This window comes from Candoia aspera, chromosome 3 (assembly GCF_035149785.1).
Source record: "Candoia aspera isolate rCanAsp1 chromosome 3, rCanAsp1.hap2, whole genome shotgun sequence".
Lineage (NCBI taxonomy): Eukaryota > Metazoa > Chordata > Lepidosauria > Squamata > Boidae > Candoia > Candoia aspera.
In genome coordinates, this window is record NC_086155.1 from 186688193 (window position 1) to 186748344 (window position 60152).

At 39.7% G+C, this 60152-nt stretch overlaps 1 protein-coding gene across 4 annotated transcripts; it reads right to left on the bottom strand.

Annotated features, from left to right (window-relative positions):
* Positions 1-3699: 3699 nt before the first annotated feature.
* On the bottom strand, positions 3700-41534 carry NIPAL2 (NIPA like domain containing 2). Of its 4 annotated transcripts, none has more exons than XM_063299540.1 (11): positions 41305-41534; positions 36799-36867; positions 35222-35393; positions 31790-31849; positions 23684-23805; positions 19760-19856; positions 16749-16884; positions 11232-11320; positions 5565-5628; positions 4144-4203; positions 3700-3811 (listed from the first exon to the last, which is right to left on the bottom strand). In XM_063299540.1, exons 1-11 carry the CDS (start codon positions 41398-41400, stop codon positions 3748-3750), a joined length of 1029 nt encoding a protein of 342 aa, XP_063155610.1. In that variant the 5' UTR covers positions 41401-41534; the 3' UTR covers positions 3700-3747. The 4 variants fall into 4 exon arrangements, with proteins under 4 accessions (XP_063155610.1, XP_063155608.1, XP_063155612.1 ...); XM_063299538.1 differs by having other exon boundaries at positions 4144-4238; XM_063299542.1 differs by lacking the exon at positions 41305-41534 and adding an exon at positions 41090-41107 and having other exon boundaries at positions 4144-4238.
* Positions 41535-60152: the final 18618 nt, after the last annotated feature.

Genomic DNA, 60152 nt, shown 5'->3' on the forward strand with positions numbered 1-60152 from the left:
TCCCAGTGGTAGCTCCTTCTCTTTTCTTCTAAAGTTCAAGGGCAGAAGAAACTTAACATTCAGTTCAGGTTGCTTTTGGTCTAAGTTCAACCAAGGCAATGACTTCCCCTTTGCCGTCATTTGGGGACACCTAGGTTTGCTCCCCTCTCCCCTTGTGGCGAGAAAGAGGCTATCTCATGCAAAGCAGCTGCACAGGCTTTTCGCAGGTGGGATCCTTTCCATTCTCTTCCCATGCAAAGGGTAAGCCCACAGGGCAGGATCTGTAGCCTCACAAAGGTGGCAAAACCCCAGAGTGGAAAGATCTTCAGGAAAGCTGGCCGGAAAGGGACATTTGGCAGAGACTTGCTGATTAGCTTGCATTTCTAAAAATAAAACGTTTGAGTACAAGTAAATTTTTGGTCCCAGGCCAGAAACCAAATACAAGATAGATTCGTTTAGCAGCTTATTTCCCTACCCCATGCTGCAAAGTGTGGGATATTCCTTCTCCCACTAGCCTGTTTTTATTTGCCATATATCTTCTTAGGTTCTAGAATGGTGACTTGGGGAAAAGGGAAAGGAGAGCAGAGGGAAACGCAAAAGCCATTTGCTTTCGGCCTTGTTCAGACCCCCTTTTCTGTTTTTGTTAGCAGGGGCAAAAACTCCGCTCGAGACCGCAGGGCTTTGTGGAGAGAACAATAAATGGCACACCAGCAAATGGAGTCGAAAAGAATGCCAAGGTTGTCACTCCCCATCAGTGGTTTGGATGGATTTCCTCCTCCGAGAAACATTTAGAATGCTTGGGCTAAATTGTGCACAGGCAACAGGTGGTTTACTTTACCAAAGGGCATGTGTAATGCTCAAGTGAACAAGAGCCAAGTTCCAGCAGATGGGCTGCTGCTCGCTCTGCTTTGTGGAAGGATATTTTTCATGTTGTGTGTGGAAAAGAGCAGTAACCCTGGTTCACTGGAAGAGGTCTTGGTCACCAAAATAGCCATTAGCAAATGAGTCATCCCGATCAGAGCACAAACCGCCTGGGCTCCTCGGGGATCACATGTTAAGCTAGGCTTAGCAGAGAGGAGAGCGGCTGGGAATTTAATCAGAAATAGCATTACAGCAAGGGGATAACCAATTGCTGATTTAAATTATTTGCATTGTAATCCTGTTGATTTCCCTGAACTTCATTCCAAACACACATCATTTGAAGACATAGGTTCTTAATTTGCTTGGAGATGGGGAGGCTATCTTTCTGCATCCATTCACTTGGTGGTGGTGCTCCTATTACTGTTGTTATTAAGCACGTAATGCAGTGTTTCTCAAGCTTGGCAGCTTGAAGATGTGTGGACTTCAACTCCCAGAATGCCCCAGCCAGCATGCTGGCTGGGGCATTCTGGCAGTTGAAGTCCACACATCTTCAAGCTGCCAAGCTTGAGAAACACTGATGTAATATAATAACCTGTTATTCATTTGCATTACTTTTATATTCCATCCTTCTTCTGGGAACTTTAGTTTTCTATTTATTTTATCCCCCACAACAAACTTTGAGGCTCAAAGTCAACCCTGGTCTGCTCCATGGAAAAGTGAAGACGTACTCTTGCATGTCCACAGTTCCCATCCAATACCTTAATCCCTACACCACTGGCTCCCCATTGCTGATTTTGTTCTTTTTACTCAGATCATGAAATGCCGAGTGTGATCGTGAGCCAGAAAAAGGTTCTGGTCCCCTTGATGACAAAGCTGGCAAGGCAAAGTCAAGGGTGAGATGATGATGATGAGCCCAGGGTTGCACGAGAGAATGGATACCTGGCTTGTGAAGCTTTGATGTGGCTATGAACATGCAGATACTGATGCAAATGCCCTTGTCCATCTGGGTTGAAAGCAAACAAACAACAAAACTGGCTGACAGGCTGGTGAGGATGAAGGAGGACCTGTCTGGGTGCTGCACCCCAACTGATGAATCTAATGGAAACAACACTTGTATCCATAAATACAATCAAATATACATGAATGAGGTAGAAGAACATTTCCGCAGGAAAAAAGCATGAAATACAAGGACACCAAACTTAGAGATGCTTATTTGTCAAAATTAATCAAGGTACTAGGTTACTTTTTACCTATTTTTGAACAAAGGCAATTCCTGGCTCAAAAATGAGACCTTATACAAAGTAGTAAATGGCATCAGAATTCTATAGCCATATGGTAACACAGCAAAGAATCCTGCATATTTAGATAATCTACCAAGTTGTAACTGCCTCCTTTGGGAGCTTAGCTATCAAAAAGGTAAGAAGGGTAATCAGCCACAGATAGAGGTTATGCCTGTAAATTAGTGATTGCCAATTCTTCTTTTGTTCCTTGTGACAATAATTTGATCACAGGCTATTAGCAGATGATAATGTTCAACTTCTAATTTTTGCAGAGCAAGCAACTTGGCACAGCCAAGTCCTCCCTCATTGTCTGATGGCTTGTGTTAGATCAATGCAAAGAGGTGAGTCAGTACCACTGAGCTGGTGTTGCAACAGAGCAGCACAGCCTAGGCCAACCTGGTACCCTTCAGATGTGTTTGAATTCTGGACCAATTCCCAGCCAAAATTCTATCTGTTGAAGTCCAACACATCTGAAGGCACCAAATTGGGCAAAGCAGAATTAGAGCTAATATCCAGACTTGGAGGATAACTTACTCAGAACTTGAGCCATAGCCCCAATTTATTTGTGTGCGCGCACATGTCCATGCACTTATACACGCAATTGGTCAGCTTTGCAAATGACAACATATTGGTGCTAAAAGACTACAGAATATTTGCAACTGGGGAAGAACTGAGAAAATGACTGAATAGTTGGCTTGACTGTGAATGTAGCCTGCTGCAGTTTTAATGCACTGTGGGAAGTGGCACATGGCCTCTGCTTCAGTGATTAAGCCAAGGCCTAGATTCCTCTAAGTCCCATTAGGGGGAAAAATTGAGTGTATTGGGCTTAGCTTCCAACATCTGTATATTTACTTGCCAATTTTGAAGTTACAAAGTTCAATTCCTGGAACAAACATCAGCTGCTCAAGTTGAATCTACTTGCGGCTGCTGCTATGCTGTTTGTCCACTGCTATTGATAAGCACATACTGTAATTGGAACAAATCACACTACCAGGAAGAACTGCATTTTTAAAAAATAGTGTAGCGTGCTGAAAAGTTTGCTTCAAGCTTTCCTTCTAAATGCTGTGAGGTAAACAAGAGCAGGGCTGAGAAATACTGTGCGCGCGTTTCATTTCATTTGGCACAACTTTTAAAACTGTAATTAGCTGATGAGTTGCATTGGAGCATAAACATGTATTCTTGCATACATAAGCTCAGGCATGATTCTGACTTACTCTCCTCCCACTACTCCCGTGAAGTGGCAGTCAACAAGACTCTTTGCATAACTCTAGCAATCGGAAACCCTGTGGCACATTTAACTCAGCCCAAGAACTGCAAAGGATAAGCAACGTCAGCACAATTAATGGCCTAAAGGGACACACCCAACTCCGTTTAACAGGCCACTCACTCCTCTTCAGGCACCATCACTGGCTTATACTGCAACGTATTTGTGGTAGTCAAGGGATCCTGGAAGCTTACGAAAACAAAAACAAAAACAAACCCAAGAGCTGCGAGGATAAAATAATCTGATACATAATTAACGGGTGATAAAAGTGTGGTGAATGCAGAACAGAGAAATGGAAGATTTTTTTTTCCATTGGGAATTTCTCTTTACTCTTTGATTGGCGTCTTAACAGAGGTACTTCCTTTACATAAAGAACCATAGGATGGGTTGTTGGAGTCTGGCTGTATTGTGCTGCTGCTCTTCTTCCCTGTGGGATTAAAATAACAATAAAAAAATGCTCGGAGCAACTATGATAGATCAAATCCAACATGTTTAATTATTTTCCTTTTAAAAGGTTTCTCACTATAGGCTTCACTTTGTTTTGCTGTGATAGACTGTGGCAATGGGATGGAAATAATTCAAGATTTTTTTTTAAAAAAAGGGCATTGGCAATAGGAAAAGAAATTAAGTGAAAAGTAATTTTTATTAAAAATGATTTGGTCTCTGATGTGGTTTTTCTCTTCAGCCATCCCGCTAATGGTTGTTTTTCAGCTTTGTGAATAGGAATGACAGACAAAATATTTCCAGACTCTGACTTACCAGGAATGTGTCCACAGTCTATATAAAAAGTTGTCAAATGTTCCTTGCTTCTGTTCCGGGCTATTATAAAAACGCCAATAAACGTCAGAGAACACCTGCAGAAGAGTTGTCAAACTCGTGACATTCATGCAACCTCAACCGTCTGTCTTCCAGATGTTTTGGTCTACAAGTCCATTGGCCATGTTGGCTGGGTGTGATTGGACACGAAGCCCCTAACCACTGGAGCTTATCGTGGGCTTCCCTCTATTGCTGAAAGATCTGGAAGCCAGGCTTATCTAGGCCACGTAGGGTGTAATCTAGGATAAAGCTAACACCACCTCAGTCAGCCTCCAAGAATGGTGGGCTGAATACAAGGGTGCCCTTAACTCATAATACCTCTCAAGTCAGACCTGTTCTTCTCATGCCACCAAAACCCAGTATGCCTAGAAGGTAACAGGGCAAGGCTGTTTTGTATAACTGGAATACATCTGCTATTGGTAATCTCAGAAAAGCCTTAAGCCTTTTTATCTTGGAGATGCACTTTTCAAAATTTAACTGATGAGTATCCATTGGTTCAGTTGCTGATAGCTGCTGGAGTTTCACCTCTGAGTAACACTGGATAATGTTACAAGCTGCTCAGAAATGGAAATGTTGCCTTTGGGTGGCATTTATGTGATTTTTGGTTTTATTTCCCTATGACTTGATTGGCATTTTGGCTTTTTAATGTTTTTTCAACCATCAGAAGAGATCCATAATTGCTGAGTAGTCCTGGACTGGAGAAACATACTTTGGACATTATTCTGCAGCCTCTGCCCTGCGAAGTGAAATAAGTGACTACAAGGGACATTAGCTGGAGTCCCTTTTGAGAAAATCTTCAGCAATAAAGCCCTCCTAGCTTCCAGGACAATATCTTTGGGAGGGCTAAGCTAAGAGAGCCTACATCTCCCTGGCAGTTTGATAATTTGTTTTTACTTTATGCGTATTAGTGGTTTTAATATATTTTATTCTCATTATCTCTCCTGTGCTATTTATTAATGCACCCTAAATTGTTTGTAATGCTTAATCTGCCCAGTTTAATTGATGGATGAAAACTCCCATTCATATAGGGAATTAAAATAAAATAAAATAAAATCCACGTGTGATCTTTATTAAAGCTATTCTCTAGCACAGCGTTTCTCAACCTTAGCAATTTTAAGATGAGTGGAGTTCAACTCCCAGAAGCATGGCTGGCTGGGGAATTCTGGGAGTTGAAGTCCGCACATCTTAAAGTTGCTAAGGTCGAGAAACACTGCTCTAGCATGAGCAGCTGTAGTCAGACAGGCAAGCCCAGATTACCCTCTGTAACTACAGACTGACTTGAGCCATTATATGGAACTTGTTCATCTTTGTTCCTTCTCTTAATGTAAAGAACCTGAGCATAATTTTGGAAGTAAATTACTTACCCAAAGAGAAACATGAAACCACTCAGGAAGCTTGCACCTTGGAACTCCTGATAAAATATGGCTCCTTGGATTGAAACAAAACCCAAAACAGCATCTCTTGAATGGCAGTTACATTTGACAGCAATGACATTTCCTCCAGCTTTAACCAACAAACAAAAATGTCATATCTATATCAGTCTATCACTATGTATCAAGCTATCAACCATTCAGTTACAACAGTGATGAAAAAGTAACTTTGCGACCAATGCCCACATTTATGACCTTTGCAGTGCCTCTGCGTCTGCCATCACAGTCAGTCAGTACGCACTGTCCTGACCCATTTTTATTTTCTTTTTCCTCCTCCTCGCAGAACGGAGGGATTGCCTAAAGAAGTTATCTCTTCCTGAGCTGGTTTTCTCTGCAATGCAGCGCATCCCTAAAAAGCGCTAACAAGTTAAGCAGCTCAGCTCTGTGACCGTAACTACTTGATTAGAACCCTGGGGGGCTTGTGCTGCTGCCTGACACTGACAAGACCCTAATCAGTTTCACACTAAAGGTTTTCTTTTGCCTCCTAAACAGCTCACAGGGAGCCCCTAAGCGAACAGCCAGCATCAGCATATTCCTTTTGATGTGTATTCCCTGTTGCGTGCCTGCTTTTTCTCTTGTAATCCCTTCCTCTCCAATGAATGTAAATACCAGTGTCAGGGTGAGCATTCCCAAGGGCAGGGAGGAAGGGCTATAAGATTTGCCCTTTTACTCCAGTTCTGGAAACCTTCCCCACTGTTGGGCTCAACCGGCCATTTGGGTTCGTATCCTTTGGACACTGTAAAGCAGAGGCTGAAGTAAAATTCTAAGCAGTCACTGTCATGATTTTTCACTTAGCAACCGCTTTGCTCAGCAACTCAGTTACCGATCCCAACTGCAATCACTAAATGAGGACTACCTGTATCTATTTCAGATTCCAAAAGATGCTTCTGTTACTACTACACTTCTTTATTCATGCAGGAAATGTGTTAATTTTCCTTTCCAGCTATGCCATATCGAATGTTATTTGACACAGATCAGTCATCTGGAGAACGGCATTTCCTACCACAGAAGAGGTAGTAGCAAGAATGCCCAGCTCAAAAAGTTCCAGGGCATGTGAAGAATGCACATGGTCTTCTGTAAAGAAAAACGTTGAAGAATAGGAAGATCTGAAACCAAGACAACAGTAAAACAGATAAAAGAAATTTGAGTCCGAGGCAGAAATGTAATTTGAGAAAACACCTCAGGCTTGAGCCTCCCTAGTTCTCTTGAAGATAACAGGAGGGAGAGGGAGAAGCGTATTCAGACTTGCAAGATTCTGTTACTGCAACCTTATAATAAAAGTAGCACCGGTGTACATAACTTTGGTTTTCTAGTCTGGTGTACCTCAAAGCGTTGACATCTTCTGGATGCCATCCATTCTTGTTGCTTAAAGGATCATGAAGCTATAGCTGTCTTTTTATCCTCTTTGGCCAATGCAGGGCACAATTCTAACAATGCAGATTAGGCCATAAAAAACTGAACTGTCTGTACTGTTTCTGTGTGCTATCACATTTAGTAAACTGTACCACAACAATTGGTAAAACTATCATTTTAAGTATTAGTAAGTTAAAAGCAATCTTATTTGTACAGATCTGTAACTATTGATATAAGGTAAATACAGTAAAACAAAACAAAACAAAACAAAACATGAGTTTCAAATATGCCAGAAACTCCAAGGACTCCTATTTATTAGGGCCTCACCTGGAGGCCACAGGGTCCCTCCCCTACCATCACAAGATGGCAGCAAAGAGTTAGGGCTTTCTGTATCTCTTTCCTGTCACCTAATGGTCAACCGTAGTCCTCTATTTTAGGGGGGAAAATGGGAAAGCTAGCAAGTTGCAGAGGTTATGGGCCCCATAAACATTCCTAAAGTTGGGAATGATGATCAGGGCTGCTGAAACCCAGTGTTTTATTAGAAAATGCACTCACCTGCCCAGAAAAAGGATATCAGCAGAGGTTGCATGGGGCATCCAATAGGAGGGAGGAGACAAGGGGCAGTGATTAAGACCAGTCTAGAAATCAGCATGTTAACACTACTTTTGTTCCTAATGTCAGTAATTTTGGATATGGGCAAGCCTTCACAGCAGCCATTTGGCAAGAACATGTGCAAGATGTCCTCAAAATTCCAAATCTGCCCACCAACCCAAAAAGGTTGGGGACCCCTGCCTTAGGACCAAATCATTAAAGACTTCCAGCTCGTGAATGATTCACACTTTACTCAAATAGCTGACTGCATTTAAAGAATGTTGTATATTTAAAATAGGTCCTACACAGTAGCATTTCAAACTGATTTACAAAATATAAAATAGACAATAGATTTAATAAACTAAAATGTTTTTTTAAAAAAAACCATACAATTAAAAGGAAGGAAGAATTGAAAACAAAAGCAGAACCAAAAACATTCATCCAACATTCACACAAGAAAGCCTGGGAGAAAAAAGAGTTCATTAAGAAAAGTTATTGAACTTAGTTTTTCAATTTAGCCAATAGTTAATTACTATTTTATTTTGGAAATAGCAAAAACTAAGACACTATTTTGGGAAGGTAAGATAACATCTAATTTAGAAATAAAAGATACCATTTAATGTCAGAAAAGTTTATCACTAGTGCTTTTTTTTAATCGAGTATAGAAAATAGTTTCTTATTCCAGAAAAATATCAGAGCAAGAATTGTTTCAAAAATTCAAATTCCATCAGTATTGTACAAGATCTTAATTTAAAAGGAATATTTACTGCAATTAGACCTGAGCCCTATAATCTGTTTCTGTTTTCTGAAATTGAAGAAAATTCACAATGATTTTCTCCTCTACTGCAGAGCATGAAATAAATAGCTCTCCAGATGTTGCTGGATTACAAACCCCATCATCTCTAACTTGGCCAAGCTATCTGAAGCTGATGGCAGTTGGAGTCTAACATCTGGAGGGCCACTGTTCTGATAAGCATCAAAAGCTATTTTGATTAACACTGCCAGGCCCAAAAAGTTATGTAGCACTGGGGATACAAGATCACCTCCTTGAGCAACCTATAAAGGCAGTTGTGAGAGGTTCAGAAAATCATCCAACGAGAAAGAGTTGTACTCAAAGTAATCAATTATCTTTGCAAAAACTGGACAAAGATGTGTCCTGTGGTAGCAAGTACAAGTTTTGAATGCCCTATAAATGTACCATAGAACAACTGGGCCTGGAATCAGATAGTAGGAACGTAATCCTGAATGTAATTCAAAGAGGTTCCCAGGACTAATACAAAATATGAGATGTTGAAACAGTGATCAAAGTACCATAAAATCTAGTTTGGACGTTTGTAAAGGATATCCAGATCGCAAGCATGCTGGACATCATAGGCATGTATCTCAAAAATGAGTTCAAAAAAGAGAATGGGGCTAACATGTCAAGAACATTCTCAGCCTGAATAAATGGGGATAAATTCTACCCTGAAATTACAAATCCAGTTGGTTATATCTCTAATTCAAAGAATTGGTCAGATATGACTGAATGGATAATTATGATTCGAATCATTCAGGGAGGCTCCAAATGAGCTTTTAACTGTGCAATTTCTCTGCCTTGTCCACAGATTGCGTGGCACTTGATATCCACTTAAAATCATTCAATTATTTGGTAGTGCAGGACCAAATGCTAAATTTTAGATGGCCAGTTTTGCAGAATCCAGATGACAGAATGCCTGAGCCACAGTAATGATTATGGTTAAGTGAGAACACATGCCTATTTTTGTGGCTTCTGGTTTGTTGGTTATTTATCCCTGGGCGGTGTGTCAAAAAAAATCAAGATGTGGTCACAGCAGGGTGGCTTTGCTCGTGTCGCCACAATGGTCTTCTCGACTTTATTCTCCCCTCCCTCCTGCCATGCTACTGTCATTTACCAAGGGACCAACAGATGCATGTAGCTAGCAAGGATGCATGCAGCAAACTAGGAGCCTTTCCAAATGTTAGCTGTTCTGCAGAAGACTTCTTGTATATGGCCATTCCTTAATAGAAATGATAAGTTTCCCAGTAACAAACATGGCATGCAGGCATTATAAGTAAGTTGCTTCATTTCAATTTTTAATGGGACTTTATTCAGGTCAAATTCAGTATGAGTAAAGATATTTAGGAGCTGGCCCAGAAGCAGAGAGAATCAAATTCTCCATTTGGTTACATCATTACAGCTGTTTTGGGTAAATCTTTCCTCCGGATCAAATAACACAGGCCTATTTTAACCCAGCTGCTGAACCAATCTGTATTTTCAAACTTTGGTGTGCTCCAAATAAGTAATCCATATAAAATAATGGAATTCCTGTATGGAAATCTCTTGAACAAACCAATGACAGAACAGACCCCAGTGTGTGTTAAAGGGATCATAAAATTTAGAGTAAGAATAACTTTTTGGCTCACTGAAAATGCAGTATATTGGTCCCAATTTGCTCGCTTCTGTCTTACCTCAGCACACAGTGCTTGGGAACTGGAGTCTCTTCAATCATATCCACTTCATATCACCCAGGATAAATTTACTAACTTAAAATGACCTTGGATTCATTCTAATTTCTTCTTTTTGGCCTTACAAATATAGCATGTTGAAACAGAATAGGGCTGCTTCAGCACATGGTTGGATGGCAATGGCTTTAATGCTGAAATTACTTCAGCAGGCAGAGAATGGGAGAACACAATGCGTATTAGAAAAACATTTATTGTGTGTCACTGCAAACACTTGTAATAAACCAATAAAGCAAGATAGATGGAGACCATCGGGGCTGAGAAAATTACATTCAGACTTCTGTGCCCTCTGAATCAGTTGTCCTACTCAAAATGGATCTTCAGACATTAGACATGTTCCAGAAACAAATAAGTCCTCTTAAGGCACCAATTTCAATGGCAGAGATAAGTACAGTTTAATCTTTTATTATGACGATGATGATCATGGAACGTAAGAAATGCTTATGTCTGGTTGCATCATGTCCCCAAGGGAAATTTTTTATCATGAAGACGGGAGGTGGAGAGAGAGAGAGAGAGGTCCCAGGTCTTTGCGGGAACCCTGGTCATGAACATTGTGTACAATGCACAAGGGGACATACTGAAGCACCCCCCCAACCGGTGCCTATAATTCAATTTTTACCCCCCTGCAGTCTCTGTTGAAACTAACCATCCTTAGCTAGCCTAGGGATTGTGGTTTTGTTTCCAGTGGAACAGCACCCCAGCGTCCTTATCAGCTGTCAACCAATCACTTTGGGGAAAACGTTATGGTAAGATCCCAACACCTTTTGAAGCAAGAGGTTTTCCATCTTCCCTTGCTACCCTTTTTAAAAATTACTATTCATTTATTTGCTCCTGTCAAAGTTAATAGGCAGCCCTGAGAGCTGGGCCTGCTCCAGTGTGCCTCTGCGTTTCTCAGCTTCTGCCCTTGATATTATTGGTCTGTAACTCCCATTCCCACTGAACAATGGACATGATGCTTTGGAATTCTAGGAGCTACAGGCCCAACGTATCTGGAGGGTGCTAGGTTGTGGGGAAGGGTACTGTGTAAGAGTGCAGGATTCTAGAAAAACTCCAGGCACAAGGAGTCTCCCCTCTTATTCCCAAGTCTGGGTGGAGAAGGGAAAAAAGGACTGATGGCTTTATTTGGTCGACACCTACCTGCCAGGATAGAACTAAGAGTAGAGAGCACATAGTTCAGTGGGCTGACTGCTGTTGAACCATAGATCTCCACTGCTTGATTCAAGAACCTGTGGGAAGAATGTCAATGTCACATCCATATGAATTTAAAGTCCAAGACATGTTATCTGCTTTTAGGAATTTCAACACTGTATTCTGAAATCAACTCATCCTGTACTACAGGGTTCCTCAACCTTGGCAACTCTAAGCTGTGCAGACTTCAACTCCCAGAAGCTTTGCTGGCTGGGGAATTCTGGGAGTTGAAGTCTGCACAGCTTAGAGTTGCCAGGGTTGAGGAACCCTGCTGTACTACATCTATTTAAAGAAGATTTTAAAAAACGTAGCAGGTGGCAGCACCTAGCTGACCTTGGATGATCTTGAAAAAGCTAACGGGCCTGCTTAGCATCTGGATGGGAGACCATCTGGAAATGCCAAAGGTGTAGATGAGACTGGGAGAAAAATCTTGGAAGTTCTGCCAAGAAAACAGCATAAATGTCTCTATGTAATCCTCAGAAATAACTCAAGGGAGATTTTATTTAATAATGTATTGTCATATAATGAACATCACAAGAGCCCTATTCCCCCCACCCCACACTTCACGTTCTAATACTGCCTTCCCTAATTTGCCATTCTCAAGGTGTGTTAGACTACACTAATGCACCTTGGGAATTAGAGGAGTTGTAATTCAACATATCTGGAAGGTACCATCTTAGGGAAAGCTACCCTAAACTTAAATTAATACCTATCTTTCAGAAATCCAGTGGAATCCTATGCATATTTACTTACCAAAAACTCACATTGAAGCTTATCTCCAAGTAATCACCTGTTCTCTTTGAAGCTGATTTTACCAAGGGAAAAAAGCATGAAGTATTGTATAATACTTATACATATTTATCTTTAAAAAAATAAAAAATAAAAATCAGGATTAAATCCAAAGCAGTACAGATCCACTTGGAAAAAAGAATTGGGCAGAGATCTAAAATGATAATCAGATCTAAAACACAGAGTCTTCTGTTTCTGTGACTAAGGATTCTGTTGTAACTTACAGGGCCATTTTAAGCTACTGGATATTGTGCATGCGCATGGAAGTATATGTGCGTATTTGCAATGCTTTCAACATCAGAATAATTATAGTGGCATGCAAAAGTTTAGGCATCTCTGGTCAAATGGTTTCATGAACCACTAAAAGGACAGAAAATTACCTAACCTCTACATGGTACAAAGTTAAACACACCTTTCTGTGATTTAGAATACATACATACTATGTATATGCAATCGTTTGAAATGAGAAAACAGTGAAATGAGCAAGTGCAGAAGTTTGGATACCCTTCCAGTTGATTCAGTGCTACTTAAAAAAAAAGTTATTAATAAGGCCCAAAGAGATTATTGACTCTTTAGACTTACAAGTGACCCAGAGCAGACAATTCCCCAGATCAACATATATTTTGATGCTTCTAACCTCTTAGATTGTGATTACTTTTCTGTCTATTCAAGTTACGGGGTCTTCCAAGCAGCTGTTTGCATATTTGAAAATAAAGTTAATTCACTCTTACAAAGCATGGGAAGGCTATAAAAAAATTCTCTAAATGCTTCCAGCTAGCAATTTCAACTGTGAGAAAATAGTTACATGAAATTGTTGATGTCAAAGCAAGATCTGGAAGAAAAATCTGCTACCACTGCCTGAAAACGGGTCAGATCTGCAAAACAACCCACAAATCACTGCAAATGACTTGCTAAAAACTTTAGCTGACACTGAAATAGCTGTTCACCACACAGTGTTGCTTTTACAGTTACCTGTATGACTTAGCAGAAGGAAACCTTTTCTCCAACCTCATCACAAAAGTCATTGTCTAAAATATGCAAAAGAAAAATGTGATAAGCCTGAAATATTTTAGAAAAAAGGGCTTTGGACTGATGAAACAAACATTGAACTGTTCAGCCATAACCACACAAGATACACTTGGAGAAAAAAAAAGAGTGATCTAATTCAAGGAAAAAAAAACCTCTTACCAACTGTTAATCTTGAAGATGGCTCCATTTATGCTTTGGGGTTGTGTGGCAGCCAGTGGCACAGGCAATATTGTGCAGATGGAAGGAAAAATGGATTCAACTCAACATACCCTAGAAGCTAATGTCCCACTCTTAGTGAAGAAACTAAACAAGAAAGATATCACTGCAGCAAGATAAATCAATCATGAAGCATTTAGTTACAAGAAAGAAGGATAAAGCTTTGGAATGGTCTTCACAGTTCCTGGACCTGAATGTAACTGAAAATCTGTGGCAAGACTTAGTTTACCAGATATTTAGTACTTGCTATGAGAGTAAAGATATTTCTGAGATAGAAATGTTCTGAAAGGAAGAGTGAGGAAAAATGTGAAAACTAGGATAGATAATTCTCTATCTAATAGCTAAGACAGATTCTTAGCTACAGGAAACATTTAGAAGCTGTTATTCCTGCCAGGGGTATTACAAAGTACTGACCCAAAAGGTGTTCAGTTCTCTGCACCTGCCATATTCATTGTTTTTGTTGTTTTGAATCTGTAGACAACTGCACATTTATCTAAGTATACATTAAAATTTGCAGAAACATTGTGTAACATGTAAAGGTTGGGTTACCTTATCACTTAAGGATCCGTTGACATCTACAATCTGACATGGGGGGGGCGGTTTAAACTTTTGCATGCAACTGTACATTATATTCTAATTTTATCAGAACGAATGTGGCCACTGGTTATTTAAAGATAAACAAATATATTTCATTTTACGAGGAATCACACCTCTTTTTCTGGCCATCAAGCTTTCCCATCTTTTTAGGTTTGTGTATTATTAAAGTACATTTAAAAAATGGTGAAAATCTACTACTGTATGTCTTAAGAAATTATCACAATTTGAATGCAAAGGTCTTCATCCTGCAGAAGATAGTGTCCGATTAAATAACATGATATCCCAAAATAGCCCTTTGGTACCATGTTAAAGTCCAGTTTCTAGTCTGTTTTAACCATTAGGAATGACTGTGGCTATTTTAGCAATTACTGAGCAGTCCTATGGATCCAGATTCTTTTTAAAATTTGCATATTCATGGATTAGTCAAGATTTCAAAGTCACTGCAATTCCTCTGATTTTAGCTATATTTGTTCCAATGTCAGTCTGAGGAAATCCAACACAAATGTGTGAAGTTGCTGCAAAAAGCAAAAACAGGTGGTCCACTAAAATAAGTCTTGCATTAAGTTTGTCTGCAAGCTATTCTTTGAAGACTGGACCAAGTAATGGCAAAAAGTGTGAGTTGTAAAATTCTTGGTTCAGATCTTCTCTCAACTACCACTGTGCTAAATGATTTAAGTTAGGCCACAGAAATGTAAGAACTTTGTTGTATCAGATAAAAGGTCCAGGTCCTTCTTCCCATAGTAATCAACCAGATGCCTTTGAGAACCCATCATGAAGGCCATAACTCTCTCCACTCTTGTGGAGCTGATAATCCGGAGACCTCTAAAACCAATTATAGTAGTGGCCATTGGCAGACATCTCCTATATCATTCTCCCAATCTGAAGCCCTCCACATGTTCTAGGAATACAACTCCCAGAATTCCTAATTGACAAGGTCAAAGAGCTGTAAATCCTGAGAATGCTAATCCTAGCACTTCTGGAGGTGTAATAGTATGTGGGAATGACCTTGGGACACAGGGGGAAGAGCTGCAGCCATGGCAATGGTTGGATAAGAGGCAGCTGAGCCTGCAGAAGGAATACGGGCATGGCAAACATCTCAGAAGGGACCTCCCTAATTTTTTGGGCTATAAAGGTGACGGGAGAAATGTACTTTCAGACTTGCAAGATTCTGTTAATGTAACTTTACAATAAGGTAGAGCTAGTTCTTCTGGGTATGCTTCTTGTCTGGACTACCTCACAAGGCTGACTGGAGGGCACTAGATTGGGGAAGGCTGCCTTTCTTGACGATATCTAATTCCCTTCTAAACTTGTCTGAGCTAATTGACCACACTTCTCTATCTTAGGGCAATTAAAGATCCTCATTCTCAATCCTAAATTTCTTCCCTAGCAGTTTCATCAAATGATCCTGAGTTCTAGTATTTATGGAGGAAGAAAAGGTGATCTAGATTTTCCATACCTTACAGGATTTTGTGATCTACATTTATGCCTTCCCCTTATCTGCCTTTTTGAAAGCCCCAAGAATTGTAACTTTTGTATGTAGGGAAGGCCCTAGCAACAGCCTCTTTCCCCAGTCTTAAGATACACACTACCATCACTCCCTTTTATTCTTCAGATAACTTTGGCTAGGCTGTCAGAGGGGCTACAGATATCAAACTTTGCACACAGAAGGACCCACGCTCAATCTCTAGCAAGATCGATTAATAAGACAGTGATGGAGAGGTCTGCTGCCTGAGATCCAGTTTAAGTATACAGTATTGGAGTGGAAGAACATGCCTTGCAATACAGCTATATAAATAGGGAGTGACAGTCTTCAGGGTGCTTAGTGAGCTTCATAGAAGAGGGGAATATGGACCTGGGCTTTGAACACATTAACAATTATTTCTTCTCTGATCCTAACCAAATGATGTTCAAACACTTCTTCTGCCTCTGGGAGGCCACAACTGATGGGAATAAAGTTAAAGTTTATTGTACTTGATTAGAACTGATATGGTTGTCTTCCCTAACCTTGTGCCATTGGCCAACTTTGCTGGAGGACATTGGATCAGAAATCCAATACATCGGGAGAATATTAGGTTGGAGAAAAAGCCAGACATGGAAATGCTATAACCCCTATCTCCTATCCCATAACATTTAATTCAGCTTTGAGAATTATTATGCTTTCCTGCCATCATCAGAGCCAGGCTAATAATGAACCAATTTGGAATCTAATCCAGGGGGAAAAAAATTGAGGAATGCTCCAGAGCACCCTTCTCTTACCTAGGTCTTCTAGATGTGTTAGGATTGCTATTCCCAGAGTTCCCAACCAGCAATCTTAACACATCTGAAGTGAACTAAGTTAAGAAAAGTTTGCAAACTCAGTGTGTTAGAATAGGGCTTTAACATTCCCAATCCACATTTAGAAAACAAACTTTGCTGACAATGGGGAGTGTTTTATAGAGATGAAACCAAGGAATAAACTTGCAAATGCCAAGCAGAGGGGGAGGAAAGAGATTAAGGTGAACAGAAAGGTGGGTGTTAATGACTGACTAGAGAGCTAAAAGCTACCTTATTGATTCAACAAAGCAGTAAAAAAGCCTAAGATTTAGTTTGCTTGAAATCCACGAGAAGCATAAAAGTATGTTTAACTGGCCATGTTTAATGGCTAGTTAACAGCAAGATAAAGCATCGTAGTCATAAATCAAAATTAGAAGAGAAACTCATAAATGCATCTGTGTCTGAAACAATCAGTGTTTGGCAGGACTTGACTTTACTTTTAAGTTATAACACCAAGCATTAACAAGAAAAATGGAAAAATGGGGGAAACACAACATTAATATATATATTATAAAAACTTACTTGACTTGAAATACACAAGTTAATGCCATTAGAATGAGCAAAAGATAGAAAATAGGGTATGTTAACTGCATGTTCCCCTTCAGAGAAAATGTCAACATGACTGCCACTGCTTTCACTGAAATGATGGTCAGAGATGCTAGAGAAAAATAAAAACAAGCCGATTCAAACAGAGTATTAATAAAGATGATTTTATCAGTCAACTAATTATGAGAAACTGGTAAGCGTGCTTATATATTTATCAAATATAATAATTACCAGTGGCCCTGTACTGAAAACATTTAAGAATTTATCAAAGCAGAGATGGTAGCTAAATATGTATGAACAGCCTCTTTTATCTCAAGTGAAACATCAATATGGTGTTGAACTAAAATTAACATGTAAGACACCAATGGATATTGCCAATATTGAGCAATGGGCAAAATTGAATTTATAAAGAGTATCGTGTTTCTGTAGATATGTATTCATTATGATTATAATATTTGGATCAATAAACCTTTGGATTTTGTATCTATTGAATAAATAGGTTTTCTCTGTAGGATCAGCATATTTTACAAGTTTCCCTATAAGTACCTATCAGTCGTAGTCTGTCTTTTTCACAGTGGCATAATTCATCTAATCACGCCATTGAATTCATTTAAGGAACAAAATGATCTTTTGTCAGGGTACATAAAAGAAAACATAATCTTGTTCATTCCTAATTCTCTGCTTGTGGTGATAATCTAACCCAGCCTTCCCACACCCATAAATTACCACTAATATATGCAATATGTGCCTCTTTGTTAAGCCTACTTAGATATTAACTGAAAAATGGTATTTTTCCATAATACAGCACAACCGTTATATGTGTGTATATAATTTGTGGTTGCCCTTTTATTCACAGGGGCAATTTCAGATGTTTGGCACTGTTCTGCAACTCTTTTGTCCAACTTGAGAACCAAGGTGAAATAACAGAGGGTAGACCTCAGCAAGTTAAAATGTTGGCATGTGGCTTTGCAGAACAAGAGTCAACTGATGTAATTTTTTCCCCAATAAAACTTGCCATTTCCATTCTTCCTGCTGACAGATATATTGCTACAAGATGAAGATATTACCCTTATCAGGCCTAGGGAGCCCCTAAAATTATTTAATATTTAAATGTAGCAATTATTTTTCTGATTTATGCAGAACCAAAGGAGGATGAATTGGGTTGCGGGCTCTGATAACAATTTCTACTTAGCTACAACTGCAGCAGCTGAAAAAAAAATGACATCACTTCCAAAAGCAGAAAGCGCAAAAATCCTTTTTATGCTCCCTATTTTGCCCCTTGAATCTAACCATATTATAAATCCTAGTTTAAGCATGAAGCAAGGTGCTGTGCGATGAGTCATTTTGCAGAGCTGCATTGCCCAAACCATCTACAGATTTGTCCAAACTCTTTTCTAGTCTCATTCCAAGAAAAGTAAAATTTTCTTCATGCCTATGAAATACAACCCTTATTAAGGCAAGTGGGTCAGATATAAAAAGCATTCTTATTTTCTCCCATCCTCTTTACACATGCAAAGGCAATCAGTACATATGGAGCATGGAAGAGAACAGAAATAGAAAAATATTTTATAAGCTTTCAGAAAATACTTTTGTAACAAGCTATCTTTCCAAAGCCACTTGCTGGGTTCAGGGTCATTTTGGATGGGCTGGACAGATAGCTGTTCTGAAATGTTTTTAAAAGAGAATGACATGCAGTTTTAAAGATGAATTCACAGCAGTTTTGATGCCAGGTGTACAGGACCAGCAGACTAGTAACCCGTAAGATGGGACAGGATTGTAAGGGGATTAATTAAAAAACCTCAGCCACGGAAAAATGGAAATCTTGTAATATTGCATCATATGGATTGTTATTTTTTTAAAGAGTTGTATTTGCATGCCAGTGTTCCATACTATGGAAAACTGTGAGACGTAGTATGATAGGAAAAGCTCATGAGAATAGTGAAACCAAAGGGCAGGGCAGAGCTTCCATTTAGAAAGCCACCTTTAGCAGCCAATATCGTCTTTGAATAAGCACCATGGTTGGCAGCTAGGTGCTGAATTTGACTGCAAACTGCCCTGTATGCTATCTTTCTCTGGCTACACAGTATAGAAAAAAGTAAAGATTGTGATTTGGCTCAAACACACTTTCAGAGGGAGTGAGCAGAGTTCTGAGCTGATAGAATGGATAGTTCCACTTCAGACTGCAGGCAGTCAAGGCTGTTATTTTGTAGAGGAGCTCAAGGTGGCATATTTAATACTTCCTCCCCCCATTCTCCCTCACAACAACAGTCCCATGAGGTAAATTGGGAGAGAGTGAGTGACTGGCCCAAATTCACCCAGTGAGCTTCTGTGGCCAAGGGAGGACTAGAATCAAGGTCTCCCTGCTCCTACTTCAACACTTTAACCCAGCTTTTCTCAACCTCTTGACCCTGGAGGAACCCTTGAAATATATTTCAGAGAACCCCTGAACATTCAGGTTCAAACATAGGCCAGAAGTTACAAAATTATTATATTTGTTTCATGTGTAGGCCTGTATAATTGCACTAACAATGTTCTTAAACTAAAAATAAAGAATGAACCTTACCCCTTTAATGTGAAGTTGTCTGAATTTGAAATAATTTTTTAAATAAATTGTGATCTCCCAGGGAACCCCTAGTGACCTCTCGTGGAACCCTAGGGTGACACGGAACCCTGGTTAACCACTACCGCACACCGGCCTTTGGGCTCAGAGGGAGGGACTGGCCCAAAGTCACCCAGTGAGCTTGTGTGATTAAGGGGGAATTGAACCCTGGTCTCCCCAGTCCCAGTTTTAACCACTACACTATGCCGGCTCTGACTATTTCTAAATGCTCTTATGTAAGAACCCATAGCCACATGGAGTAGAGATAGACCACAGGAATGTTCTGTTCTGGTTCCCTACCAATTTATCATCAGCCGCCAAGATGTGTGGACAAAATACCAGCGTGCATGTACTTAAGCACAAAACACAAGATGAAGTACATTCTTACCCAATAGTGCTACCAGTGTTAACAAAACTACAATGTGCTTTGCTTCCCTTCTCTTGTAGAAATACAAAAGAACGCAGAAAGTTATTATTTCCACGATCTGAAAATAGAAAGGAATAAGCTTAAATTGCTAAAAAAGAAACATTTCCAACAAAATCTTTAACACAATCTATTTTCCCCTTTTAAGATGAGTAAGAAGAGTAACATCATCACCATTTATCAAGTAATTATCTCTATAAACATTTCCAAAGGCTAAGATAAATTCCCATTTTTTCCTATGTTTTCTTACCCTTTCACATGCCTTGAAAGATTTAAACAAAGGAAGAAGCAGTAGGGGCAGGGGAGTTTTGCTGTAATAATCTGGCAAACAAAGGCATCCAAGTTTAATAATACTGAGCCATAAGTGTACCTAACCATCTTGGTTAAGAAAGGAAATAAAGAAGGCCAACTATAATCTAAATGCAATGAGAATACTCCTGTGTAAGTAAGCAGCAGATTCTAATTCCTAAACTATGGCCTATCTTATTCATCATTCATATTAATCAGCTACCTTCATTTCTTCTTAAGCTCTAAACAATAAAACATAGAATAAACTGATAGTCCAGTTCAATACACCTGCAATGCATTTGTAAGCATATGCTGGCTTTCAATCATTGCCTAGCCAACTACCTGTCAAAAGGTTGCATAAAAGAAAAATATACCAGCAGGGTTTAATGGTATGCAGAGGGGAGGCTGCTTTGAAAGACATGTAACAGATGGGACTGCCTTAATACTACATATAACCTGGACCTGCACTTTCACAGCTAACAGCAACACCCCGACCTGCATTACATTCCTCCTCAAAGTAGTTTTCATCTGGGCCATAGATGGCTCTGGAATTAGCTACTGAATTTCAGCCTTCACCAACTTGATCTCCTCCAGCAATGTTGGTCGAGAACTCCCACACACATGGCCATGCTGGCTGAAACTTATAGTACTGGATGATGTACAAATCCAGAGGGCACCAGATTTGAGAAGATGGTTCTAAGAGTATCTTTACAGCATTAGTGCTGAGATTCTGGAGTAACCCTAGTAGAACAAGGCCATACACTTGCAAAATTCTCTTATGGAGTCCTTGATCTATCAGGAAACTGCCTTGACCAGGCTTGCACATTTAGCACAAATCTGAGCAGTTGAGATAAGCCACTCTTTTAAGATCTCAGAAGCATATCTTTTCTGTCACCTGCCACCTGATTCTTTTCCCTCGAGATGTCTGGAATTGACTCTGGAAACATCTGTATGTAAACCAGTGCTCCAAGTTATGATTCTTCTTTCTTGGGCACTGTGCAAATGAGAAGGATATATGGGCAATCATTAAATGTCCATCCTGCCCATGCTCTGGAGTTGACCTATGCCTCTGAACCATGGCCAACAAACCACTTGCCACTTCTACTAATGGACAGCTTGTTTACTTCTGGTCCAGATGAGTTTCACATGCGTTCTGTCATAATCTGTTCCATCCCATTTTCCAGATTCAAAATATGCATGAAAATTTAGATTAAATACTGTATGCATTTTCTGCTAAAGTATGTTTTTGTATGTGTTTTTGAGCCAAGAACTCCACTGAGAAATTCAGAAAAGTGCACAATTCAAAGATAACTGTTTCTGAACTACATATGAATATGTGAGATGCAAATCACGCAGCTTTGCTCTTTAAAAAAGATCAGTTAGGTTCATCAGCATCCTGAGACACTCCTTACTTTAGGGTTTTCAACTGGTATTTTAATAGCGGTGTTTAGAGAGGAAAAATCTGAATCAACTCAAGGGCTATAATCATTCACTGTCCTAGTTTTCATAAAAGAGCTGCTTTTTCTCCCTTCTTGTCCTTACCTTCCATTTAAACAAATTTACTACATTTACAACTGTATTTTTATTGTGTGTGTGTCTGTGTGTGAGAGAGATTCATTTATATACATTTGGTGCCACTTTAATATAAAAATCAATTTGTAGTATGAAAAATGAGTGGGTAAGCAATCCCAAATTTTCTTTCGCTCCCCCAGCCTCAAGTCATTTTTCAGCTGAACTTCATACAGTTTGTCCCAGAGGCCACAGGAATATAAATCATACTTGCAAAGCAATTTCCCCCATAGCAAGATAATAGACACTGGAGGGAAAGCCTTTTTTGTTTGTTTCTTTTAAACAAAGACTGATTTCATGAAAGGCACCATTCTCACTGTTATTTCTTCTTAAAACCCTTTTTCTTAACAAATCATGGTCTAGCCAACCCAAGTCATAGAGGATGGAGATTCCTCTCCATCTTTCTTCTAGGCTACAGAGGGCAGAAACTGGCACTGCCGAAATTGCATTCTCAACTATTCACTCCCATGTTTTATTATGCAGAGACAAGGGAGGTTCCCTTACCAGCCCCCCAAAACCTCTCTCCTCTTTTCCAAACTGCTCAATGGCCCTGAAAGCTTTTCTCTTCTGCAAGTAACGATGAATGAAAAAGTTCCTTCTTTTGTTTTTCTGCAGAAAGGCAGAACATTTACACAATAGATCCTGTGATAAAGGTCTTAAAATAATTTTGATTTCTGTTGTAATCTACACACACACACGGACAATTTTGTTCTAGCTTACGATCAAAAAGTAGAAAAAAATAATTTAAAAATACAGAAATAAAAGAACCAGTTAGGTATAGACAATCTTTGGTCACTCAGCTTCAACACTTGGAGCTTGAGATTCCTAACTAACTCTAAACCTTCTTGATTGGTCTAAAGGCTAGAAGGTGAAAAAAGGCCCTTTTTTGGCAAAGCAAATTTTCACTTAAAATTCTGAAGAAACAAGAGAGAACTGAACACTTTGGCTCCATGCTATATTAAATCTTTTAATCATATTTAATACAGATTGGGCCACTGGCTTTCTTGCTTCTTCTCTCCTGTGTAAATGCTCTTTTTCCTTTCCAGATTTAATCATCGTGCTACTCACCATTGTACAATTTCACTAACATTAACGCAATTCATAGAGACTGTCAAACCAGAACCTACAGTTGGCACATGAAGCAGCATTGCGAACGGCTTTATCTAGTTCATACTTGCATTTACATGCAGCTCCTGAAACCTGCTTCCCCCGCCCTGATTCTTGTGGACCTGGGTTCTTTCCCTCCTTCTTGTGGACCTGCATCACACTTCAGCTTTCTGAAAATCAGCAGAAGCTGGCACACCATGCTGAGGTTGAAAATACATAACTATGGAGTGAGCCACAAAATAGGTTTAATGTTTTTTTAAAAAAAACCCAGCATCTCAGCAAAATGCAGGTTAAAAAAAAATCTCATCTCTGAAAAATTCATCTGATTGTCTGAAGAGTCCTTCACTACTTTCAGTCCTTGATTTAAGGATTTCAAATAACCGTTCACATGATTTGTCACTAGTTTGGCGAATTGTGATTTATGATACGTGGAACCCCAACCTACAGAAACGTATAAATACCACTTTTGTTATACTAACCTTCCTCTTTTGTTTTGTCTTGGTAAATATAGACTAGCTTTTTTTAATGCTGCATTGCTTCTTATGGAGAAGCACTCTAAAATTCACTCAACCTCCCCCAAGGAATGTAGATGGAATAAAAGCTGAAGGGAGCAAAGACCAACATCCTTATTCTAAAGAACATGCTGCAGAAGAAGCAACTTTTGACTCTTCACCAGAACGCCCAAATTATCCTTCACATATCATTTGGGAGTAGTAATCTTTATGCATCCAAAATGGCACCATCCACAATCAAAGGACCCCAGATAGAAAATAGAGAAATGGGAAGGGAGGGGAAACAGGATGAAATAATCAAGGAAAAAAAGCAAAACTGGCTGGAAGCCTGAACAGGAGCAGACTACTGTACAGCACAAACATTTGTTACAGGTCATGCTTCTGTATAGTGAATTAAGAATTTTGCACTCACCATATAAATCAAGAACTGCCAACTAACTAAATCACTCTGTATTGTTCTTGCTGTGACTTTCTGGGTAACATGAGGTGTAAAGGTCACCAACAGAAATGTTCCTGCAAGCATCACTGTTCCACCTTGAAACACATTTAGACAAACATTTGTTTTCTTTTACTGCATTGTAAAAAAAATACACAAAAAATGAACAAAATCAGATTTTTTTAAAAACAGTAATATACATCTGTCCAATGGATAATCTAATTGTTGAATTATATTGCCAAAACCAAAAAAGATAAACAAGATGACCTCTCAATTATCAACATGTTAAACTGATACAAATCACCTCAATATATAGTATCTTATATACATTTAATAACAATTTATCAAATTATACATACAGATTTATCTATTCTTGTAAAGTATTATGAGATCTGTGCCAAAGGGGAAATCCATCTAGATAAACATTTCTATACCACACACAACTAGGAGACTCCCAAGCAACTTCAATAAAAAATGAGGAAACCATGATTATGTAAGCACCTTTATGTTAAAACAAAGGGCCTCAAATTTAAAAAAAGGTACAGGTAGCCCTCACTTAATGACCACAATTGGGAGTGGAATTTTGGTTGGTAAGCAAAGCAGTCATTAAGCAAGTCCAACCTGATTTTATGACCCTTTTTGCAGTGGTTGTTAAGTGAATCACTGCAGGCATTAAGTGAATCACATGGTCATTAAGTGAATGACGCAGTTCCCCACTGATTTTGCTTGCCAGAAGCCAGCAGGGAAGGTCAAAAATGGTGATCACATGACCATGGGACGCTGCAACAGTCATAAATGTGAATTAGCTGCCAAGCACCCAAACTGTGATCACATGACCGTGGGGATGCTGCGACAGTCGTAAGTGTGAGGACTGGTTGTAAGTCGTTGTTTTCAGCACTGTCGTTAGTCCGAACCATCGGTTGTGAACAAATGGTTGTTAAGCAAGGACTACCTGTATTACATGTATAGAATGATAGTTTGTGTTTGTCTCCTATATTTAAATTTCTGATCACATTCCCATCCATAAGACATAATGCAAGCAACTGTAAATAAAATATCATTAGTATTTCAATGGAGGGATAGAATTTCAGCTGCTTAAATAATTTCTATCAAGTATCAAGTACAGATCTTCTTGTAGGAGGAATATTTAAGAAGTGGATGGGTGTGAGAACAGGAGCAAGCACGCCAACTCAACCTCTACTTTCTATCACATCACACATCATATCATTTATATGAGAAATAGAAACAGAAACACTTTAAACAGAAACACACATAATACATAAGGTTATGTATTAAGGGGTTGACAAAAATGTTGTGACCAGAGGCTTGTAGGAACCTAACCCTGTATTTGCTTAGGTGCAACAGTTCGGTATTTGCTAATTCAGTGTTCACAGCGAATGTAACTACTGTGAATAACAAGAATTTACTGTATGTCTCCATATAGGTACCAGGAGTTGAAATTTACTGAAAGCAGTCTTTGCTTTTCTACAGGGCTATAGAACAGAACTGAGATTGTCTATGTAGGGATCAGAAGAACAGGCCACAGCACTTCCTAAATTGAAATGGATAAGATGGTCTTCTGTCAAAGCTTAAAAACCCTGAAATGCAAGTTCTTTAACCCTACACCCAGACTGGAAGGCTCAACTATAAAAACTCAAAAGTGTAACACCACCTTGAAGGGGAAAGTTTTCTTTAAAATGAAGAATTCAACAGGGAAGCTGAGTGAACTGGCAGCTCCTGATACTTTGGGAATAATCATTTCCCTCCTTCCCTTCCTGTCAAGGATAATGGTCACTGCTTTCGGAAACTGTTGGAAATGTTCTTTACTGTCTGAGCATTCTCTTAGCAAGCAAAGAGCGTGTCTGGACTGGGGTCTTCAGGAGGTGGTCCAGAGTCCTTCCCAGGGAGAAGGACTAATATTAATATAGGACAGGATATGGAGAAATCTTGTTTCCCACCCAGATCCTATCAGAAGCACTGCTTAAACAAAAAGATGTAATGCATCCACGTTACATGGGACACTGGCTAATGACAAGTATACTTGAACTTGCAAGCATGTAGACATAAACATGTCCTTTTCTGCAGCACAATGTCTTCTGTGACATTGGTGACTAGCCAATACAAAGTTGGCACAGTGGAATGTAGCGTTTTTGGGGAGAGGGGGGTCTTCTTTCCTTCAAGTTTGAAGTTCTCCACTTCCATAATCAATCAATGGAGAATATGAGTTTCTGGGGTACAAAAGACTGCACAGAATATTAGTGGGATCATTTGAAGGGGGAGAAAAATGCAGAGGCATGGCAGAGTTCTATACAGTATTTATGTGCTTACATAAACCCTCCCAGCAACCATTCTCTTTGCCATGATATTGCTAATGTCAATGGAATGCAGCAACATTGTTAAAAACCTCCATGGCAAAGACACTCACAGAAATAAAATAAATCAGCACAGAATGCTGCTTTAAACTATGAGCAATATATAAGAGGAACATGATCAGCTGAGAAATAAATTCTCTATATATCTCATGAGTTGAGAAACTACATATCTCAGGGTTAGCGCAACAGTACTATTTCCCCCCCCCTGAAAACATCTACAGAGACTATTCTACAGGCTGTATTATCTGCTTGTTTATTTGCACAGAAACTCAAAAACCAGCCTCCTCCAACACAGCATTGCCTGGGAACTCTGAGAGTTGTAACCCCAAAACATCTGGAGAGCACCAGCTTGGAGAAAGCTGTCCAAAGTCATTTAGTGCAATTTGTGCAAAAGGGGAACACTTCAGAGAAGATGAGGTTTCCATGCAGATGGTAATCCTGGGTAGGAAAAAGCATGCAAACAAACTATGTGCAATGGCGTACAAATCTGTTTTGCTGCATTTAAAGAGGAAGAAATGATGGATGGTTGTGGCTTCTCAAAAGTGACACAAAAACTTCACATGCCCATTATTTGGAAACCTACTGGTCTACCTTTGCTCTTGACCCAGTTATCACTCAGGGTCATATAGTTCTACCACACAGTAGATCAGCCACATCATGATTATCTTCTTCTTACCTGCCTCTGGGTCACTGGCATTGATTCCCACCAAGATTACATTTGGAGTTGGATTCCTTAAAGGTTATAAAGGCACTAAAAGTGTTTATCCTTCAAGGGCCCCCTGTGAAGTTGCTTTAATATAAATGAAGAAATAAATTCTTGCCTTTATTTTGAATGTACGGAGGTTAATATCAATATATGTTATGGACCTTTTTGTTTAGATGCTCCTAATTTTATAATACTGCATGAATTTATAATCAATTGTAAAATGTTATTGCATTAATTGCCATTTTATTCTATGTCTGTTGTTGTTGTTTATTCATTTAGTCGCTTCCGACTCTTCGTGACTTCATGGACCAGCCCACGCCAGAGCTTCCTGTCGGTCGTCAACACCCCCAGCTCCCCCAGGGACAAGTCCGTCACCTCTAGAATATCATCCATCCACCTTGCCCTTGGTCGGCCCCTCTTCCTTTTGCCCTCCACTCTCCCTAGCATCAGCATCTTCTCCAGGGTGTCCTGTCTTCTCATGATGTGGCCAAAGTATTTCAGTTTTGCCTTTAATATCATTCCCTCAAGTGAGCAGTCTGGCTTTATTTCCTGGAGGATGGACTGGTTTGATCTTCTTGCAGTCCAAGGCACTCTCAGAATTTTCCTCCAACACCACAGTTCAAAAGCATCGATCTTCCTTCTCTCAGCCTTCCTTATGGTCCAGCTCTCGCAGCCATATGTTACTACGGGGAACACCATTGCTTTAACTATGCGGGCCTTTGTTGTCAGTGTGATGTCTCTGCTCTTAACTATTTTATCAAGATTTGTCATTACTCTTCTCCCAAGGATTAAGCGTCTTCTGATTTCCTGACTGCAGTCAGCATCTGCAGTAATCTTTGCACCTAGGAATACAAAGTCTTTCACTGCTTCTACATTTTCTCCCTCTATTTGCCAGTTATCAATCAGGCTGGTTGCCATAATCTTGGTTTTTTTGAGGTTTAGCTGCAAGCCAGCTTTTGCACTTTCTTCTTTCACCTTCATCATAAGGCTCCTCAGTTCCTCTTCACTTTCAGCCATCAAAGTGGTATCATCTGCATATCTGAGATTGTTAATGTTTCTTCCAGAGATTTTAACTCCAGCCTTGGATTCCTCAAGCCCAGCTTGTTGCATGATGTGTTCTGCATACAAGTTGAATAGGTAGGGTGAGAGTATACAGCCCTGCCGTACTCCTTTCCCAATCTTAAACCAGTCCGTTGTTCCATGGTCTGTTCTTACTGTTGCTACTTGGTCGTTATACAGATTCTTCAGGAGGCAGACAAGATGACTTGGTATCCCCATACCACTAAGAACTTGCCACAATTTGTTATGGTCCATACAGTCAAAGGCTTTAGAATAGTCAATAAAACAGAAATAGATGTTTTTCTGAAACTCCCTGGCTTTTTCCATTATCCAGCGGATATTGGCAATTTGGTCTCTAGTTCCTCTGCCTTTTCTAAACTCAGCTTGTACATCTGGCAATTCTCACTCCATGAACTGCTGAAGTCTACCTTGAAGGATCTTGAGCATTACCTTACTGGCATGTTTAATGAGTGCCACTGTTCGATAGTTTGAACATTCTTTAGTGTTTCCCTTTTTTGGTATGGGGATATAAGTTGGTTTTTTCCAATCTGATGGCCATTCTTGTGTTTTCCAAATTTGCTGGCATATAGCATGCATTACCTTGACAGCATCATCTTGTAAGATTTTGAACAGTTCAGCTGGGATGCCATCATCTCCTGCTGCCTTCTTATTAGCAATGCTTCTTAAGGCCCACTCAACCTCACTCTTCAGGATGTCTGGCTCTAGCTCACTGACCACACCGTCAAAGCTATCCCCGATATTGTTATCCTTCCTATACAGGTCTTCTGTATATTCTTGCCACCTTTTCTTGATCTCTTCTTCTTCTGTTAGGTCCTTGCCATCTTTGTTTTTGATCATACCCATTTTGGCCTGGAATTTACCTCCGATGTTTCTAATTTTATGGAAGAGGTCTCTTGTCCTTCCTATTCTATTGTCTTCTTCCACTTCCGCGCATTCCTTGTTTAAAAATAATTCCTTATCTCTTCTGGCTAACCTCTGGAATTTTGCATTTAATTGGGCATATCTCCCCCTATCACTGTTGCCTTTTGCTTTCCTTCTTTCTTGGGCTACTTCTAGTGTCTCAGCAGACAGCCATTTTGCCTTCTTGGTTTTCTCTTTCTTTGGGATGTATTTTGTTGCCGCCTCCTGAACAGTGCTGCGAACATCTGTCCAGAGTTCTTCTGGGACCCTATCTACTAAGTCCAGTCCCTTAAATCGATTCTTCACCTCCACTGCATATTCCTTAGGAATATTAGTGAGCTCATATCTAGCTGATCTGTGGGTCTTCCCTAATCTCTTTAGTCTGATCCTAAATTGTGCAAGAAGAAGTTCGTGATCTGAACTACAGTCAGCTCCAGGTCTTGTTTTTACCGACTGTACAGATGTCTGCCACCTTTGGCTGCAAAGGATGTAGTCAATCTGATTTCGGTGTTGTCCATCTGGTGAAGTCCATGTATAAAGCCGTCTCTTAGGTTGTTGGAAGAGAGTGTTTGTTATGCAGAGTGAATTGTCTTGGCAAAATTCTATCAGCCTATGTCCTGCTTTGTTTTGTTCTCCCAGGCCATACTTACCTGTAATTCTAGGTGTCATTTGACTGCCCACCTTAGCATTCCAGTCTCCTGTGATGAAAATAACATCTCTTTTAGGTGTGTTGTCCAGTAGGTGCTGCAGATCCTCATAGAACTGCTCTACTTCAGCTTCTTCAGCATCTGTGGTTGGGGCGTATATTTGGATCACTGTGATGTTAGATGGCTTGCCCTGAATTCAAATTGAGATCATTCTGTCGTTTTTTGGATTGTATCCAAGCGCTGCTTTAGCTACTTTACTATTAATTATGAAGGCTACTCCATTTCTTCTGTGGTCCTCTTGTCCACAGTAGTAGATCTGGTGGTCATTTGCTGTGAAGTGGCCCATTCCAGTCCATTTCAGTTCACTGACGCCCAAAATGTCTATCTTTAATCTTGACATCTCACCAATAACCACATCCAATTTGCCCTGGCTCATAGATCTTACATTCCAGGTTCCAATGGTGTGTTGATCCTTAGAACATGGGATTTGCCATTCACCACCAGCACCGTCAGCCGCTAGCTGTCCTTTCGGCTTTGAGCTAGCTGCGTCATCACGTCTGGGGCTAGCTGAACTCATCCTCTGTTCCTCCCCAGTAGCATTTTGACCATCTTCCAACCTGGGGGTCTCATCTTCTGATGGTATACCGACATATCTCTGGTTGTACTGATCCATTTAGTTTTCATGGCAAGAATACTGGGGTGGGTTGCCATTACCTTTTCCAGGGATCGCATTTAGTCTGACCTCTCTGTCATGACCTTCCCGTCTTGGGTGGCCCTTCACGGTTTAGCTCATGGCATCATTGAGGTGCTCAAGCTCCAGCACCACGACAAGGTAACGATCCTTTGCTGAAGTCTATGTCTGTACAACGCTTAATTATAAGTGCATAATAACAGAACAACTATGCCAGGCCTACTAGTATTTAGTTACGACCAACCTCGTTGAATCTAATCAAAAGTCTCTCCATGCATCCTGCTTTCCGCCCTAGTCAAGCAGATGCTCCCAATATGGTCATAATCAGGACTAGGAAGCAGTAAGATAGAAGATTTCTAATGTATGGGACCTGGAACAGGAGAGGCAAAGGCTGTGCTTGGCCACTGAATGGTATGCTGGGGAACTCACTGCAACACAGAAGCAAGTAGAACCAGACAAAATTTAAATCTAATTAAATCTCATCTCATCTAAAATTAAATAAGTGAGTATGTCAGTCCATGTGTATTTAGCAGTTTTCCCCTTCTCTTTGACAAGTTGCTATTTGACACCAATTTTTGGAGAGGTTCTGAGAGGCATTTCCAAAACGTTCAGGACCAGATGTGTCTCTGGAAGCTTCGGGTATTCTCCAGTGGTTAGCATTACCAATCAGAATGCCCTTTTCATCATGTTCTGCTTAACAGTTTTTGTGGAGAAGGGAAAAGATGCAGCTACCCATGGGGGAACACAAAAGGGAGATGTTTTTATCTAGCTAAATGTAACATTCAAAGAAGGAAGCAGAGCAGTTGTGCCTTCTTTGCAAGCATCCTAAGATCAGTTATTTTCTTACAGTGGATTTGGAGATTACATGTAGCCATTATGACTCATTGTCATTAGACCTAAGCTATCCATGGTGGGTGTAAAGTATATTATTTCTTGCATTAGCTCAACTCTCACAGGCATGCCTGTGTATTATTTATTGCGCAAAAAATCTCAAACCTATCCATACTTCACAAACCACATGGGACATTCCATTTAAAGCAACTAGTTCACCTATCAGCAAAATAATGAGAGCATAAAACTTACTAAGAAATCATGTACTATATATGTTTCACATAGAGCTGACAGAAAATTCTCCATTCATCTGTAATATTTGTAGAGACAATAATGAGATGAAAACAGGATGACATTTTTGCACAATTAGCTTCTGAATCTGATCCTGGACATTTTTCTTAGGAAGGACAAAAATTAGAGTGTCCCACTTAGAAACATAAACAGATGCTACAGTTTGAGACCCTCAGTCATCTTTAATACGCTGACAGCACTTGCAAGTAACTGTTGTAGTCTCAGTGCCAAAAACGGCATTGGGCTGTTAACTTGTGTAAAAGAATAAAGATATTCAAAGGCACTAACTATTAATAAATTAATTATAAAGTCCGGTAGTTCTGCTCAGCAAAAAGATTTTGAGGTGGAGAGAAAGTTCTATATACAGCAATGATTCACCAGAAAAATCTTGGTAAAATGCTTTTGGAAGCGACCAAATCAGTATAAAAAGGGGAAAAAGTCCATTCGTATTCATTTTTAAATTGTGCTCAGTTACAGGGAAGGCGATGCGCTCGCGAGCCTAGTGTTTTCATAATAAACAAGAGATCAACTAATGACTTGGTGGGGATTGTTTACAGTACTTACCCAATATATTTTCAGATCTAAACTTCTCTTTTAGGAATAAGACAGCTATAACCGCACTACCTGTGGAACAAATATTTAATGTTACATAATAAGACAACATATTTTTAAAAACGTAGCCAGTTTTGGAATATGTTATTTAGATTAAGGTTGCTGTAATGGGCAAGCCTCTCAAGTGTTCTAACTACTCCCCCATTAGTTCACTGAACACTCGTGATTTGAGTCAAGGCTTCCTGGCAGTGGAAACCCCTCTGCAATTTTGGATAATGGTGCGAGCATCAACGTGTAAAAGTTCTAATTAACGTTTTCTTAATGCCTACAATTTCACGATATTTTGGCATTCAAATCCCATGGGCGAACAATGGTGAAATCTTGGCAATCTTGTAAAATGTTGGCCATTTTTTAATAAACATTTTAATTATTCTTCAGTTTAGCTTTGGGGCTCTGTGCACACTGTGATGCTGAGCTAGGATGTAGGAGGATCATGATAGTCAGGTAGTCAGTCCACTTGTAATCCTGACACGATCAAATTAAAGAGAGTAAAAATGAATAACCAGTGCAGAGATTTGGACTGTACAAAGCAATAACCAACTAAGGCACCAGTAAAAAGAATTAATTATGTCCATTCAGATGGCTTCTTCAGTAAAACCCTGGCCCTTTACCAAGTTCCTATTTTGATGCATTCCTCATCTTTGCATCTATAATTTAAAGTGAGTCATGCCCAGGGCACTGGATGAAAGTCAACTGACTATGCTCGCCAAGGCAGCATTTACATAGCACACTAACTCTCTTACACGTTAATCTGTTTAGGACCCAACCCAGCTTCTTTCTCTTCATCGGCCGCATGTCATCCTTGGGCTCGTACCTGGCCACAGACTGTGGTGTCACAACAATACAACCTGTCTGACTCTGTGACTTCTCTTTCTCTTCTACCCCACTTCCTGCAAGGTATTGCAGCTACTGAAGTTCAGGTCCCTTTTAAATGTCCTGTAGGTTGGTGACACCTACCAGTGTGGTCACAAGAACACTGTTAGATATCTCTTGATGGTGGCAACTCACAGCATCTGTATTTACATACATTGGGTAAATACTTAATGTAATCCTATTAATTACAGCAGAGACAAGCTTATTATGCGGTATCTCCCTGTAGGTAATTAGCACACACAGAAAAAAAATATCCCCACCATTGTAATGAACTGTTGCATTATATTTGTGTACAAGAGCTAAATTCTCAAATACTGTCAGTTGCATCACCCTAGAATTCTAGTACCTAATTCTTATCTCAATCTGCTACAAACCCTCATCGGGCTTTATGCTATCTCTTTGCCAGTCTTTGGGAGATTATTTCTCATGATTTCTAGCAAGGTTTTAAATTCAGGGAATCTGCCTATTTCAGCTGTTCCTTAAAAAAAAACGCCAGCACATTTTATTCTGCCAATGACCCATGAAAATAGGAAAACTGACCTGCTATCAAGGGATTAAAAAGAAAAATAGCAGCCTGCAAAAATGTGCTTCTTTAGTAGGAATTCCCCCTCCCCAGGAAACATAATTCCCCCACCTCTAAGTAGTTTAAATGTAATTGCTATAAAGAGCTACTGAGATCTATATACAGTTTAAAAAAAAAGAGTGATCTTTTTGGAGATGCACTTAAAATATATATCTACTTAGATCATCACTTCATGTGAAACATTTAGGCTGACAGCTTTCGCAAGCAAAAAGCACTGGTAACCAAGCAACATTAAACAACAGCAGAATGATCGAAAGGAGTGAGTGTGTGTGGGAAACACTCTAGAATATAAATTACTTCTCCCCGCAAGATCTACTTCTCATCAAATGCATCTCAGATGGGTCCCCTTAGACTGCAGAGGTTGAGAGTGGGCCCTGAGTCCCAAATAGCCTCCATATAGAAAACTAGATATTAGTGGGAAAGAAGCTGTTTCCTGAAACACTAGCAATCCATGTGGAAGAATCTGTATTCTGCTTGTGGAGAGCAGTCTACAATGCAAGCATCCCCCAGCAATATACAGTGGTACGTTTCTGATATAACTTATCAGCTAGGCCCCAATCTTCTCCAATGATGAGATGTCTCTAAAGAAGTCTCCTCAAGTTTACTCTATGTCACAGAACAAAAATTAATGACATGTGGGTTATCAGCAGACTTATACGATCCCTGGGGTATGACTGTACAAAGCATACACTTCTGCAGAGACTGAACAATACTGAATTCCAGATGGAAGAAAGAGTTTAGTACAGGAAAGCAGTCAGTTACCTCTCCTCACTTACATTTCCCAAGTTAAGGAAAGCTTTTTTCTGGGCTAGGCATAATATTTGGCCTCCAGCACTATTACAAAGAACATATTCTAAGATCGTGTACAAGAAAATGTGTTTGCCCCTGTGGAACTAAGGGATACTGAAACAGGTCAGCATGAGTCATTTTACTACAGCATCTATGGAGACACTCACCCTGCTTACATCCATTCCCTGCTTCATCAGTACCCTGGAAGGACAGATTAACTTTTAGATGATTTCACTTTTCTCATACTCTATAACTCAAATTGACAGGGCAACCCATTGGAACCCCTTCAATAGGCTATCTTACCTCCTTCAAGGTACAAACACCTGGGTAGACAAAGACTGGCAAGTTTATAGCTAAAGCCATCCAGCTGAGTTTCCTACCTAAATCAGATTGAGGTCAATTGCCAAGGAGATGATCTTATTGGATTGTTTATTGAATATTTTCTGATACCCTGTATTAATTTTATCCCATTTTACTATTCTGATGACATTATAATTTGATATGGTCATTTGACTAATCAATAAACTGAAACTACAACCCAGACTGTAGCAAAATACTGTGCAGCAGCAATGAAAATGAGGCACCAACTAATGTAAGGTCTCCCATAGTTAAAACTCAGTTCATTTGTTGACCACTGTGATGACACCCAATGTTTTATTTTATTGTTATAGCATTTAATATTTCTGGCCCTCGGCTGTAATAAAGTATTTTGAAGTTTAAGATGGGAGCTTAACTAGCATCACCCCTTATTTTCAGTAGCATCCTCAGGTGTTTCAGCCTGGGTGGAGCCAGTCACATGTTCCAACCATGCACTGCTTTCACTGTTTCAGAACAAAGACAGTATTCAGCTTGGCAGGAGCAAGCTGACAACAGTAAGACATCTCCATGGATTTGTTTTCTCTGTGACTGTCATTTGTCTGAAGAGTTCTGAGAACTGCTCATTATATGTGCTACTGGCAAACTCAATTCTCAGTGCCAGACAAAATGAGACCAACTACCATTCACAGGAGAACCTCCAATGTTGTCTGAGCATGACAGTCCCATGACATAGCCACATGCTTTCCAAAGAACCTTAAAACAGTATAGTTTGGGTTCACCCCGGACTAGCACACACAGAGTGGAGGGGTGGGAAGTCTCACCAATGACAGCCACACTTCCTAATGGAGCAACAACAATGACTGGAGCAAATCCATAGGCTGCGAAGTTCCCAATTTCTCCAATCCCCATAAATATAATTCCACACCACCAGAGTTTGCTTCTGTAACAGGGTTTCTGAGTGGCTTGTTGGGTTAACCAAAGATGAGAATATTTCTGAAAGTAAGATATGAGAATGAAAGACATGGATTAACAGATTAATGGGAAGTGAGCACTTCACATTAATATGGTACTACAAATGTTTTTTCCATCTTTGTGAAATAATACAACACTGTGGATATTACATGAACCTTTGTTTCCTAAATAAGAATTTGTAGAACAAAAATGTCAGGATGAGCTGAAGTTAATCTATGTAGGTGGCTTGGCATGCCTGGATATTTTGGACTTTCAAACAAAAGTTTTTCAGAAACTTTGAATACTTAAGGTGGTCTCACATCAATGCCAAGATAAGCACTTTGTTTTAAGAAATCAGAAAGGAAGGAAGCCTCAATCGTGTGTCTATTGCTTGAATAATCCACTAGTGGGGAAAATGGAATGGCTAGAGAACATAAATAAAAGGATTTATCAAAAAATTAAAATAAATATTGGTTGTGTATGCCCATGGATGTCAACCGAGAAATGCTCTTGACCTAGTAGAAATTTCCATTAGCAAGAACAGAGCTGTTTTGCCTTTCCCAAAGCCACTTCCAATATAACCAATTTCTTCTCAGCAATGTGGAAAACATTAAGAGGTTTTCAACTTTTTGATTCTATACATCATTTACTCATCAGATTTGTATCTTACAGGTGATATAATATGTTCTGCAATCTTCACAAGATTTGGTGGCAAAAATATAATACACAGAGGCCTCTATCAATTGTTAAGCGGACTGAGCAGCAAGGCACAGAAAAATTGACCAAATTATTCAGACATGGGAGGAAGGAAAAATACAACTGAGACCTTTTATAAGGACTGATTGCCTTTCACTGGTTCTCGGAATACAAATAATTTAGGTTTGCTTTAACACAGAATTGTTCCTATGATTTATTTCACTAAATTTATTATAACTGCCCACTCCAACAGACTCTGTTGATGTTAATAGAGGCTGTAATGTTATACAACACGCACATTAATTCTAATAGTTACGTATAGCATAGCTAGTAAGTTGGATCAATATTATTACAACCAATTTTTATGAACATTTCTTATCCTTATGGTATAATTCTGTATTAAGACATTTTGCCAATGTATTGCTCACATACGTTTTGCAAAATCATTGCACTTATGCATGTTTCTATAAATCAAAAAGAAACATGGGTCATGTTTTACAAATATATAAATATATGAATACATACTATAGCCATATAGCAATAATAATGTAGCTCAATACTACTTATCTCAGAGCAACATTAATACTAGACTTAGTCAACTAGTGAAATCAGCTACACTGAAGGTGTCGCAGCTAACTTAACCTATTATTTCAAAGACCCTGCTCTAAGCATGACTAAATTCCAATCTCATTTAATGCCTCCAAGTCTATACATAATTCCACAGCTTGAAATACAAAGAAGGTTTTCATACCTGCAGATTCAATGAGATGCTGATAAGAATGTTTCCTGTGACTGCCAGTAAGATGCCTAAGAGCAAAGTCTGAAAAATATATATGGAATCCATGTACAGTTAGAGAGAATTCTCAAAGCATCCAGCATATATTCCTATACTTCTATTCTTCTATAAAATCATTTGTTTTTAAAACCTTTCTTAGATCACATTATTCTATAAATTAGCTTGGGACGACTAACAAGCAACATCAAGTTTTAAACTTGCTCTGGGTTGGTACTGAAATATCCATTGCTCTCAGACTATATATACTGCCTGCCTGCCTATATTGTTAATCGCGAGGGCTTTCTTTGCAGAGCTCTGCAAGTAAATGGTGGATTTATACTTCTATAAAATGTGATGTCAGACAACCCAGGAGCTGATAGCAAAAGACATTTGACAACAGAACCGGTTACTTGGGGGAAGAATGTTGATTCTTGTTAAAGGACTTCAAACAGAAGCTAGACAGGCATTCATCTCTGGAGATGTTCAATAAGTTCAAATCTAAATTAGCTACATCAAAAATGTGGTTGGAACAGCCGACATAAGCAAATCCTTTCCAATTCTAAGGTTCTACAGCTTCATAATTGACCTTGCAATAACATAATAAAGCCAAACTATGGAGCAGGTGAGTTAGGCAATTTTTCTCTCACAGGTCACATAGTAAACCAGTGGAAACCAGTTCATAGTTCATCGCTTAGCTGTTATGACACCATCCAGTTGTATGTGAGGTAGAGGATGGCGTGGACCTGGTCTAACGTCAATCTAAATTTCAGTCTTTATTTAACTAAGCCAACATTCCCTCTTTTTGCTGTAAAAGGTATGTGAAACTTTAGATTTTGTAATTCATACCACTTCCTTTAGCTGTAGTGACTTCAACCAAAGTTTCCTGCACCTGTTGATCAATCCTGTCATTAGCCTGGAGGTATTTTTGCCCATTCCTCTTTGCAGAACTGCTTTAACTCAATGATATTTTGTGTATCTTTCATGAACTTGCTACTATATCTCACTTGGATTACAATCAAGGCTTTCACTTGGCCATTCCGAAGTACAACATTTCTCCTGCTTCAGCCATTTATTTATGTATTTAGGATCACTGGTGTGCTGCATGATTCACATTCATTTAAGCTTCACATAACCTGACATTCTGCTGTAGAATTTGCTGGTACAAACCAGAACCCTTTGTTCCTAGTGGTTATCTCCTTGATATCTTTCCAAACACAGGACTCTTGATCAGCATTTTTCTTATGGAGGACTCATGAACATTGATACCTGATGATGCAAGAGTGCAGAAATCCTTTGCCATTATGCCAGTATTCTTTGTGGCCTTCTGGGGTATTGAATACCTTGCTCTTAGGCTGATTTCCTGGGAAGAGTAGCAATTGTGTTGAATGTTCTCTATTTGCACACTATCTGTCTGACCATAGACTAATGGAAGCTAAAGTCTTTGGCAATAATTCTGTAGCCATTTTCAACTTCACCAGCATCAACTTGCCCTTCTTCTGAATTCCACAAGGATCTCTTTTGATTGGAATATGATTCACTTTCACAAACCTCTGCTGTGAAAAACAGACTCCAACTGTGGCAACCCATGGGTCTATGTTTTTATGGGGAAGTTCCCTCAGTCCATACCTGACTGTCATCTCACATATGACTCAACTTACGCACTTATGAGAACTGATTATCCTAGGGTTTACATGCTTTTTCCCAGCAAATACAATGTGTGTTAGCTCAATATGTTCGCTGAGGACATGACACAGCACACTGTTTCAGGTGTTTGTTTGTTTTTTAAACCAGGATCTTTATCCATTAATAGGATTTAGACAAAATCAGATTATATCATAGATCAAAGTACTGCAGGATTACAGATAGTTCTAAAGGCTCACAGACTTTCTCTCACCAGTATATGTGCTATGAAGCATCATAGAGGGGTACAGAAATCTTATTAAGTTGCACCTGTGAGATTTAATACAGTTCTGCATACTTATGCTTAAATACTTATTAAATAACTTAGTTAAATACTTAAATACTAAATATTTAAACATGAGTAAATCTGAATCTATTACTAGAGTGAGCATTAAGCTTTTCTTTTTTGCCAAATATCTGCATTCTGCCTCAATGCGTCGGTTTTTAACTGCATTTCAAAAGCAACAGATTAATTTAAATCAAAATTAAACTGAAGAGAAAAAAAGCCTGGATTAAATCCAGTATGAGTATTAGATTGCTCACATCCCTCAAAATTTTCTGTACATGGTACCTTGAAGATTACAGCAAGACTTTTCTCAAAGAGCCACTCAGCATTTCAGAAAAATTAGAACTTCAATGGGCTTAAGATTGAATGTAAATTAAGGCAATGACAGCCTTTTTTGGAACATCTAGAAAGAAAGTTTACATAGCGATATTGACTAGTGAAGTATTGATTCATACTTTCCCAACTGTAGGCTTTATATCAATTCAATGACATAATGGTAAAAAGTAAGAAAAATGCTGATGGGTTAGTAAAGGTAAAGGTTTCCCTTGACATTAAGTCCAGTCGTGTCTGACTCTAGGGGGCGGTGCTCATCTCCGTTTCAAAGCCGAAGAGCCGGCGTTTGTCCGTAGACACTTCCTCTGTGGTCATGTGGCCGGCATGACTACACGGAACGCCGTTACCTGCCCGCCAAAGTGGTACCTATTAATCTACTCACATTTGCATGTTTTCGAACTGCTAGGTTGGCAGGAGCTGGGACTAGCAATGGGAGCTCACCCTGTCATGCAGATTCGAACCGCCAACCTCTCAATCGGCAAGCTCAGCAGCTCAGCGGTTTAACCCGCAGTGCCACCGCGTCCCTGCCACTGATGGGTTACATGTACTTAAAAAGGAAAATATTTAATCAGGCATGATTTGGTAAAGCTCTGTTGTCAATAAAATAAGATGAAGCATCTGAAAAGCTTATATAATAACAACAGCATCTTTAAAAAGCACATAAAGTAGACAGTAAATATATGTATAATAAAATCTGATATAAAGGCTAAATTTTCTGTGACAAAAAGCTGAGAATTTTCAAGATTGGCTCTGATTTCTATGATGCAAAACAGAAATATGAATAGAATGATGAATATTAACTATAATCATTCTCTTAGCAATATAAAAGTTAAATGGGCATTGAACAGCCTTCTCTTGACCATCAGAAATGACTGAATCTCATCTCAACAGATTGAGATGATGCAATAACAACAGGTTCACCTCCCCCCACTCCCCAGCTGAAGACAGTAATTACAATGAAACATAATAAAAGTAATTTTTAAAACCATGCTTAAACTGGAATGGTAAAAGAGTATTGAGCAGAAGGTTAGATTCAGTACCCTAAAAGGTGATTTGCAACTCTATGATTCTATATGATGGACTTCTGGCAAATTTAAGTCCACTTACAATTGGGGAGCATTAAGCATGTGTCTTATTCCTCATTCAAAATGGTATACTTAATATATACTTAACTTTGTCTGAATTGTCATTAATACCCAAAGCTCATACTTCCCTGTGATTTAGTCATTAATTGATTGATCGATTATATGCCATCAAGTCATTTTTGACTCCTAGCAACCACAAAGATAGATTTTTCTCCATGACAATTTACACTGATTAAAAATGGACATTCTCCAGTTCAGGAGCAGCCAACAAGGACTCCTCCCTGTTTATCCTTAATCTTCAGATTTTCAGTAAATGTGGGATTAAGAAGCATGTTGGTAAATTATCATTTTATATATAATTTTTAATTTTTTACTTATGAAAAATATGCATACTGTTCCTGTCGACTAAGGATGATGCTTAATCCCCAATAGACATGCTCAGCAATAGAAACCAACTCCTTTCTGTTGCTTTAATCATAATGGTGCCTGGATTTTAATTTGAAATAAGAACCCCCACAAATTCAGAATATGGGGCAGGTTGGGGGAGAACAGGATCTGATTGGTAAATTATATTGTGTTTATTTGAGCACATAGCAGTGGTTCTAAATTGTAAGAGGAGAAATGTGAACCTGGGACATCATCACTGAAGAGATACACAGCACAGTCTAAAGTTACCCCATTTTAATCCCCAGACTAAGATTCCTGCAGTGCAGCGCTGATAGGAATCTTATTTATATTCAGAAATGAAGAATCCCTCAAGGGGATTCTTGGGGTCTGCATTTCATGCAGTTTCCAGCTGCCTTACAGCTTGCCCTGGCTTTCTGGAACCAAGGTTGACTCTGTTAAGCTTCCAAGTGGGCTAGACGCTGCCCTCTGTTCTCACCTCACTTGAAGAAAACCCTGGTGACCTTTATGGATCTTACTTCAGAGTAGACCTCTAAAGCAGTGGCTCAGACTCAACCTCAGCAACTTTAAGATGGGTAGACTTCACCCATCTTAAAGTTGCTGAGGTTGGGAGACACCGCTCTAAAGAACTGCACCATTAGCCCTTCGGGAGGGCGGGAGGAAGCCCTTGGCACCAGCCTCTCTTCTCCTTACCTGTTCATTTGCGAAATACCAGCCTTGGGACAGAAACTCACCGCTGCTCGCCCTCCCTCCCAGAGTGGCGTTTGGGGGCAAGCGCGACGGTCCCATAATAGCCCCACTTCGTCCCAGCTCCTCCGGGGTCTTCAGCTGCCCGCCTCCGACAAGCAGGACGCCCCCAGCGACGCCGGGAGCCGGAGAAACCGGTTTTCAAGCCCAGATGAAAACCCTCCCTGGGGCCGGGCGGTGGGAAGGGCTCCAGCCTTCCTTGGCCGGATGTTTATAAAGCAGGTGTTGGTACGCGGGGTGGGGTTGATCCAAAGAGAGTCCGGGAGGGGCGTGATTTGTTGTATTTGTTAAAGGTGAATCGGGAAGAAAGCGAATTCCCAGCAAAGCGGGACGAGACGTTTTGCTGCGACAGAAACTGTTTGCTTTGGCAGTTGAATTGTACTAATCTTGTCTTCGAAGGAGCAGCATAGGATTTAACTATCTGACTTCGGATAAATAAGCGCAGTGCAAGCCATCTCCTAAAAAGAGCCACGGCAGGAAGGCTCCTGGTTTGGGGACTGTTGAAAGCAAACGGCTGAGGAAATGGAGTGGTTGGTTTCAGACGGCCTTACGAATGCGCGCTGCCAAGGGGCTGTATGCTTCCTGCCAGAGCCCTTTAAAAGGCGAACAATGCTGCAGGCACGTGTTGGAAAAGAAGGGAAAGGCCGGCACCCCCCCCCCCCACCCCACCCCACCCCACAAGTCAGTCCAATGTCTCTGGCTTTTTAACTTGCACCAAGATGAATTTAACAGTTTCAATTCAGTATAGTCTCAAACTTTAATGGATAGATTTAAGGGGTAACATGCACACATCAAAATAGGGCTACATCAGCATGTTCACGTGCGTGCCCCACCAGCAACCGTTCCTGGATAACCTGCTTGCGTGCCTCTGCCCCACCCTTTCTCAACTTTTTGACTGTGGAGGAACCGTTATAGGCCAGAAGTTACAAAATTATTATATATATGCACTAACAGTGTTCTTAAAAATAAAGAATGAAACTTACCTCTTTAATGTGAAGTCCGAATTTGAAATAATTTTTTAAATAAATTGTGATCTCCCAGGGAAGCCTTAGTGACCTCTCGTGGAACCCTAGGGTGCCACGGAACCCTAGTAGAGAAACCCTGCTCTACCCTAAGATCAGCCTGTGGTTGAGGCGCTCCAATGGCAGCTTTATGTGCTTTCCTCCTCCACTTGACTATTATGGAATGTGTCTCTGAAGGGGGGGGGTGATGTGGTGGATTTCGGCAGTGCCACTGGTTCCCAGAAAGGAGGGAGCACATTCCATGGAGGTGGAGGAGATAAGAGGAGGCACAGTCTGGGAGGCAATGGTGGGAAAATGAAGAGGTTCAGAATAGCCCCTCCCTAGAGGTCCCCTGGGTTATTTCCCTTTAGGTAAGGTAGAGTAGCTTTAGTCTGGCAAGATTCTGTCTATATGGTGTGAGTAAATAAAGAACTGGAGTTTGAATGGACTGATCCTCTGTTGTTCTTGGGCTGGGCCTGACACTGACCTTCCCATGGTACGGCACCATGCGTTGGAGCGGGTTGTGAGATGTGGTCAACACGTGATGCATTGGTGGGCATGGGATGGTAGGCAAGTGTGATGTTTTCTGCACTGTGGTGACTTACGTCTTATATGGGATCTACAGCTCTGCTCTGGGACTGACCCCTTCCTTCGGCACCTCAGCACTGCCCCAGCCGCTCATTCAGGATTTGCCAGTGCTCAGATGGGACTGTGGAATCACCTCCCCCTGTTCCTTACTCCTCCCTTTTGGGAATTTTTGGGTTAACCGTATGATGGGGTCACGTAAGCACAGCAGAACCTCACATTCCTCTTATCTCTACTATTCATTTGTTTCAGCAATGTTGATCATTTCTGTTAGTCCAACAGCATAGTGCCAACTTTGCCCCACAGCAGCTTCATATCATGTGTGGTATATGCTGAATTGTGGAGCCATTGGGGATACTTTGGGGGTGGTATGTGTTGTTCCTCCATTTCAGCCTGTGGAGATGCCATTCTGAGGGATTTCCTCCACAGGGCATTGCATGGGGAGCTAGGAACCAACTGGAAGAAAGTGCAGGGAAGTCTGGATTCTGGAAGTGACAGCAACATTGTGCTGGCAGAGGAGAACGACCACTAGCACATACAGCACAGCACCACATGGTGCAATCCCACTCAGGAAGCCATGTTGGAATCCATCAAGGAATCTGCACAGGGCGAGGTGTATACATAAAGAGGGCCTGGCACAGTTTGCAACCACTGTTTTCAGACAGCAAGGACGTTTGCCTTTCCTTACAGTCATTGGGTCAATGGCACAACACTCCCACCCCCAGACTGTGTAGTCAACAGCATGATGAAAATGTAGGGGGGAAAATTAAAAACTGATCATTGTGCCAGTGAGTGGTGACCTCACACATGGCCACTGACACCTCAGGGCATAGGAATGAAGCAGCCAGTCATGCCTCCTGGTGCAGTGCATGGTATACAGTAGCTATCGAGAGGAGAGGAGAGGAGAGAGGAGAGGAGAGGAGAGAATTCCAGTGTTCCTGCTCTGTCTGGCTCTGGCAGAGGATGCCAGCTGTGTGGATTTGGCCTAAGTCATCATGTGGTTTGTTTGGTTTTGGCTTAGCATGCTGTGTTGAACGCAGTTATAGAAGGTTGGGCCAGTTGTTCAAACCCAGCCAACTATTCGTGAAACTATGAGTAAATCATGTCTTGGTGTGATCCAATCCAAGAACGCTTGATACAATAGGAATCACTGCAAAGACATGGTGGTCCCTGAATGGCTGCATATGGAATTCCTTCAGATAACATTGTCCAATGGCCCGTGGTCAGGGATGATAGGAACAGATGCTTAATAAATAGTTATGGGACTGCAAAATAGAAGGGGTAGTTCTGTCACTAGGAAACTAACTATAATTAGGAAACTCGGATTTGTTTGAGGAAAAAATGCCAGTAACATTCAGAAAAGAATGGCCATTTCTTTGGGCCTGGTGCTTCAATACTGCCCACCTCCCACGACTACAAAACAGCTGCCATTTGCTTACATTGGGGCACAAGGAGACCATATTGTCAGGCAAAACTCTTTGATTGAATAATGAGATTGGCAGCCAATCTTCGCTCTCCTCCAGGCTCAGTTATTATTACTGGGCAACAGTCCCAGAAACACAAGCCATCCAGCCATAATAATAGCAGCAGTCTCTTCTAATGCATCTCAGCTCGTTGACTGTGAGAAAAAACTCATGGCTTCTTTGGCAGGGAGTGCTTGTATTACTACTGAGAAATATTTATAACCATAATTAGAAGGGGAAGTGTGAGGAAAGGGATTAAATGCAAGGACATGCATTGAATGTGGTGGGGTTTAAGCAGTTGATCTGTACATGGGATAGCAAGGTCTTTCTCCCCGAAAATGTGAATGCATGTAAAAAATGCAAAAGAATTGTGATGGCTGGGGAGCAGAATGGGAACCACGGTAAATTCTAAAAGAAAGTTGAATAATTTTTTTTAAAAAGTGAAAGATGATTCAAAGCAAACCAAAAAAGGAATCATTTAGATTAAGTCAGTATTTATCAACTTGAAATACCTGTTAAGTCAGATTTTTTCATGATTGCGCTACTGCCGCAGAGGTTACAAGCAGGAACATTTTGCACATGAATATCATAGCTATTTTCTGTCTAAACTTGTGTAAAGCTGTGTCAAATTGCAAATTAATGCAGACAACCATATTTGTAAACAGAATATATTTTGCATTACCTTACCAAAGGGTTTACAATCAATAAATGAGAAGAGGCAGCAAAAATCAACAATAGTATCACAACAGCCATTTCTTTCCACGTTTGTGTTATCTGCATTTGTCCAATGCAAGCGCATTCTCCTGATGTCTTAAATGATGAAGCTATTGTGACAGAGATTAGGGTTGGAAATAAAATGAGGAAATTGTAGTTCCATATTATATAATTGTAATTCTTATGCCTTCTGAATATTGCAAAGCAATAAAACGTCAAATGATTGAAGCTGCAATCCTGTATATATTTATCTGGGAGACACTCCCATAAAATTCATTGGGGTACATAAAATTCTCCTGGGTAAAGCTGCAATTTTGTGCAGAGTTGCATGGAGGTAACCTCCTACTGAACTGTGTTTCTTTTTTTCCCCCTAATAGGCACGCAATCTCTTTTTTCAAATGTGTATGTTACCTGTGAAGCTGAACAGTTATTATGTGGGTTTTTATTATTCCTATAGTAGACTACAGCATCCAAAGTATACACCATGCATACTTCTTCACTTAAGAGCTCGCCAAACATAGCTATGTAAAGTGAGCAGCTTGTTTACAATAAACCACTGTACTAGTAGGGACTCTATGCTATCAAATTAGAGAGAAATCAGTATTATAGTAAACAGAGGTCAAAGATCAAACCCACAATTTCATATAAAATTCCAGTCCATGTACACAAAATATTACAATTTTTAAAAAGTCCAAGTCACAAGACCATCAACTACTCTTAAAGATAATCAAAAGCAGGGTAAGAGTAAAGGAAGTGAAATTTAAATGTAATTTTAATCCAGAATTTAATGCAAGGAACAATCATATAATAGACCTTTTTAAAACCTTGGCAGCTGACTGTCAAACAAGCTCTTTTGTTAAATGGCTAACTCTCTTCTTATTCAAACAATGTCTTTAAAATGTCAGTTGTGATAATATTAACATAGCCCCAAACTTTTGATCTCCTTTTCTGGTGATGTGAGATTGGGCTTTTGTTTGTTTGTTTGTTTGTATGTATGTGTGTGTGTGTGGAGAGAGCTACCAATTTCATATAAGCTGTTATATTCTGTCTGGTGTAACGACTGCCTATTCAAAATAACAATCAGACTCACACAGGACTTCTATGTAAATCTAATTTAATGATGAATAGTATGCAGGCTCACAGGCAAAGATGAGAATAGCAAAAGCACGGGATTTCTCCCAATTAACCTACAAGTAATCCCAAACCCCTCCCCCTAACGTCAGTACAATTCCATGCCCTTGCAGGTGTTCGTAACGGTTGCTGGCAGTCTTCGGGTAATGTCCTTGACCAGTCAAGTTAGCCCAAACATGCATTCCTTCGTACTCACATCATCCAGCTCACTGCCTGGTACAAGTGCACAGTAGCAGCCCCCTGCTGGACAACAACACGTGTCAGCACCAGCATGGCATGGGAACTCGTTGTGATGTTTCAGGAACATTGGAACATTCGGTCTTTTTCATCTATGAAAAATCAAGGGCTAAGTGAGCTGTAAGTGCAAAGCCACTGTCATTTTGCCTTGGCTATCCTGTATGTCATACTATAAGCAGTGGGATTTAAAGTATGATTCTTATGCACCAAACATTTCTTTGAACATTGAAAACTAGATGTCAGAGAAAAGATTAGGCTTAGAGGAAAAATTTTTGCATCTACTTCTCTACATGGTAGACATGTTTATTAGTAAACAAATTCTGCAACTTTGATCTGATCTGAAATAATGTCAATCCTAAACTCAGCCTTTACATGTAGCTGGTTCCCTGGGCATCTGCAGGGGGAGCAAGTGACATCTCATACATCATGTCATCATCAGGCAAATTATACCCTGCATGTCATTATGATGAAGCTGGCACAAATTACATAATTCATGTCATTTGCTTGATGTTGTCATGACACTCAGGACATCATCATGGTTCTTCTATATGCCTCTTGTTCACACATAACATGAAGGCTTAGTGTGATTATGTTCAAATCCATTATATAGTTTAGGGTTATGTGTTCACTGGGCAATAATGATTTGCTCAACAAACTATAATTAAGAAAACGTGGAACAGTATTATGTGTGAATGGAGTCGCTGATTCCTGAATTATGTTAAGTACATCTGTTTAATAAGTGACCCTGCAAGAGAGGAGATTTGAAACACATTTAATACAATTCAATGCAATTTTATTCTCTTTACCAGGATCAACTCTGATTCATTTTAAACAGGCACTATCCCTAAACCATGGCATATTAAGAAAAAAATCCATTGGAACAGACCTACCTGATCATTTGGTATGTTATTATTGGTCATGTGTGTACGGACCTAGGACTGTTCACACAAACCTTCTGAGTCGTAGAATCACAGAATATAAACTTTGGAAGGGACCTAGGAGATCATCTAGCCCAACTCTTTGCCCAGAGCGGGATTCCACTATTACGGCATCCACAAGAGACGGCTTAAATACCTTCAGTGAGGGACATTCACCAGTTCCTGAGACAGACTGTTCCAGTATTGAACAGCCCTTAACTGTTAGGAAATTTATCCTGATGCCCAATCAAAGTCTACTTTCTTTTAACTGAAACCCATTTTGTTTTCCAGAACAACTCTGAAAATTCCACCCCGTCTTCTCCATGACAACTCTTCAGGTACTTGAACATGCTACATGTCTCCCTGCAGTTTTCTTCAGGCTAAATATACCCAAAGCCTCAAACCATTCCTTACAAGGTTTTCCTTCCAGGCCCCTTATCTTCTTGGTTGTTCTTCTCTGGACATGCTCCAGTTTGCTAAACTTCTTTCTAAAATACAGTGCCCAGAATTGGACACAATACTGTAGGTGTGGTTTGAATAATGCAGTACAGAGAGGAATGGCAAAGTTTATTGATCTTGACTGCAGCTGTAAAAAAAAAAAAGTGGATGCAGTCCTAGGCTGCACCACATTGTTGGCTCACGTTCAGCTTATGATATACTCACATCCTGTTTGCATGTCCAGTAAGGTTCCATCCCACATCTGTTGCCTTTTTCCTACCCAAAAGTAGCATTTTGCATTTGTCATGTTGAAATCCATCTTACTGGTTTCTGCCAATGTTTCAACTTGTCAAGATTCTCCTGACCCTTGATGCTGTCTTCTAAAGTCTTTGCCATCTCCCAATGTTTCTGTCATCTGCACATTGGATAATCATATTTTATAACCCAGCATCCAAGTCATTTTTAAATATGTTGAACATAAGCCTTGCATAACAAATTCTTCTTCACTTTGTTATTTGTTATTTGTTTTATCATTTTTATTTGCATGTTCCCATGAAAGTTCTGTGGACAAGTACAATGTTTGTTTTTTATACAAATCATATGAGTCTGCTTCAAGTGGTAATCTGAAATGATACAGTATAGTTTGGCCAGAGGTTTGGAAAGGCTGACATTTAGCTCCAGATAATTTGACATCTTTGTTCTGTGCAGCAATCCCTGTATTTCCTTTCAGAAAAATATATCCATTGTATTACTTTACCTTGACCTTCAGTACCAACAAATGCAACAAATGGCATTTTTGTAAAGCAAAGGTTTGTTGATCATGGCAAATGATGGTCGTGATCATAGCTAAAGCATCTTAGCAACGCTTAGCAACTCATCATATAGGAGTGCACAAACTTGGTATGACTCTGCTCTTTAACCCCACCCTTGAAAATAACATACACTGTGCATGTGATATTCAGTAGCTTTTGGGGTAACTCACCATGTGAACTATGTTGTAGAACTCCCATTCAGATACAAAAATAGTGTTCAAGCTTCTGTAGGACATTTTCCTACCCTGATCAGTTTATCAAAGGTATATTGACAGTCTTTCAGATGACAGTAAGGTGTGTTTGAAAAAGAACATGGTTAGGCCTGAACCTCATAGTGTGATGCTAGACTTTTAGTGACTTCATGAAAACATCTGTGGAGTTCTCTGGGCTCAACTCAGAAATAGTTTGCCATTGTCTTCTGGAAAGTTTTTTTTTCAATTTCTCCATCTGGCTTATAATTATGGTATTTCCTGGTGGTCTTCCATCCAAGGAACAAGGGCTAACCTTTGAGTTCAGAGACAATTTGGCTAGGTGCTGCCATCTAGTGGGTATGAATGCTAAGAGAGTGAATTGAAATGATGAGACCATTCTGCATATGCATTTTGAAGAAGGTAGAGTGATGGACAAGCTATTTTCAGGGAATCCATTTTCCGTCTGTAATCTATTCAACAAGTATTCTAAATTAGCTGTTTTTTTAAAAAAAAATTCAAAATACATGCCTAGTTGACTAAATTGTACTTGTAGTAGTAAGAGACAAAGACTCAGAGCTGAAAGAGGTCTTAAATGTCATCTAGATCAACCTGCTGCTCAGCACAGGATCCACTAGAGCAGTGTTTCTCAACCATGGCAACTTTAAGATGCTGGCTGGAGAATTCTTAGTCAACCTTGCATGTATTTTGAATTTAAAAAAAAAAGCTAAATAATAGATGCTGGGGTAAAGAACAGGGCCTTGGAAATCCGGGAACTTTCCATACGTTATAGAAGATCTAGTTCTTCAGTGCCAATTGATGTCAGCTTACACTACACAACTAAAATCCTAAGAGTTGACAGTGAGATCTAAAGTAATAGCAGTAATCCCTCTTAGACAGGGATCTCCCTTTGAGGTACATTTTTGGAAGTGGGCAAGGGCAGCCAGTTCCATTCCCCACTGCTACTGTCCTGCCCCACAGACAGGACTGCCTCCATCTCAAATGAACTTCAGCTTGAATGGTGCAACTGCACTCTCTTTTCCTTTTTTAATTGAAGAATGAGATAAACAAGTTGAATCCAATGAATTCAGAACCTCCGCACCAAACCCTCTGCAGATCAATCAAGAAAGATCAGAAAATAATGTAAATGTATTACATTTCTATATTACATATAGATTATCTATACAGCACATTATTGAGACAAGAAGCCCCAAAAGCCTATTTTACTTTACCAGATTAGTCAGGTAATACACACACACACACACACACATTTTTAATTAGAGCTCTGGCTTTTTGCTGTTAAAGTTCTAAGGACAAATAAGTTAGCTCCTTGGTGTGATCCTCTCCATTGCTACTCCTAAGGCTCCTAGACAGGGCCTGCATCTCTTACTGCAAACATCCAATCTGCAAAACGCATCTCCCTAAGCAAAATCCTTGCATGCAGAATACTGGGATGCTAAAAATAGATTAGTTTTTGCAGAAGAACTGAGAAGGCATTCAGAAAGCCAGATGGCAGGCATGCAAATATAAGCCATATTATCTACCCTGGTGGTTTTCAAACTTCCCTCAGGGACCTTTCCTGCACTGATTTTTTTCCCCCTTTACTAAGCCACCACCCATACATTTGCCACTGAATTCCTGTCTGTTGTGGGGATTCTCAGATGTCTTCTAGAATGAATCTCAATTTGCACAGTGGAAAGAATAGCCATGTTGTGTCCATCTCTTTGAAACACAAACCTGCAACTGGGTTTTACATAATTGCAAGGGGCTGGGGTGGGGGAGAAGCTAGGTGTGACACCGGGGTGGCATTCAAGAGAATAGCAAACTGCTTGCCAGGCCAGAAGTCAAGGGAAGAAAAGAAAACAGAATGAAGTTCTGCTTAACCAAAGGGTTTTATAAAGGATTACATTCATCAGTTAAACAGTTCCTCCAAGCAGCATGTTACAATAGTCAAGCTGGGATGTAAGGAGGGTACTTGTGTAATTGTTGTCAACGATCACTGTGGGAACACATGTTGTTAATTGTGCAAATCCCAACTAGCCAAGATCAGGGCCAGTTTAAGAATTTGGGGCCCAAAGCAACAGGAGGTTTGGAAGACCTCTCATCTCACCCCCACCATCACCCTCAGCTCTAGAGTAATGTCACAGATGGATTCCAGCCAAACAAGAGGTTAAAACTGTGGAATCAAAATGGAATACCAACAGAGTCTGAAGTAAAATTTAAAGATGAAGCTGAAAAAACACATATTAGAGATAAAATCTTCTTTAGAAGACAGGCTGAAGAAAGAAAATAGTTTATTTCTAAAATTGTTTCCTACAGTTCTGTAAAACTGCTCTCCAATATTCTCTTTTGCAAAGCAGAACAACAAAATCCACTACCAGGAGAGAGTCCTCCTGCTTCTAAGAACAGTGTCTGAGGGACCTCCCTTCTACCCTCAGTTTCCTGTCCTTTCACCAGTGAGGACCTGTCCTCTTAATCTGTGACTGCTCAACTTTCACAAGAGTCCTTGGTGAAGAAGCTTTTGGAAAGGCCAAATGTGTGATGTCTTCTCCATTCCTCTCTCTGCACGCCTGTACACACTATCAAGCGTGGCTGTTGCTGAGCATCCTGGGAGTTGAAGTGCACATCTGGAAGTCAACAAGGTTGGGAAACACTGAAATAAAAGGTTGTTTTCTAAAGGGAGACACTACCTGAATGGAAACACACTTCGCTTAATTCAAAAGGACACATGCAGAGCACAAACACACACATACCCCACACAAGGTTTTAGTTAAAAATGTTACTGAAGCATTTTTGAAAATGATCGGTATATAAAATATATTTTCCAGAAATGTCATGTGAAATTTGCCTGCTTTCAGTGGGGAGATCAATTTTTTCCTGTTGTGAATTCGATTCTATGTTTAGAATCTACAGGACATTCCTTATCATATTTATTATGTTTTCAACATATTCTAGCAATTTGAAAGTTGAAAGGTCATTGCCTTGTCATCAGGAACTGATCTTTCTTTTTGAAAATAATATTTTTGCTATGTGTATTAAAGGTTATTTTATATACCGTATTTAGGGATGGTCTTCTGTTTCTTTTCCTGCAGGGATCAACATGATGGAAAGAAAAAAGAGCATTCCAAATTAAAATCAAGTTGTACTAGACAAGGAAGTTGATTATAGATGGAGGAGATTTATGGGGATTTCAATCAGGGAAGCTTATGGGCATAACACATGAAGACGACTTGACTTGGTGGTTGTGGATAATCTTGTTCCACGTCCAGTTTTCACACATATGGAATAAATGGAATCCACCCGTATTCAAAGCCCCAAAGGCTTTCTTCTGCTCTGTAATTTACTCTTACAAGATTTTTGTTTCTAAGGGACTGTAATCCCACCGCATATGTATGACATGGTGGGGTTAGGTAATGCCACTTTCTAGCTGATTGAAAATAATTTGGGATGTCTGAGCTGCGTGGAGAAGTGCTGTACTTGATGAATCCACATAAATCCAGCTCAAAAGTTTTGATTCCATAAAAGAGGCAAAGCTGGGTGAATCCAAGAATTCTTTATTTGATTACCATAGATTAAAAAGTCACTATTACAAAGTATAGTTATTAAAGATAGTATTCCTCCCCCAAAAGTGATGAATGTTGCTATTTGTACAGTGGATAGAGAGACAACCAAGTCTTTAAGATTGGCTGATGTATCATGCAAGAATCTGTCTCAAAAGTCCTTATTCATTTGCATAAAACTTTTAAAGCAGTGATTGTACAATCCCCCTATCAGCCTTTCTCACTTTGGTGCCTTCCCATGCTAGTTGGGAACTGTAGTCCAAATCAGACTGGGGGAAGGTTCTTTACTTGAGAAGGGAGAGGAAGGCAGTTATTTTTTTATTATGCAGCTTTCTTCTACACCAGCACCAGTATGGAAATGGAAACCAAGCTGGATATGAACATTGCTTGAAGCAGAGCTGGGCCATCTTTTGGTGGCCAGATGCCACATTTCACATTTGGGGACAGTCTAAAGGCCGTATTGGGTTGTGTGGTAATGCAAAATGGGCAGGGTCTTGTCAGAATTATCAGAATTTTTTAATGTTTTTGTGGGAGGAGGATTTAAAACCAAAATGAAAGCTATTTGAGGGCTTTCATTAGTTCTTTCTGCATACCTTGTTCTTCTGCAAGGTGCTGTAGATCAGTTCAGGGAGAAGAGGAGCAAATGTGCAGCAGCAACCACAGTGATGGTCCTGGGAAACCTCTTGGTTCAAGGCTACCCTTAGAATCTCGATTGGTACAAGGATTGATTCATGTGGCTATAATGCTGGCAGTACTTACTCCTCTGAACTGCTTAGAAAAATGCTTCTGTTAAATCAAGGGACTGCAACTTTTGGAAGACAGAGGGGAAGGGAGATGCATGTTGTGGAATCAAGGATTGTGGTGGGTGGATGCTACTGCAAAGAATACGGGTCTATGCCCCTCATGTTGAGAGGACCTGGATTTTCTCTCCTCTCCCCATTTTTTTTTGGGTGGGAGGGGGGTGAAGGGTTGAAGGGCATTTGTTTCTAAACTTGTTCTACTGCCAGTTATCAAATTCTTTTTTAAACTGACTTCAGCATATTTCAAGCTTATACTACACTTTGACTTCTCTGCTTAAAAATGATGGGAAACTGATTTTTGGCAATTGCAGTTAGAGGGGGCTCTGGAAGCTTTCAAAAATTTGGGAGTTGGATGCAGTTTTGGGGCTATAATTTCTCTACCTTACCACTAACTATCATCTCAATGTTCACAGGCTGCACTGATCTCCACAGATGAACTATGTAGCTAATCCCATGATGTAGAAAGGAAACCAGAGTGGTCTTATATTGGGGACAAGCAAATCTCCTGCAAGAACATGAATGGTAACTACTGTGAAAGCACAGAGTCTAAGATCAGATCTATGAATATCTAATTCTACATCTCATTGTGCTATCAGGTGTCAATTTAATGGAGCACAACCTGACAAAAACAGTTAAAGGTTTTCTGAAGGATGTCCAACCTTGCCTGTTGAAGGAAAGAAAAAAGGATACAGAAGCAGGCTATTTGCTCCATTAATTTCAGTAGAAGGCTAAATTCCAGGCTGAAGCCTAAATGAGAGTTAAGGTAAAGGTAAAGGTTTCCCTCGACGTAAAGTCCAGTCGAGTCCGACTCTAGGGGGCGGTGCTCATCTCCGTTTCTAAGCCGAAGAGCCGGCGTTGTCATAGACACTTCCGGGTCATGTGGCCAGCATGACTCACGGAACGCCGTTACCTTCCCGCCGAAGCGGTACCTATTGATCTACTCACATTTGCATGTTTTTGAACTGCTAGGTTGGCAGGAGCTGGGACGAGCAACGGGAGCTCACCCCGCCGCGCGGTTTCGAACCGCCGACCTTCCGATCGACAGCTCAGCGGTTTAACCCGGAGCGCCACCGCATCCCATGAGAGTTAGTGGAACTTAAAATGGAATTCCTGGTTTTTGTGACTTACTTTCTGTGTACATGTGCGTGTTTAAATATAAACTAAGAAATAGCCACTTCATAACAGCTGTTCTTATGCCAAATATGGTAATCTTAACATTGTAAAGCCCAGGGTCCGCTATGCTATAATTTTACTAGTGAAAGCAGTAGTGCCACTAGCATCTGGCTGCTTCCCTGGAGTCCTGTCCACCACTCCCAGGCCTTGAAATGTCTTCCAGTTACAGATATTTGGCTTGAGTTTTATGCCTTAAGAACTCCTTCTGTAATGCACTGTTCCCTCCCACCATGCACAGATATTTTCCATGGCATCCTAGTGCTGCCAAAGCATAAGAGATGATGTTACAACTGTAAGAAAAAGGGAGGGTGATAGCCTTTGAAGTGGCTTTTGATGAGATTCCGCTTGATGAGATTGTGCATGACGCTAACCACAAAGGAAAACTAAACTATTTATTGAACAGACAGAGTGATTTTAAGTCAGAAGCAGCAGCAGAAACAGAAGGGTGTCATTAAAAACTTGAAGTGCTGGTCCAAGTGCAAACAGGATAAAGTCTTTGCTCTGTGTTTCAAGTTGCTTAGAATTATTCATGAACAATATCAATTCAACTCCCCCGAGTCCGCCCCTCCTTGAAAGCAAAGGTATCATTATCATTTTTATTTAAAAACTTAACTTATTTAACTATTAATTATATTATGTGCCATCTCTTTTCAAACCACACTCATCTTCTTCCAATCTAGCCTATCTCAATATATAGTCAACATATAGGTTGAATAAATAAGGAGACAGTATGCAGCTTTGTCTCACTGCTTTGCTAACTGGAATGGAACATATTTCCATTTGGACTGTGACTCCCTGTCCTGTATATAAGTTTCTCATGAGGCCAGTGGGAAGTTCTGGGATTCCCATTTTTCTAAGCACATTCCACAGCTTGGCATGATCAACACCATCAAAGGCCTTTCTATAATTAATGAAGCACATATTGACTTCTTGTTGGTATTCTTTTGCTTTCTCAGTTATCCAGCATGCATCAGCAATCATGTCTCTCATTTCTTGGCTTTTTCTAAGTCCAGCTTGAATACCTGGCATCTTCCTTTCATGCAGAGCTGTAATCTGTGTTGGATGAGCCTAAGCATTATTTTGCTAGTGTGTGAAATTAAGGATATTTTGCAGTCATTTGTACACTCTGTTAATTGGGTGCCAAGATGTCTTTTAAAAATGTTTTAATACATTAATCACTTTTAACCTAATCTCCATAAAATGTAAAGAAATTAATTTTCTTTCTCTGTTCCACCATGTCTGTTTCTATCCCCTATCAAAACCTTCTCTATTTAGGGTTTCTGTTCGTATTTTGTAAGGAAGCCTACATATTGACAGTGTTCAAATAATAAACAACTACAGTGTCACACAAATGAATATTCTATTCATTGTAAGTTTTACTTTACACACACATTCAGTTTTAAGTCTCATTTGTGCAAACAACCTATTTGGCTACATTTGTTCATGTTTAAAAGTGTGAATAGTTTTCTCCTTTCCCCCCAAGGAAGCTAAGTTGGAGCAAAGGAATAAGATTGGCCTCCCTTGGTATATGTTAGACATAATTCAGAACACATATAAGAAATCTCTTGTTACCCAATTTTTACCATGCGTAAGAGCCCTATTTAAACTGTAAATTGACAGCCCTTCTATACACAATATTATTATTATTATTATTATTATTATTATTATTATTATTATTATTATTATTATTTTCACAGCAGCCAGATGGTGTGGAGCAGATGATTTTTTGCTACTAAAGAGGGACTGAATTTTAAACAGCTCAGCAGTCTGAAACATGTCCTCTCCCTGCCATACGGGGCATGCCTTTGATCCTTGAGTCAAAGCCCAGGCTGCCCCTCTGATCCCAGAGCTGAGCAACCATCACCTGGAGATGGATGCCTCCTCGTTTTAATCACTGCCCCGGCTTCTGCCAAAGCAGATCCAGCATTGGGTTGCTCTCTTTACATTTGCCTCACTTATTCAAGAAACATTTCAAAGAGAAAGCAAACAGCCAAGGCTACTGTTACCAAGGAGCTCAGCTGTGCCAATGCACTCTTCATGTGCAATTTCCCCTTGTATTTTCCACTGACATTTTCCTGACACCTTGGCTCGAGAAGCCATTTTGTCCTCAGAAAAAAGGAGCAAGAATAACTGCCTCAAATATCACAGAGAAATCAGAGCCTAGAGAATAATTGGTATCCTCCAATGATTTGACCAAAGGGGGATTATGTGCCTTCTTGATTAGATCAAATGTAGAAATATGAGCAAATACTTATTTAACCCACGGGCTGACAAGGGAACTTGCAAATCCAGTGTCTTGGTGGGAAAAAGACACAGCCCTCATCTATAACCGGCAAGGTAGTTCAGGTCATGATATGTATTTATTACTTGTTATATTTGTGCCTTGTAACATTTTTTCCCTCATAATCTTAAGTACCTATTTCTCCCTTCTTGGTTTGGATTGGGTTGGATTTTAGTCAATCAGAATTAATTTGTAGTTTGTGGGGTTTTGCTCAGCAATAAGGTTAAGCCAACATTCACTTGGTTTCCAAAGCTGTTTCTCATGAAGTTTTTTCTCCTAGCTTTCCTTCCTTGAATATCTTTTTTGGAACTTGCTTGGTGAGATCAGTTTATGTGGTATATGCAGAAAGGTTTTATGTAATCTGTAATCTGTTATCTTTACAAATCTGGCTCCATAGCTGGTATGATCCCCCTTCTTGCATTTTTGATACCCTAAATGAAACCACATTTTACATGTCAGTTGCTACTTTTCAGGTCAATGGTTGGAGTGATCAGATAGACCTTAGAGCAGTCCCATTTATTTTTGTATCAAATCCTGCCATTCTGAGAGCAAACAAGCCTCCTTTTGGTCTTCCCATGAACATCAGAAGAACCTATGTTAGAATTCTATTCAATATATAATTAAAGCTTTTTCTCTGCAATGGTGTTTTCAAGGTCCTTTAGGTGACTTGAGATGTCTTTGCCTCTTTTACATTCACAACCATACACTTGAAGCTTTGAGAGGAGCCTGCACTCACACCGTTTGCCTGTGATTAAACCAGAATGGATGTGTTTTTTGTTGTCCTTGGTCTACAGAGGTTAACTGTAACTGCCTACATTTTAGGTCTCCTTGCCTCCCTAATCTATATCCATTTTGCCCATTACTGTATGTTCACCAGCACTCAAGATTTTCTCATTTACAGCAACTCTTGCTTTGCCATTTCCAGAACTTCCTTCCACTTCTAATTTGCATATACTAACTTCTCAAAATTTCACCTTTTTCTATTTCTCTCTAGGGGCATTTGGAAGAGAATATTAAAGTCCATGTGCTTAGAGAAATAATTTTCCCTTTGTAATATATGTTCCTGATTATGCATATTAAAAAAAATAAGATCTGTTAAGTTTGGATTTGAATGGGTGTATAAGCTAATGCTCCCCACTTCAGGAATAATTATTCCTCATTTGTTGATGCACAGTGCATAGCTCTGTTATATGCATGTTACACTTTTGCAAAAGATTCTTCATTCTGACACCTGACGTGCCTGTACAGGAGTACAAATATGATATACATGTGAATGGAGCATGCATGGTAATACTACGGCAGCGCAGAAAAACATTGACTGTGCAGTGCATGCAGCGCCACAGTAGGCTAGGCTCATAGGACATTGTCTTTCGGGGAAGGCAGCCAGTGAATTCTGCTGGAGGCATTTCCCAGGAGAACCAGCATCTGGCCATGATGAAGCATTGGGAAACATCTGTATAGGTATCAAGCTTCCTTTTGTTTGTGCACAAATACGTTCTAATGTCCACAGTGTCAACACATTTTTTGCCGTCTTACTGTTTTCTTAGGGCTGATTGGCACTATCCTCTTTGGTTTTTGTTTAAGTCTTCTGTCTTCCTGTTTCAGAGTTCAGCCCAGTTCTCACCACAATATTCTCAGCAGACTGAAGAGGCTTTGTGCTACTCTTTTGTTCCCCTGTAGGTTTCTGAAGGAAAGGACTGTGCCGCTGTGTTCATTAGTGGCAGCAACAAATTTTGTTGAAATCAGCACAATCCTATTTACTGAAGTAGCAACTCTTTTGTTGAATCCTCAGGGAGAGCAGGTGCTTTCAAAATACAGTTATTGACATATCTCAACTCTCTTCATTAAAAGCATGGAATCATGAAGCTGGAAGGATGACAGATATCAACTAATCCATCTCTTGGCATACTTACACTTTCAGTGCTAAAATCTCCATTGTGAATGGTAACATTAATACACTATTTTAATCTGGTGTAAGGTGTCTTGCACTTGTCCTTTCTTTTAAACTGTTTGGTTTGGTTTGGTATTTCTGTTGTTAACCACCTTAATTATTCTATGAAACAAAAGGAAGATATGCACTGAATAAATGAATGAATAACATCCCTGATTGCGGTGAAGTCTGTAGCTATCCTCAGTTAAATATGCTTCATTGCAACTCTTTGCAGGCCTTTTTACTATTAGCATTTTTATACAACTACAAAAGAGAAGAAAAACAAAATATTTTTTCAAATAAAACAAAGATGTAAGAACAAATAAAAGAAGCAAACAAACAAGACTAAAAAAGTTCAATAATTACAGCTATGTGAAAATTACTACAAGTCAGTTTTTAAACAGCAAACTGAACCTTAACCATATGAAATCATATTGTTCAGTTTTTCTTTTATGCCAATAAAAAAGTGAATTCAAAGGCTGCAAGCTGACATGTTTCATCAAGCCTGAAGCCAATTTAGTGGCCTTCTAGGACCAACTGAATTGGAGCAGAGCTTATAACACAGCGGAGAAGCTGGCACAGAAAGAAAATTACCTTAGCTTCAATGAGCATGCCAGAGAAATACCGGTTATTGATCTTACACATTCAGCCTCCCAAGCATAAAGAATCACACACTTAGACATATTAGGTTAAGAAGTAAAAAAGAATCTTACTGACTTTATTCTTTGTTGTTCTGTTACATCCATCTTGGTGGAAAAGATGAAGTTCCTTTGTTCTTCTTTCCTTTCTAAATACTTAGTTTGCCCTAAACTGTCAGCCCTACAGCTGCCAAGAGCTGCGTGGAAGAAAGGGGCAGAATCCTTCATCAAGGCCCGAGCACATGGCCCTGATGATCAGACAGCAGCATCCATGCTGCCTGCTTGATCGGTGGAAGAAGGGGAAAGAGTGTAAGAGGAAATGGGAGTGGCAACAAACAGCTTCCTCAGAGTTGCATTGTGGAACAACTTAATTTACATGCTAATTCACATGCAAATGAGGCATGCTGGATTTGCCAAGACTTCGAACAAAGCCAAGCTTTGAAATCTCACATACAAGTGTCTTTCTATGAACACATAAAGATATTTTTAGCAACAATCCAGGCACTGTAAATCTTTTAGTTCTTCATAGAAAGATTAATTACAAATTTTGGAATATAATTTTGCAATGCATTAACATCTTTAAAACTTAAATATTCTTCCAAGAACATGGTTCACAATAATAGGAATATTCAACCACTACAAAGCCACCAAATATTTTCTAAAGTAGCTTCAGCTGATTGACAACCAATGTTTTTTGACCATCCATTGAGGGATCCTGGTAACTCAAAAGTTTTTAAAAATTAAATTAAGATCATAAGAGATGTATTTATGATCCTTAAAAGCTGAGACCATTGATTTTGTAAATTAAGAGACTCCAATTCTCTGTTTCAAAGTTCTTGTAAAATAACAGGATTTATTTTAGTAAAATTTATAAATGGTTAATAAAATTGAATTGTATCCTGGAGAATTAATCAAGTGCATTCAAA

Excerpts from the sequence above, each read along its gene's own strand:
- NIPAL2 (XM_063299538.1), bottom strand. The coding sequence starts at position 41,400 with ATGGGACCGTCGCGCTTGCCCCCAAACGCCACTCTGGGAGGGAGGGCG. Across the intron at positions 31,850-35,221 it reads AGGAAGTGTGGCTGTCATTG|GTAGTGCGGTTATAGCTGTC; the intron begins GTGAGACTTCCC and ends TTTGTTCCACAG. Across the intron at positions 5,629-11,231 it reads TCTTAGTTCTATCCTGGCAG|GAGCCATATTTTATCAGGAG; the intron begins GTAGGTGTCGAC and ends TTTCAATCCAAG.